At 40.6% G+C, this 72,089-nt stretch overlaps 1 protein-coding gene and 1 pseudogene across 7 annotated transcripts; one reads left to right on the top strand and one right to left on the bottom strand.

Moving 5' to 3' along the window:
- The first annotated feature begins 16,936 nt into the window (after positions 1-16,936).
- LOC116594044 (antigen WC1.1-like) lies at positions 16,937-68,284 on the top strand. Of its 7 annotated transcripts, none has more exons than XM_032348900.1 (15): positions 16,937-17,063; positions 42,060-42,380; positions 49,354-49,656; positions 49,750-50,067; positions 56,078-56,170; positions 56,245-56,559; positions 57,619-57,933; positions 63,870-63,911; positions 64,005-64,319; positions 64,552-64,584; positions 65,116-65,253; positions 65,619-65,711; positions 65,999-66,091; positions 66,579-66,716; positions 68,002-68,284. In XM_032348900.1, the coding sequence occupies exons 1-15, from the start codon at positions 17,030-17,032 to the stop codon at positions 68,145-68,147; spliced, it is 2,697 nt and encodes an 898-aa protein (XP_032204791.1). In that variant the 5' UTR covers positions 16,937-17,029; the 3' UTR covers positions 68,148-68,284. The 7 variants fall into 7 exon arrangements, with proteins under 7 accessions (XP_032204791.1, XP_032204790.1, XP_032204789.1 ...); XM_032348899.1 differs by lacking the exon at positions 16,937-17,063 and adding an exon at positions 20,159-20,284 and having other exon boundaries at positions 65,999-66,082; XM_032348898.1 differs by lacking the exon at positions 16,937-17,063 and adding an exon at positions 20,159-20,284.
- LOC116594047 lies at positions 39,959-40,719 on the bottom strand (annotated as a pseudogene).
- Positions 68,285-72,089: the final 3,805 nt, after the last annotated feature.

Raw genomic sequence — 72,089 nt, 5'->3', positions numbered from 1 at the left:
ACACACACACACACACACACACACACACACACACACACAGAGACTTATTTATCACCATGCTAAAATCTGCTGCAGTCAGTGGAGGGCTATGTGCTCCTTAGGAAATCAGGAACCCAGGCTGACTGAGGGCTTTGTCATCTTGTTAATGTCCCATCTGGAACATGCAGCTTCCATGGCAAGAGATTGAGAGACTAGAGAGTCATACCCGGGCTTCTCACTTCCTCCACTGGGAAGGGACACACGTGATACTTACCTGCATTTCATTGGCCAGAAATAGTCATTAGTGCCTAGAACAGGGAATATTGGATGGTTATTTCCTGTCTATGCCATACCCTTCAAACTTTTGATAGCACTGCTATCAGTTTTTTCTTGGAGAAGCTTGTAAGGTATAACTTTGTATAGAAATTGAACACATTTGAACTTCCCCAGAGTGGGTGTTGAAGACATTTTATATCTGATTCCTCTAACTGATGGGATCTTTGACTTCTCACCTCCAATTTAGTCTGTGCTGAATGTGATTAGTCAGATTTGTGTCTTCCCTGTTTCCTAGCTTCCATGAACCCCAATACTTATAAACTGCAGGTTTTATCATTGTTCATGTATCCAATTCTTTTCTTTCTTTCTCTCTTTTTAAAAGAGATTTTATTATTTATTTATCTGAGAGAGAGCACAAGCAGGGTGAGTAGCAAAGGGAGAGGGAGAAGCAGACTTCCTTCTGAGCAGGGAGCTGGATGTGGGTCTTGATCTCTGGAGCCTGGGATCATGACCTGAGCCAAAGGCAGACACTTAACTGACTGAGTATGCAGGGACCCCTCCATTTCTTTACCCAATATTTATTAAGCTTTTACTATGCACTTTTACTTGGTCTTAAAGAGACATTGAAGAATAAGACACAGTCCCTGCTCTCAAGAAGTTTCCAATTTGGAGACAGTAAACACATTTGTACAGATTAATTAGACACAGCAGTGATTTCTAGCTGGAAGGATCAGAAAGTGCTTCATAGAGATGATAGCTTGGAGCATTTATAAATTCAGGAAAGACTTAAATGTGAGAGGAGGATCAAGACGGTAGAGGAGTAGGAGACTTAAGTATCATCAGGTCCCAGGAGTTCAGCTAGATAGTCATTAAACCATTCTGAACACGTACAAACTCAAAAGGACATCAAAGAGAAGAAAAGCAACAATTCTAGGAACATAAAAACGACCACTTTCTGGAAGGTAAGATGTGCAGGGAAGTGAATCCAAGGCAACATGTGGGAAGAGAGACCACCGGGGAGGGGTTCGCTCCCAGCAAGCCGTAGAGCAGCAGAACACAAAATCAGAACTTTTAGAAGTCTGCTCCACTGAGGGACAAAGTTCCAGAGGCTAAACGGGGGTGGAGGGATGGAGTCCTTGTGGGGACAATGTGGTCTCAGGTCACAGAAAGTCCAGGGGTATCTGAGTGTGGCAGAGCTCCCAGGTATCAGTGTGGGGAAGCTGGCTGTAGATATGGAGCTGATCAGTGCGCTCTCAGCTTGGGGATACCTTAAACTGGAATACAAAGCACAATTGGGTCACTGCTCTTCAAGCAGGGACCTCACAAATAGAAGATCTGGGGAGACTCACCTTCATCCTTTGGGAGAAGCCATGTGGGAGAGCATGGCATGAATCTGCTGGGTTTGGAGACTCCAAATGGGGCTGTGCACCAGAGACAGACAGGCTCAGTCACAGGCCTGGTGAGCTCAGAGTGCAGCCAGAGACCAGGAAGACAGGAAGGATTGACTGCTTTTCTCTGAGGGAGCACTGAGGAGTGGGGCTCTGAGCTCTCGGCTCCTCCAGAGCGGATATTGTGAGGTCCCCATCTTCATTCCCATCCTCCAAAGTGGTATGGAAAGTGTTCAGGAACAAAAGCTCCTGAGAGCAAACCCAAGCAGATTACTTAGCCCAGCCCCTGGCAACAGCAGTGCAGTTCTGCCTCAGGCAAAGACACTTAATAATCACTGCAATAGGTCTCTCCCCCAGAAGATCAGCAAGAACATCCAGCCAAGACCAAGTTCCCTGATCAATAAGAATCGTGGAACTCCAGCACTAGGGGAATGCAGCACATGGAATCCGTGGCTTTTCCCCTATGATTCTTTAGTTTTTCAAAGTTAAATTTTAAAAATTTTCATTATTTTTTCTTTTTCTATTTTTTGAATTTTTCCTCTTTCCTATTTTAACCTATTTTATCTTATTAATACCTTTTTAAAAATCTTTTTTAATTTTCATTTTTATAGTCATATTCTAACCCTTTATTGTATTTTACTTTATTTTTTGTATACATCTAAGTTTTTTTTTTCTTTAAAATTTTGGGATACAGTTTCTTCTTCTTTTTTTTTAAATTTTAAAAATTTATTTTCAGCGTAACAGTATTCATTGTTTTTGCACCACACCCAGTGCTCCATGCAATCCGTGCCCTCTCCAATACCTACCACCTGGTTCCCCCAACCTCCCACCCCCTGCCCCTTCAGACCCCTCAGATTGTTTTACAGAGTCCATAGTCTCTCATGGTTCACCTCCCCTTCCAATTTCCCTCAACTCCCTTCTCCTCTCTAACTCCCCTTGTCCTCCATGCTATTTGTTATGCTCCACAAATAAGCGAAAACATATGATAATTGACTCTCTCTGCTTGACTTATTTCAGTCAGCATCATCTCTTCCAGTCCCGTCCATGTTGCTACAAAAGTTGGGTATTTATCCTTTCTGATGGAGGCATAATACTCCATAGTGTATGTGGACCACATCTTCTTTATCCATTCGTCCGTTGAAGGGCATCTTGGTTCTTTCCACAGTTTGGCGACCGTGGCCATTGCTGCTATAAACATTGGGATACAGATGGCCTTCTTTTCACGATATCTGTATCTTTGGGGTAAATACCCAGTAGTGCAATTGCAGGGCCCTAGGGAAGCTCTATTTTTAATTCCTTGAGGAATATCCACGCTGTTCTCCAAAGTGGCTGCACCAACTTGCATTCCCACCAACAGTGGAAGAGGGTTCCCCTTTCTCCACATCCCCTCCAACACATGTTGTTTCCTGTCTTGCTAATTTTGGCCATTCTAAGTGGTGTAAGGTGGTCTCTCAATGTGGTTTTAATTTGAATCTCTCTGATGGCTAGTGATGATGAACATTTTTTCATGTGTCTGATAGCCATTTGTATGTCTTCATTGGAGAAGTGTCTGTTCATATCTTCTGCCCATTTTTTGATATGATTGTCTGTTTTGTGCATGTTGAGTTTGAGGAGTTCTTTATAGATCCTGGATATCAACCTTTTGTCTGTACTGTCATTTGCAAATATCTTCTCCCATTCTGTGGGTTGCCTTTTTGTTTTGTTGACTGTTTCCTTTGCTGTGCAGAAGCTTTTGATTTTGATCTAATAGACTGAAATGTATATTAAGTCTAGCATATGGCTTTATTTTAGTCTCCAGCCTGATCACATTCTCTCTTTTTTTTTCTTTTTTCAACCAACTTCTTATCAATTCATTTTTATCTTTTTTAAAAAATATTTTATTTATTTATTTGACAGAAAGAGATCACAAGCAGGCAGAGAGGCAGGCAGAGAGAGAGGAGGAAGCAGCCTCCCTGCCAAGCAGAGAACCTGATGCGGCACTCCGTCCCAGGACCCTGAGATATGACCTGAGCCGAAGGTAGAGGCTTAATCCACAGAGCCTCCCAGGCGCCCTTATCAATTTCTTTTCAAAAATCTTTTTTAAATTTTCATTTTTACAGTCATACTTCATCCCTTCATCGTGTTTACCCTTATGTGTGTGTGTGTGTGTGTGTGTGTGTGTGTGTTTCTTTCTTTAAAATTTTGGGAGGTAGTTTCTCATAACAGACCAAAATACACTCATAAAATATGTGGCTCTGTTTTAGTAACCAGCCTAATCATACTTTTTTTTTTCTTTCTTCTCCTCCCACCCTACCCTGGTTTCAGGTCTCCTCTGATTTGGTTAGTGTATATTTTTATGGGGTCATTGTCACCCTTTTAGCATTCTGTTCTCTCATTCATCTATTCTTCTCTGGACAATATGACAAGGCAGGAAAACTCACCTCAAAAAAGAATAGTATCAACTGCTAGGGACATAATCAATACAGACATTAATAAGATGTCAGAAACTGGAGTTCAGAATTATGAGTATAAAGATGCTAGCTGAGCTTGAAGAAAGCATAGAATCCCTTTATGGAGAAATAAAATCCCTTTCTGGAGAATAAATAAAACCTCACCAAAATCTAACCAAGTTGAAATTTAAAAAGCTATTAATGAGGTGCAATAAAAAATGGAGTCTCTTACTACGAGGATAAGTGAGGCAGAAGAGAGAATTAGTGATGTAGAAGACCAAATGACAGAGAATAAAGAAGCTGAGCAAAAGAGAAACAAGCAACAACTGGACCATGAGGGGAGAATTTGAAAGATAAGTGATATTATAAGATGAAACAATATTAGAATAATTGGGATCCTAGAAGAAGAAGAAAGAGAGAGGGGCAGATGGTATATTGGAGCAAATTATAGTAGAGAATTTCCCTAATATGGCAAAGGGAGCAAGCATCAAAATCTAGGAGGCACAGAGAACCCCCATCAAAATCAATAAAAATAGGTCCACACCCTGTTATCTAATAGCAAAAATTACAGGTTTTAGTGACAAAGAGAAAATCCTGAAAGCAGCACAGGACAAGAGGTCTGTAATAAACAATGTTAGAAATATTAGATTGGCAGCAGATCTATCCACAGAGACCTGGCAGGCCAGAAGGGACTGGCATGATATATTCTGAGCACTAAATGAGAAAAACATGCAGTCGAGAGTACTATATTCAGCTAGGCTATCATTGAAAATAGAAGGAGAGAAAAAAGCTTCCAGGACAAACAAAAACTAAAAGAAATTGTAAACACCAAACCAGCCCTACAGGAAATATTGAAAGGGGTCTTCTAAGCAAAGAGAGAGCCTAAAAGTAACAGACCAGAAAGGAACAGAGACAGTATACAGTAACAGTTACCTTACAGGCAATACAATGGCACTAAATCCATATCTTTCAATAGTTGTCCTGAATGTAAATGGGCTAAGTGCCCTAGTCAAGAGACACAGGTATCAGAATTGATTAAAAAAACAAGACCCATCGACATGCTGTCTGCAAGAAACTCATTTTAGACCCAAAGACCCCCTCCAGATTTAAAGTGAAGGGGTGGAAAAAAATTTACCATGCTAATAGACATCAAAAGAAAGCTGCTGTGGCAATCCTTATATTATGCAAATTAGATTTTAAGCCAAAGATTATAATAAGAGATGAGGAAGGACACTTTATCATACCTAAAGTGTCTGTCTGACAAGAAGATCTAGTAATTTTAAATATCTATGCCCCTAACACGGGAGGAGTGAATTATATAAACCAATTAATAACAAAATTAAAGAAATATATTGACAGTCATATAATAATAGTAGAGGACTTTTACACCTCCCTCACTGAAATCGACCAATCATCTAAGTAAAAGATCAACAAGGAAATAAGGGCTTTAAATGATACACATTACCAGATTGACATCCCAGATATATTCAGAACATTCCTTCCCAAAGCAACAAGAATACACATTCTTCTCTAGTGCACATGGAACATTCTCCAGAATAGATCACATACTGGGTCACAAATCAGGTCTCGACCAGTACCAAAATATTAGGATCATTCCCTGCCTATTTTCAGACCACAATGCTTTGAAACTAGAGCTCAACCACTGGAGGAAAGTTGGAAAGAACTCAAATACATGGATGCTAAAGAGCATCCTACTAAAGAATGAATCAGCCAACCAGAAAATTAAAGAAGAATTTAAAAAATCCGTGGAAACAAATGAAAATGAAAACACAACTGTCCAAAATCTTTGGGATGCAGCAAAGGCAGTCCTGAGAGGAAAGTATATAGCAATACAAGCCTTTCTCAAGAAACAAGAAAGGTCTCAAGTATACATCCTAACCCTACACCTAAAGGGCCTGGAGAAAGAACAGCAAAGAAGCCTAACACAGAAGAAGAAGAGAAACAATAAAAATCAGAGCAAAAATCAATGAAGTAGAAACCAAAAGGGCAGTAGAACAGATCAATGAAACTAGGAGCTGGTTCTTGGAAAGGATTAATAAGATTGATGAATCCCTGGCCATACTTCTCAAAAAGTAAAGAGAAAGGACCCAACACCAAAGAAATACAAACAGTTATAGAAACATATTATGAGCAACTATATACCAGCAAATTTTGAAGAAATGGATGCATTCCTTGAGACGTATAAACTATCAACTGAACCAGTAAAAAACAGAAAACCTGAACAGACCCATAACCTGTAAGGAGATTGAAGCAGTAACCAAAAGTCTCCCAACAAACAAGAGCCCAACACCAGACAGCTTTCCAGGGAAATTGTACCAAACACTTAAAGAAGAATTAATACCTATTCTCCTGAATCTGTTCCAAAAAACAAAATGGAAGGCCTCATTTTATGAGGCCAGCATTACCTTGATACCCAAACCAGACAAAGACCCCATCAAAAAGAAAAATTACAGACCAATATCCCAGATGAATATGGATGCAAAAATTCTCACCAAAATACTAGCCAATAGGATTAAAAAGGATTATTCACCATACCAAGTGGGATTTATTCCTGGGCTACAAGATTGGTTCAAAGTTTGCAAATTGATGTGATACAGTACATTAATAGAAGAAAGAACAAGAGCCATATGATACTCTCAATAGACACTGAAAAATATTTGACAAAGTAGAGCATCCTTTCTTGATAAAAAAAAAAAAAACCTCTTCACAGGGTAGGGATAAAGAGTATGTACCCCAATATCATAAAAACCATCTATGAAAAACCTGCAGCGAATATCATTCTCACTGGGGAAAAACTGAGAGCTTTTCCTCTAAGGTCAGGACCATGACAGGGCTGTCCACTATCACCACTGTTATTCAACATAGTACAAGAAGTCCTAGCCTCAGCAATCAGACAACGAAAAGAAAAGGCATCTGAATCAGCAAAGAAGAAGTCAAAGTCTCACTCTTTGCAGATAATATGATACTTTATGTGGAAAACCCAAAAGACTCCACTCCAAAACTTCTAGAACTTATACAGGAATTTAGCAAAGTGTCAGGGTTTAGAATCAATGCAAAAAAATCAGTTGCATTTCTATACACCAATAACAAGATAGAAGAAAGAGAAATTAAGGAGTCTATCCCATTTACAATTGCACCCCAAAACACAAGATACCCAGGAATAAATCTAACTAAAGAGGCAAAAAATCTGTACTCAGAAAACTATAAAGTTCTCATGAAAGAAATTGAGGAAGACACAAGAAAATGGAAGAATGTTCCATACTTATGGATTGGAAGAACAAATATTGTGAAAATGTCTATGCTACCTAGAGCAATATACACATTTAATGCAATCCCTATCAAAATACCATCCACTTTTTTTTTCAAAGAAATGGAATAAATAATCCTAAAATTTATATGGAACCAGAAAAGCCCCCAAATATCCAGAGGAATGTTGAAAAAAGAAAACCAAAGTTGGCAGCCTCACAATTCCAGACTTCATGCTCTATTACAAAGCTGTAATCATCAAGACAGTATGGTACTGGCACAAAAACAGACTGATCAATGGAATAGAACAGAGAACTGAGAAGTGGACCCTTAACTCTATGGTCAACTGATCTTTGACAAAACAGGAAAGAATGTCTAATGGAAAAAAGACAGTCCCTCAACAAATGGTGTTGGGAAAATTGGACAGCCACATGCAGAAGAATGAAAATGGACCATTTCCTTACATAACACACAAAAATAGACTGAAAATGGATGAAAAACCTCAATGTGAGAAAGGAACCCATCAAAATCCTTGAGGGGAACCCAAGCAGAAACCTCTTCAACCTCAGCCACAGAAACTTCCTCCTGGAAACATTACCAAAGGCAAGGGAAGCAAGAGCGAAAATGAACTACTGAGACTTCATCAAGATAAAAAGCTTTTTGAAGAGCAAAGGAAACAGTCAATAAAACAGAAAGACAACCCACAGAATGGGAAAAGATATTTGAAAATGACATAGCAGATAAAGGGCTTGTATCCAAAATCTATAAAGAACTTACCAAACTCAACACCGAAAGAATAAATAATCCAATCAAGAAGTGGGCAGAAGACATGAACAGATATTTGTGCATAGAAGACATCCAAACGGCCAACAGATACATGAAGAAGTTCTCAACATCACTTGACATCAGGGAAATACATATCAAAACCACAGTGAGATACCACCTCACATCAGTCAGAATGGCTAAAATTAAACAGTTAGGAAATGACAGGTGTCGACAAGGATGTGGAGAAAGGGGAACCCTCCTATGTTATTGTGGGAATGCAAGCTGGTGCAGCCACTCTGGAAAACAGTATGGAGTTTCCTCAAAAATTTGAAACTAGAACTAGCCTATAATCCAGGAATGACAATACTGGGTATTTACCCCCCAAATACAAAAATACTACTGCAAAGGGATAAGTGCACCCTTATGTTGATAACAGCATTATTTAGGATAGCCAAATTATGGAGCTCAAGTGTCCATGGATTGATGAATGGATAAAGAAGGTGTGGTATATCTACACAATGGAATATTACTTAGCCATAAAAATAATGTAACCTTGCCATTTGCAACAATATGGATAGAACTAGAGAGTATATTGCTACATGAAATATGTCAGTCAGAGAACACCAGGTGAATACCATAGGATCTCACTCATATGTGGAATTTCAGGAACAAAACAAGTGCACAAAGGGAAAAGAAAAAGAGAGAGAGAGAAAGAGAGGAGAGACAAACCAAGAAACAGACTCTTAACTATTGAGAACACAGGCTCACAGAGGGGAGGTATGTGTAGGGAAATGGGGGAAATAGGGGATGGGGATTAAAGAGTACAGTTATCATGATGAAAAAACATGAAATGAAAAAAAAAAACTTGGGAAGGTTTGGGAATTATCTATCTTTAGTGGACCTGAGAATGTCCTCTAGAGCTCAAATATGCACAAATGTAGTGTTTTCTATTTTTGTAACTGATTTCATCTTGCTCACTGGCAAGGGTTTTTGTATGGATTAAAAATTTCCTCTGTTGATGGACATCTAGGTTCTTTCCATAGTTTGGCTATTGTGGACATTGCTGCTATAAACATTCGGGTGCACGTGCCCATTTCCAATTAAAAGTTAACTCATGCTCTCCTACTGAAAATGTGTTCTTTAAGTTTGCTCAGGTTCAGTGCAATAAACACTTGGTCAATTCCAGATGGAGATTCTCAGTTGGAGTTGGTTTTCTTTTTTTCAGGAAGAATTTCCTCTGTTTTTCCTTCCAAAGGTAGGGGGACTTATTTTAATGGCAGTGGATAAAGAGTCCTTGTTCTCCACTTAGTGTCTGCTTGTCTTCAATTTAATAGGTTTGATCTGGTCTGGTTTCTGGGCATCATTCACTGGATTTGTGGAGAAATGAATGAGACCTATTGAGAGCTAAGCTCTTTGCTAGATGTTGCTAACCATGCTGCAACAGGATACATAAGCCTGGGCTGCTGCAACAGAGCCCACTTATGCCTCTGGTCCCTTGAAATGGGCTTTGCTAAAGGAGCCTTACCTAACCCTGAAACCATCCACATAAGGAATACAAATGAGTGAGTTGGATCTCCAATGCTTGGGTCAAACAACTCAATTAATAATTTCTTCTTAATGTTGTATAGATCTTTTTTTAATTCAGAAGGACTTATTTTATTTTTTTGTAAGGAATATTTTATATCATAGTGGGAATATTTTTGTATCTTGGTCACTCTGTTTCTGGTAGCTCTTGACAACTATCCCTCATGAAAGAATGTTTAATTATTAAATTTCCAGAAAAGAGATTACTTAACTTCTTACGTCCCTTTCTCACAGACCAATTGGAAATCACAACACCATGTCACAGTACTGTTGTAACATACCACATTGTTTTACAATCCATAAGGCCAATAAAACAGGTATCCTAAGTCAAAACCTCAAATTCTTTCTGCTCTTTACTTCTATATTTTGTATTCAATAAAAAAGATGCTGAATTAATATTTTTATAACAAAATTTTCTTACTGTTACAGTTGTATGTGGTTTTAATTGGAAATGTGTCAAATGATAAATATGTAACATCCTGTCACCTTAGCCTTATCTGATTAAGGCTAGAGTAAGAGGCTTCATGGACATCAGATGTCGATGTTGAGGTTTGTCTTCTGTATCTCGGCGTACACAGAGAAACCTGCAGCATCTGTATATTTTTGAAACTGGCTGTCTCATCACTGCTGTGGCAATGGGGCTGCATTGGTTTCTGGAATCTGGAATTGACTATATTCATTGTTGTTTGACCCCTTGCTCATACCATTTAATGGTATTGTATGAAATATATTAATAGAATAGCCTCTCAAATTTTCCTCCCTTTCATCTTTGAAGAGATTGTACACTGATATTTCCTCATGTGTCAAAGAAGATCTTATCTTTATTGGAGGGCAAGTAGGCTTATGTTGACCCTGTACCCTAGCTCTAGTAGTACAGGGCAGTACATGGAGACCGCATGCCAGCCCTGAGTTGAACTCCTCCTTTCCAGTCCATCATTCCTTTGAACAGGGTCTGGAGCCCAGAACAGTGCCTTCCCTCTGAGATTTCAGTGCTGACGAAAGTGAGACCCTATGAAACTGGTTACACTAAATGCATGCCTTTGTCATCTTGTGGGAAGGGATGGCTGGACTCCAGCAAACCCTGTGTTCTAGGAGTCCAGGTAAAGGGTTTCTGGTGAGGATGCAGAGACTCAAACTGGGGAGGGAATGGTAAATCTGGGTTCCAGATGGAGGATAGCATCGACTCTGAGTGACAGATTCTCATCCTAACTGTGGCACCTGAGATCAAATCCCATTTCTCGGATTTATAATCAGCTATTTTCATTACAATGATAAGATGACAGACATAGGAGAAGACAGGGCTTATGTATAGCCATGGGACTTAGGAGTGGGAGAAACAGATGACAAGTGTGTGATGCTTGGGAAATTAAGAAGTAGCTACTAGAATATTTAGGGGAGATGTACATGTGTTCAATTGTTTTTTCTCCCTTTTAATTTACCTAGTCTCAAGGACAAAGAATGGGCTTGGTAGGGACAGAGAACCTATATTTACTGAACTGGATGAGATGGGTCCTTCTAGCAGAGAATGTGACAAGGCTGTGAACTGACTCACAGGGTTTGTCCCACTGAGAACTTCCTGTGTAGGTTGGGGTGGGGCATGAGGCTGTCTCTGAGGTTTTGAGGGGGTACTCTGGGGATGAGGAGGTCACAAAATGCTTCCTTCCATATCTGTGTGCTTAACTGCTGAGGGTCAGGGTGAGGGGGTCGCAGGGTGGGTTTGTGTGTACTGCAGGGGTGCATTATGGGAACTCTGAGCTTGAGGGGGCATGAAGAATGGGGTGGTAGTGGTGTTACCAAGGTTGAGTTTTGAAATAGGAGGCTATATCTTGCATTTCCTTACTGCCTGTCCACTATATCTACCCTGGGGGAACATGTGGGAACATCTCTGATCCTGGGAGCCAGAGTAAGGCAGCAATGGGCTAAATGGGGTGCAAGCTGCTTTTGGCTTTCCCCTCAACTCATCTGGGCATTCATTTTTGCCCCCACCTTTTCTCTTGGCCTTAGGTCTAAGGAGGTGAAGTAGGGATTCACTGGTGCTTTCAGGCAGCATTTGCCCCCTTCTCTTTTCTGTTTCACATGCTTCTCCCTTGACCCTTACCCTTTGCAGCCACCCTCTAGCAAAAGACTCTCTTTCTTCCCTTTCTGTCTGGGGTGGTTCCCTTAAATTATATTTTATGTCTTCCTTAGCTGTGGTTTATAATACAACTGTGTTCTGATAGGAACCAAACCAAACTCTTAATATGCAAAGGGGAAACATCTGAAGTTTAGAGAACCATAGTCTTTAGAAACTATTTTCTTTTTGGGACCTAAACATCTTATTTCGGTAGGCTAGAGTTGAACATTGACTCCTTCATTCTCTATCTGTTGTTATAACAGCCTCTTTCTCACTGAAGATCATTTGTGACTAGCTGAAAAGGATAGTTCACATAAAATGAAATGCAATAAAAGAAAAGGGTAGCATAATTAAAAAGCCTCTTATGTCTAGACCTTGTATCCATCTGGCTGTCTATCATCTGTCTATGTATGTATGTATGTATCTATCTATCTATGTATCATCTATCACCATCACCATCACCACCATCATCAATCATACCATATATCTAGTCCATCCGTTTAGTTTCTATGTTTCTGTCTTCATTAATATCTTTCAGGGTTCAAACAATGGAGCTTTGAGATCTTAGTCAATAGACCATTCTAGGACATTTGAACATGAAATAGATATTGTGATCTTTTTGAGAAACAAGTGTTGACATTTGACTTGGCTCAGTCGGCTTACAATACCTGTCATTCCCAGTTCTGCCATCTTGTGACGATCCTGTAACTGGCATACTTGTGACCAGGAACCTGGGCGCCAGCGCAGAAGCTGATGTTCTCACACATTGGACAAGTACACTGATACATGGAGTGGATTACAGTTTGACTTGGACATTTCTTTGTAAAAATTAGTCATTTAAGTATTTGCAACTCAGAAGTCCAGAACCCAATGAAGGCTATGTAAAGATTTCATGTCTTAGGTGAAGGGAGGGTGGGCAGCGAACCTTGGGGGTTGGAGGGAAGTCGTCAACACATCTCCTGTGCCTGAAATACTCCCCATTCCAGCCACTCTTAGAAGACATAGTGACTTAGACGTGGAGTGGGATGAAGGAGATAAATTTATTATTTTCTTTCTCCTCCTTCAAGAAAGTTTGGGTGATTTAGAGGAGAATGGAAGGATTTCCAAGTACTTCAATGACAATATGATAAGAAACAATATTTTTGTCATTTAACTAATAATAAATTGCTCTCCTGCAAATATAAAATAATACCCTTTCTGGGCATTATGACATGTAAATAATCTGAAATGTGTACAAATTTATGTGAAAAGATTTTTATGATAATGTTAATTAGATGGAAATGAATAGGTGGAACTTTCTTTTCCACCCCCTCCTTGTCCTCATTCTTTTCTTTCTCTTCCTCGCTGATGATTAGTGATAAATTATTATCATTAAGAGAGCTGTTAATGTGTTTTTATTTTCAAGAAGACTTGTTTACTGACTGTGACTTCTCAGAAAACAATTTAAAATTTAAGTCAGAGTACCATTTTTATTCATTTACACTGGGAAATGTAACTGTCAGATTAGCTGGGTGTTACCTGGCTATGACCAAACACCTCTACCTGTAACCTCCGGGTGGGGGAGGGGTTGGCACGAGATGATTGAAAACCTAGTTAATGAACAGAGGAAGCTAGATATTTAGTTGGAAGTTTTAATGGCCTCAAGCTCTACAAACTGACAAACCCACCTTTCCAACAAAGATGGATGGCACTTCCATTCCAACAAGACAATGTCAGATGACTTTCAGGAGACCAGACCATAATATCAGTGAGTAAGGTGATCCTCTGGCTTCAATAAGCCCTGCAAAGGCATAGCCACTGTTTGTTTTCGACAGCTCTTTTATGTTTCTGGAATAGGATGTTAAAGCTGAAATTGCTGGGGCACCTGGGTGGCTCAGTCGATAAAGCCGCTGCCTTTGGCTCAGATCATGATCTTAGGGTCCTGTGATCAAGCTCCACATCAGGCTCTCTGCTCAGCAGGGAGCCTGCTTCCCCCTTTCCTCCTCTCCCACCTGACTCTCTGCCTACTGGTGATCTCTCTCTCTCTGTCAAAAAAAAAAAAAAAAAAAGCTGAAATTGCCACCGAGACATCAAAATGTAATAGATAGGAAATTCTGAAGCCAGACAGCTAAATGCAAATTTGCAAAGGTCATATATTAGATATGGTTCCATGGCACTTGGCCCCATTAAGGAGATTAAGGATAGGAAAGAGATCATAGTGTCAAGAAAGGTGGAGTTTTTGAAGGAGGATTTGAACACCTTTGGTGTCTCAGGGCTGAAGCCAGATATTTTTCCTCAGTCCAGGGCAGTATGTTCAGTCCAGCCTATGTGTCCTTGCTCCACATAACCCGGGGCTTCTCAAATCTTGATGTGCATAAGAATAACCTGGAAAGTTTATGACAGCCAGATTCTAATTTAGTTGGTCCCGGTGTGGTCTGAGAATTTTCAGTCTAACTACCTCCCAGGTGATGCTGATACAGCCTGTGTGTCGATGGACCTACTTTGAGGAGCCATGGTCTAAATTGCACCCCTACTTCCACAGCAAACACCAGGCCTTTTCAGGGCCGGGGTTGCTTACTCTGTGTCCACTCTTAGGAGGATGTGTTGGGAAGAGGTTGGTGCAGGTCTAGGAGCAGGCTGGGCTCCATTTGGGCAGGGAATTCCTGGTTCTGAGAACCCAGAGGTGGTCTAGTAGGGGACGGCATGGACTCTGTCTTGGTGGGGTATTCACCTACCCCATGGACTCTCCTACCTGCAGAAAGGGGCTGGCTAGGGGACAGCCATAGCATTGTCCTACAAAGTACAGGATCCTGTGGACTGAGTCTAAGGGAGTTCTGCCTGGATATGGTCTAATTATTGCACTGAGCTTGTATTTTGTGACTTAAAGTGACTTTGGACTGTACCTTATTTAGTAGTGAAAAGTCCTGGGATCTGCCACGGGGGCAGAGAAAACTTTCCCTCCGAATTAATTTTAAGAAATGAGTCAAGTAAAAAAGTTTTCATTTCTTCATCAGTTGTGTTTGCTCATTATTCCATTTATGTTCCATGGCTGACTAATCTTTCTTAATGACATGGTCTTTACCAGGATTCATTCTACTTTTCCCTTAGGAAACCATGACATTCTGATTTATAATAACTAGTATTTGGTCCATCAAATACTATTTGGTCCAGATACATATTTTTTCATATATATTTGTTTTTAATCTGCATTTTTTGGCTCACAGCCCCCAAAACCTTTGGGATAAGTGATACAAAGTGATAAAGCCATCTTTTGTCATGTGAATGAGGTGGCTTTGGGAAAGCATCTAAGGATGGAAACTGGTTTCCAATGGAGACAACCATTGTGTTTAGAGGGCTGGAACTTTTTGTTCCATCCCCTGACATCTGGGGGAAGGAGAGAAGCTGGAGGTTGAATCAATCACCAATGGTCAATGATATAATAAATCATGACTATGTAATGAAGTCTCCATAAAACCTGTTAACCTTAAAGAAACAAAACTGCCAGTTATTTTACAAGCAAAAGATGGTTTATTCAGAAGTAACAGGGAATCATAATCTGGGACAAGGAACTTATGGCAAAACAATAAGCAAGTCTGCCAAAGGAGAGGAATACTCTTTTATAGAGGAGAGTGGGAAGTTAGGAGGCAGTTATTAAGAAAATCCTTTGGAGTAAGCAGGGGGTTCTAAGTATGGTGGCTTTTCATTGGCTGAACAGTGACTATCTCTTATTGGCTGGGCTGTTGCTGGGGGAAGAAGATGCCTTCTTTCTTCCTGTTGGGATAGTAAAGTAATATCTAAATGCAAAGTCTGTTCTTCCTGTTGGGTTTGCGGTTGACTACCAGTGGTTAGGCATGAATGCACCCCTGCTGAACCTTCCAACTCCATTTTAGTGAGTTTTCCCTATATTAGCTTTACAAACCCAAAAGAACTGGGTTCAAAGAGCTTCTGGGCTGGTGAACACATGGAGATGCAGGGAGAGGGGCCCATCTGGAGAAGACCATGGAGGCTCTGCATCCCTTCTCCCGGCCCTTGCCCCATGCATTTCTTCCACCTGGCTGTTCCTGAGTTGTATCTTTTTGTAATAAACTGGTGATCTAGGAAGCAAAATGTTTCTCTGAGTTCTGTGAGATGCTCTAGCAAATTAAAGGGACCCAGGGAGGAGGTCCAGTAAAACTTCATCTGTAGCTGCTCTGTCAGGAGCACAGGTAACAACCTGGACTTGGGACGTGTGTGTGTGTGTGTGTGTGTGTGTGTGTGTGTGGAAGAGGGGTAGTGGGGGCGGTCTTGTAGGATTGAACCCTTAAGCTTTGGAATCTGATATACTCTCTGGGTAGATTGTGTCAGAATTGAGTTGAATTCTTAGACACCTTGCTAATGTTGGATAATTGTTTGGTATTATGTGAGAAGCCCTCCCCTCCACAATCCTCTGTTAGAATTGAGGCCAAGACTGTGCACAGCATGCCCCTATCCATCCCCTTGTCTTTTTTTACTCTTCTTAACTATTGGAAATGCCCTCCAAACCCTGAGCACTTGATGCAAGCTGAGCCAGAAGACAGTAGCTCCTCCTTCTGAACATAGCTCCTGGTCCAGGGATGGGCATAGAACTTAAGCCAGGCCATCCAGTGTCCTCTTCTGGGTTTGTCAAACCACAGCTAGAAGGAGAGACAGCTTTGCTTCTTGGGGTGAGAATGGGTTAGAGTTGGTCTACAGTAGCAAAGAATGGAACCAGGCAAGAACAGGACAGCTGAGAGGTCAGTGCAGAGACTCCTGGTAGTGGCTGGTCCCAGCTTCCATACCCAGAGGCTCTTCCTTTGGTTCAGTGGTTCAATGAACTGCTTCATGCCTTTTCAATAAATTTTGTATTTGTTTTGTCAACAGGATTTCTAGGTTTCTAACTCTGGAAACTCAGTGTTCTAACAGATAAATGAAATAATGTAACTTGAATAATAATGCAGTTCTCATCAGGTGTAATTGCAAACTTGCTTCTCTCTCTAAACCTTTTACAAACCACTTCCTTCCTTCCAGTATTTTTGTCTTCTATTTTACTGAGAGAAGTAATCCGTGTATTAAATCAATTTAATGTATTAAGTCAATGATTTAATACATTATCTTCTCTCTTCACTGCAAGTGTTAGCATCACAATGCTTATTCATCCCTTTCCCCCCCAAGACCAGCGTCATTTCCTCTCAGCTTAAAGCCTGTCTCTCTGCTCCTGTTCTAGATCTCAAGAACAAGAACCAAATGAAGAAATGGGCCTAACCCAGTGCCATCTACTCCACAGAGGTAGGTAAGGAGCAAATGTTCTGAGGGCCGTGTGGACCATCTCTATCCAATCTAGATGTGAACTGACCCTGAACAGGAATATGTACAAAGTCCTGAGAATTTTCACATTTACCACTAAATCTGATGTTGTGGCTTTACTATATTCCTCTCCTGACTGAATGTAGAGAAAATGGCTGCCAAGGAAAAATGGTTGACCATGGAAGTGAGTAATTGGGACTTTCTATGCTCGATGGAAGTGAAGGTGTTAGGGCCCACCCTAACTCTGTGGGCCAGCAGGAGAGGAAGTCTAGGCCTGCTGTCTGGCTACCCATGGGTCTTTCTGCCTTTGATCCAGGCTTGACCATGAGCTTGGCTCAGTGGCCTCAGAAGCTTCTGGATTAATAGTGGTTTACACTGGTGAGTAAAGATTGAGAGGCAGCTGTGGGGAGCAGTGGAGTGTTGAGGAGGGATCCAGCTAGAACCGGTGTTACAGGAAGTAATTGTTTAATCTCAGAGGATGTAGGCTGACCCCTGAGTTCACCACCAGATACTGCCACATGAGAGAACCAGCAATGGACCTGAGGCTCAGAGCTACTTATATAGGGGGGTACTGAGCTGATGAACCTTGGGTCTGGTGTTTAGAGGACCCTTTCAACAGACTGGGTCCAATATTGGGATGCCACTCATACACTGTGGGTGACAGGGAGGATAAAATAATCAATGGAGTGTGAGCTGGAACAAGGAAGTGGAGTTGTCAACCTGTTGGCTAGGGTGCAAAGGTTCTGTGTGATTTTGAAATAGCATCAAATAATGCCGAAGGGAAGAGAAGCAGTGAATTTGAACCCTTGTTGACAGGAAGCTTCCTTTTCTGTTGTTTTGATGACTGCCAGGTAGAGGAAACATAACTTCTCTTAATAGTGGTACCTGTTGACAATAAGTAATATCAGTGGACCAGCTTGACTGAGTTCATTCTGCTGTGACTCTGCAAGTTGTAGAGAGTAGTTTGCCATTCTTCTTCCATCACACTAATTCCCACTGGTTATCTTTTTTTTTTTTAATTTAGGCTTACTGTACAAATTTTACAACTATCTTTGTCCTCGTAGTAGTGTCTGGCTCAACTTGAGAGTTTCATGTGTTTTCTCCCAAACTTTAGGCTCCTACTGGTTAGAGGTTAAATCTTCATTCCCGTGACTACACCAAAGCATTGCTCTATGGGAAGTCATGTTTCACAATAAAATATGAACATAGTAGGGCCCGTTAAGTAGCATCGCTCTATGTGGCATTTTACACATTTGAGGAAAATGGTAACGTTGCTGTCCTTCTTGTTCTGGTTCACCATTCCCTACAAATTCAATAATATCAGCTTATTTCTTGCAAATTCTGAGCCTCCTGTGGGCCGGCTCTACATCTTTAAGCCCCAGTCAACTCACATATGCCTCTCGGTGGTCTAATCTTTAGTTCTTTCTCCAAATCTTAGTGCATTCTATCTCAAGTAGAACAAGAGATTCAAGGGAAGAGAGAGGTCGAGGTGAAGGACAGGTGGTTAAAATAAGACCCAGAACTGGAAGAAGAGAATTTCAGTATATAAACATTCTGGGATGTGGATACCAGCAATGGCAGAGTCGAGAGAGAGGCCATGAGGCTTGAGTTGAGGGACTTGAGTTTTCTGGTATGCTCCACCTCCTTCATTTGTACCAGCTGAGATATCCCTTCCAAAGAGAAACTCCCCCTGGTGAGAGCTGACTTCCCCACAGCCTCCATGTTGTAACATCTTATTACGCACAGAATTTTTTCATTATAGATTTTTCACATCTTTGTGAAACCATTTCATATACACTTAGTCTATTTAACATATTTGGCCACCAGCTAGACTGGGAACCCCGTGAGCTCAGGGATAGTGTCTGTCCTCTTCAGTGTTTTATTCTGAGCCTGTGGCACAGTGTTTTTATGTAATAGTGTAGAGAGGATGTTAGTAAATGTTAGCTGATGGTGTGTTCTGCGTGGTGCCCAGTAACTCACTAATTTTACCTCAGTGAACACTCATACCTTCTGAGTGCTGATTAGTTCTGTCTCCCCTTGTTTCTTTTTCTGGTGTGACTAAGAGTAAAACCATTAAAAATGAAGAGAGTGAATATGTGTATTAGGGATAGCAAGGATAAGATGGATTCAGGGTTCAACTTCACATTACACCAAAGTAGGAATTTAGAGAGATTCCAAAAGGGTGGTGGTGGAGGGTGGGGAATGCAGGAAGAAAAATGGTGTAAGTGGGTCAGTCGTTAGGCTGGAGTGGATGGGAAAATTAGGGATGCCCAGGGATTGGTTCGGAATGAAGAAAGGGTTGTGAGGGACAGAGAGGCCATGGACTGTGAGCCCCGAGCACCAGCCTGGCTCTCTAGAAGATCAGGTCTGTAAATACCCTGTGGGTTAGAGCTCCTTCTCATCCCATAAAGGAGAATTTAACCCCGGGTGACAAGTGTAGGCAGGACAGAGTGGTTTTATAGGCTCAGAAAGATCCCTAAAGAGGAATAGTTAGATTCTGTCAAAGCCCTTTTTTGTTATGAGCCCCTCTTGCTTTAGATCCTCAGTGTCCAGATTGTTCTGAGCAGAACGAAGGAAGACCAATAATCACACGTCCACTTAACTCCCACCTCAGCCCTTCACATTCACCTGTGAATTCCTGTGCTGCCAATCCTCATTTTCTGCTGGCTTATCTGATAATTATTCTTGTATTTCAAACCTCCTTGTGGTTCCCTGTTTCAGCCATAAGGTAAGACACAGGGAAGAACAATGCTCGATTGCACCAAAAACTTCTTCTCCTGCGCCAAAGGGTAACTGATCAGGGCACCCTGACCCTCCAAGGTTTCAGTTTCTACACGGACCTGGTTCTCAGAGACCTAAGGAAACATGATGTTAAAAGGCCATGTTATTCATATAAGGAGATTTTGGAGATTCAGAATCTAATTGGTATTTGAGCTCCAGAAAGTGGCAGATGAGGTCTCCGATCACATCTTAAATGGCAAAGTGTGTCTCTATTGGCTCTCAGTAGGGAGGATGTCAGAGGATGTGTTTATATTACCCCCTCCCCTCCCATTACTGTAGACTTTTGTTGGTGTCCTGGTACCTCCTCACAGGGTTATTTTGCAGCTGGGACTGTGACTTTGAGGACATGGGAGTCAGGATGGCTTTGAATCTCTCTCTTCAGGGACTCTGTGTCCTCCTCAGCACCATGGTGGCTGCTCAAAGTGAGTTTCCTGGGATCAGTAGTAAGGGGTGAAGGGAAAGGTTTCTGGAGTCAGGGAGCTGAAGCCTCAGTGGAAACCATGTGTTTTTGACCAAAAAGGAACCACACTGACTGTGAATACCGTTTTTTCTCCTAGGGGGTGTCAACTGATCATGGTGGGAGCTTGGGTAAGAAATGATATTGAACCCAGACTGAGATGAGTCAGTGATGGTCCGAGTCAATGTCTCCCTTGTTTTCAGGGAGTGTTTTGTTGGTCTCTGTGTGTGGGAAGGACCAGCGATTGACTTCAGCTGTGTCCCTGGGGTCCTTGCACACTGCATTTGTCCACTTTGCAGAGGACTACCTCATCAGGATTTCCATGTTTGAGATGTTTATGTAACTGTAGGCTATGTGCTTGTGTGTGGGTATGAGGGGGTATAAGGGCTGTCTGTGTGGGAGGAACAGGGCTGCTGAGAAGCGGCTGGGTCGGTTGCTCTGTGAAGCCCACACCGTTGGCAGTGCCATGTCCCATATGTAACCAGATCATAGATAATCTCACACCTGCTCTCCTCTTTAGCACCTCTCCTTCAGTACCCCCGTCTTCTCTCTGCTTGACTTTGGTGTTTGCCCCGCACTGGATTCTGGGAGAGGCTTTGCCTCCTGGCCTCGCTTGTTCCTACCAAGTGTCTGTTGTAGTGCAGAGGAACCTGCAGCCATGTCAGGAGGCCTCTTGTTAACACAGATTAACTGATGCACAGCTTAGTTATATTAAGCCTTCTGAGTCCATGCCTCTGTCCTTGTGAATCATTTCCTGACTTACTGGGATCGTGGACTGGTCCTTTCTGAATTCTGGAGGGTACATTTTATCTCTCCTGCGTTCTTCTATCCCTCTCTGCAAGCTGGTTTCTACTGAGCCTTGGACTCCGAGGACTATGGGCATCAGAGATAGGGCTACAAAAAGCCTAGGCTTCAGTCCGGAGGAGGCAGCTTTTTCAGATTTGGGTGCGGGTCCAGGCCGAGACTGTTTACAGCTTTGACTGCTTTCAGTGCTCTCATTGTCTTCCTTCTAGAGCTCAGTCTCTGTCCCTCCCTGACTCTCCTTGGGAAACCCCATCCCTCCAAGTTTCTGCTGCATGAGTGTTGGTCAGATGCTAGTGAAGATTCTTCTCTTGATGACTCTGAGGTGCAGGTGGGGGTTTGGGTCCATGAGGACGAGAGACAATGAGTGTTCTCATATAAGGCCCCCTCTTCTGACTAGGAATACTATAGGAAATTTCTTCAGTAGTAACTTAAGTTGCAAGAACATTTCACCAAAGCAAGCATTCTTTTTATTTTCCCAGAACCAACACCATTCAGTGTAGCCTACTAAAAATGTATTCTCTTTCATACAACATTGGCCTTGCTCTTTGTAAAACAATAGTCCTGGCCTTTCAGAGCATTTAATGGTTTCTTTTTTTTAAATTTTAAGATTTTATTTATTTATTTGAGAGAGAATGAGAGAGAGCATGAGAGGAGAGAGGTCAGCAGGAGCAGCAGACTCCCTGCCGAGCAGGGAGCCCAATGTGGGACTCGATCCCAGGACTCCAGGATCATGACCTGAGCTGAAGGCAGTCGCCCAACCAACTGAGCCACCCAGGCGCCTGCATTTGATGATTTCTGGGTTGGGCACACACTACAGGAGTCTCCACTGTGAAATCCATGATGGGCGTTGGCAAAAGATTATCCTTTGAAACACAGTTTATGCCATTATACACAGAAACATAGACTCTCAAAGATTGGATAACTCAGTATTCAGTCTGTAAACTCTTTGTAAAAAAATGAACAATATATTTTGGACATCTTCTTATTCTTGTTTTACACACTAAAAATGTTTAATGGTAGTATGACAAAAATATAGACATTTCAGGAGTATTATGGAAAATTTTATTTGCTTCCAATTATTTCATTATATGACCAAAATGCAATATACTCACCTAATCAGTTGCTTTGATCATTTAGTTGTTTTCAGTGTTTTGGCTTTTATGAAAAATGTTCTGAATTTCCTTGCATTTAAGTGTAAATGACCTCATGATTGTTTTTCTTAATGACATTCTAAAAGCGGAATTGCTGTTCTATAGGCTGTGAATACCTTCAGAGCTTTTGATACATGAAGAGCTGTTGTCTGCCAGAAATGTTTGCACTAAATTTTTATGCTCACCAACATTGTATGAGAATGTTAGTTTTTTTTTTTTTTAAAGATTTTATTTATTTATTTGAGAGAGAGACAGTGAGAGAGAACATGAGTGAGGAGAAGGTCAGAGAGAGAAGCAGACTCCCCATGGAGCTGGGAGCCCGATGCGGGACTCGATCCCGGGACTCCGGGATCATGACCTGAGCCGAAGGCAGTTGTCCAACCAACTGAGCCACCCAGGCATCCCGAGAATGTTAGTTTCAATAGCTCCTCACCAACATTGGCTTTTTATCAAGTTTTAAAAACTTGGCCAGTTTCATAAGCAAAAAGTGGTATATATTAGCTAATTTAATCCTTCATTTGTGAATTACTTGCTAAAGACGTCTGTGCTTTTAAACTTGGGATGTTTGACGTTTTGCCATGATTTATTTATATTGGAGCTTTTTATACTATTTCTACCACGATGATTGTGACTATGATTATCGGCAGATAATCGGACACTGCATTCACTTCTGTGAACTCCTGTGAGTGTCCAACAACCCTACAAGGCAATTGATGTTTTTATCTCAAAAAATAGATCAGAAAACTCAAGGAAAACAAAGTTCAATCATTTGTCTAAGGTGAGACAGATGTAAGTAGATTAGAGGCAGGGCTTGAACCCAAGCAACCAGGGTCCACAATCATTGTCCCTATTGAATTTTTCCCTTTATAGGCTGCAAATATATTCCCCAGTTTGTTTTCATTTTATTGTTCCTATGTTTTGAGATGCAAGTAAAGGTCTAATGTTAATAGTCAAATCTATAAAAATTCCTCCACCCACTTTCAGAGCCTTGTTACAAAAGCTCTTCTCTGTTTCAACTTTAGATTATTTCATCTTTATTCTAATAATTTTGTGAATATATTTAAATATATGTCAATGCTAGCGAGTGTTTGGGTAGCTCAGTCAGTCAAGCATCTGACTCTTGATTTTGGCTCAGGTCATGATCTTGGGGTCCTGGGACTGAGCCCTGAGTCAAGCTCTGTGCTCAGCATAACATCTACTCGAGATTCCCTCTCTTCCTCTCTCTCTGCCTCTCTCCCTGCTTGCCTGCTCTCTCTCAATAAATAATCTTTAAAAAATCTGGAAAAATATATGTCAATACTAGTTAACTGCATAAATTAGTTTACTGAAGCATATGAAGTGATATCTAACATTATTTTATTTTTTCCAATGTCACTGATTTGAATGCCACTTTAAAAACATGCTAGGGGGTGCCTGGGTGGCTCAGTGGTTTAAAGCCTCTGCCTTCAGCTCAGGTCATGATCCCAGGGTCCTGGGATCGAGCCCCATGTGGGGCTCTCTGCTCAGCAGGGAGTCTGCTTCCTCCTCTCTCTCTCTCTGCCTACCTCTCTGCCTACTTGTGATCTCTGTCTGTCAAATAAATAAATAAAATCTTAAAAATAAAAACATGCTAGGAATGCCTGGGTGGCTCACTCGGTTAAGCTGCTGCCTTTGGGTCAGGTCATTATCCCAGGGTCCTGGGATCGAGTCCTGCATTGGGCTCCTTGTCCAACAGGGAGGCTGCTTCTCTCTCTGCCTCTGCCTGCCACTCTGCCTTCTTGTGCATGCTCTCTGACAAATAAATAAAATCTTAAAAAAAAAAACCCAATATGCTAAATCACACCATGGCCCTCCCATTATATCCTTTTTGTATCTATTTAGACTTTAATTCCACAATTGTTTATTGAGTTTAAGGTAGGCCGGAGGGATATGAAGTTGATATATACCCTTTGCAGTTCATTAGGTGCAGAGGCCCTAGCGGGGATGAAGGAGGCATTCCCTGACCCCGGAAGCCAAGAGTCCAGGGAGGCTGGGCACCAAAACAAAAATTTATAATTTATAATAAACTCTATTTTCCATTTACATTCCCACCAACAATGCACAAGGGTTCTCTTTTCTCTACATTCTCGCCAACACTTATTATCTCCTGCCTTTTTGATAATAACCATTCTGTGGTTTTCTCATTGTGGTTTTATTTGCATTTCCCTGATGTTTAGTGATGTTGATCATCTTTTAATGTACTTGTTGGCCATTTGTATGTCTTCTTTGGAAAAAAGTCTATTCAAGTTCTTTGCCCGTTTTTTAATTAAAAAAAATTTTGGGGGCCACCTGGGTGGCTCAGTCGGTTAAAGCTTCTGCCTTCTGCTCAGGTCATGATCCCAGGGTCCTGGGATCGAGCCCCACATTGGGTTCTCTGCTCCATGGGGAACCAGCTTCCTCCTCTCTCTCTCTGCCTGCCTCTCTGCCTACTTGTGATCTCTGTCTGTCAAATACATAAATAAAAACTTAAAAAAATTTTTTTTTCAGGATGCCTGGGTGGCTCAGATAGTTAAGCATCTGCCTTTGGCTCGGGCTGTGATCTGGGGATCCTGGATGGGGGGGGTACCTGCACAGTGGGGAGCCTGTTTCTCCCTCTCCCTCTGCCTCTGCTATTCTCCCTGCTTGTGCTCTCTTACTCTCTCTGTCAAATAAATAATAAAATTAAAAAAAATTTCCAAATTAAATTCTAGTTAGCTATATAGTGTAGTACTGGTTTCAGGAGTAGAACTTAATGATTCATCACTTATGTACAACAGCCAGCACTCATCGCAAGTGTCCCCCTTAATGTCCCTTTAGCTCATCCCCCCCCACCTCCCTCCAGCAACCTGCAGTTTGTTCTCTATACTTAATAGTCTCTTATAGTTTAGTTACATTAGATTATTTTCTTTCTTTCTTATCTCTCTCTCTCTCTCTCTCTCCCTCTTTTTGCTATTGATTTGTATGAGTTCCTTATATATTTTGGATTTTTTTAAAAAAAGATTTTATTTATTTATTTGACAGAGAGACATCACAAGCAGGCAGAGAGGCAGGCAGAGAGAGAGAGAGAGAGAGAGAGAGAGAGGAGAGGAGGAAGCAGGGAGCCTGTTTCAGGACTCCATCCCAGGACCCTGAGATCATGACCTGGGCTGAAGGCAGAGGCTTAACCCACTGAGCCATCCAGGCGCCCTTGGATTTTTTTTTTTAAAGGATTTTATTTATTTATTTGACAGAAAGAGAGACAGCGAGAGAGGGAACATGAGCAGGGGGAGTGGGAGAGGGAGAAGCAGGCTTCCCACTGAGTAGGGAGCCCAATGTGGGACTTGATCCCAGGACCCTGGGACCATGACCTGAGCCGAAGGCAGATGCTTAATAACTGAGCCACCCAGGCACCCCTATATTTTTGATCCCCTTATCAGATAGATGGCTTGCAAATAGTTCCTCCCATTTCATATGTTCTTTTTCCATTTTGGTGGTCATTACTTTTGCTCTACAGAAGATTTTTAGTTGAGCATATTCTTACTTGTTTCTTTTTATGTTTTCCGCTTGTGCTTTTGGTGTCATATCTATAAAATCATTGTCAAGTAAATGTCAAGATTTCCCCTATATTTTCTTCCTGGAGTTTTGTAGTTTCAGTTATTACATTTAAGTCTTTAATCCCTTTTGAGTTAATTTTTGTGAGTGGTGTAAGGTAGTGGCCCAATTTCATTCTATGCATGTAAACATTCAGTTTTCCTAACACTGTTTATTGAAAAGACTGTCCTTTCCCCTTGGAGTATTCTTGACTTTTTTGTCAAATATTAGTTGGCCATATTGCATTTTTCCCCCAGGGTTTTGATTCTTTTCCAAAGTCCATGTGTCTATTTTCATACCAGTATCATACTTTAGCTTTGTAGTATAGTTTGAAAGTGATACCTTCAGCTTTGTTTTTCTCAAGATTGCTTTGGCTGCTTAGTGTCTTTTATGGTTCCATACAAATTTTAAGATTTTTTTCTCTTTCTGTGAAAAATGTGATTGGAATTGATAGAAATTGCATTGAATCTATAGATGACTGTGGGTAGCATGGATATTTTAAAAATATTAATTCTTCCAAACATGAACAAGTTATGTCTTTCCATTTATTTGGGTCTTCTTCAATTTTTAAAAATCAAAGTCTTATAGTTTTCAGTGTCCAGAACTTTCCCTCCTTGGTTAAGTTTATTCCTAAGAATTTTATTCTTTTGATGCTATTGTAAATGAGGTGGTTTTTTTCCAGATATTTCATTTTTTGTGTATAGACACACAACTAATTTCTGTATATTGGTTTTATATCTGGCAACTTTACTGAACTCACTGATTAAATAGGCTTTTTGGTTGAGTCTTTAGGATTTTCTTTATGTAAAGATATCTGCAAATGGAGACAATATTACTTCTTCCTTTGTGCTTTGGATCAAGTCTTTTACTGACTTTTACTTCTTTTTCTTGTCTGATTGCCCTGGTTGGGACTTACTGTACTATGTGGAATTAAAGTGGTGAGAGTGGACATCCTTACTTGTTACTGATCTTAGAGGAAAAACTTTCAACTTTTCACCATTGAAAATGGTACTAAGTGGGCTTCTTACATATGGCTTATATTATGCTGAGGTACGTTTATACCCAATTTTTGGAGAGATTTGATCATTTAAGCATGTTAATATTTTTTTAAAAAATATTTTATTTATTTATTTGACAGACAGAGATCACAAGTAGGCAGAGAAGCAGGCAGAGAGAGAGAGAGAGGAGGAAGCTGGTTCCCCATGGAGCAGAGAACGCAATGTGGGGCTCGATCCCAGGACCCTGAGATCATGACCTGAGCTGAAGACAGAGGCTTAACCCACTGAGCCACCCAGGCACCCCCAGTTTGTTAATATTTTGTTGAGAGTTTTTATATTTACGTTCACTGGGGACATTGGCCTATAGATTTCTTTTTTTGTAGTGTCCTTATGTAGCTTCAGTGTCATGTTTGTACTGATGATGTAAAATGATTTTGGGAGTGTTCTTTGCCTTCAATTTTTAAAAAAGATTTTATTTATTATTTTTTTTTTAGAGAGAGAGAGGAGAGTGGAGAAGGGCAGATGGGAAGGGAGAAGGAGAAAGAATCTGAAGCAGACTCTACACTGAGCATGGAGCCTGATTCAGGGCTTAATCCCCCAAATGTGAGATCATGACCTGAAATGAAACTGAGAGTCAGACGTTCAACTGACTGAGCCACCCTTTCCTCTTCAATTTTATGGAAAAGTTTAAGAAGGATTAATGTTAATTTTTCTTTAAAAGTTTTGTCAGTTTTGTTTATCTTTTCAAAATGCCAGATCTTACTTTTGTTAATCTTTTCTATTGGTTGTCTGGTCTGTATTTCATTTTTTCTGCTCTGATCTTTGTTATTTCCTTCTTCTGATGCTAACTTTGGCTTGGTTTCTTAGTTATTTGAGGTATAAGGTTAGGTTTTCAATTTCAGATCTTCATGTTTTTTGTAATGTAAACATTTCTATAAACTTCTCTCAGAACTGTTCTAGTATTCCATAGGTTTTAATATGCTGTCTTTCCATTTTTATTTGTTTCAAGATTTTTTTTTGAATTCCTTTTTGAATTTTTCTTTGACTCACTTGTTGTTTAAGTGTGCTGTTTAATGTCTACTTTATTGCAGAATTTCCAGCTTTCTTCCTTTTATTGATTTTTAGTTTCATACCATTGTGATTAGAAGAGATAGTTGTTATGGTTTTGGTCTTCTTAAATTTGTTGAGCTGTTTTGTTGCCTATCATATGATTTATTCTGGAGTATTTTCCTTGTATTCTTGGTAAGAATATGTTCTGCTTCTGTTGGATGGAATTTTCTGGTCATGTCTCTTAGGTTCATTTGTTTTAAAGTATGGTTCAAGTCCAGTGTTTCCTCATTGATTTTCTGCATGGATGGTCCACCCACTGTTGGAATGGTATATTGAAGAACTCTACTTATTATTTTTTTTAATTTATTTTTTATTTATTTTCAGCATAACAGTATTCATTATTTTTGCACCACACCCAGTGCTCCATGCAATCCGTGCCCTCTATGATACCCACCACCTGGTACCCCAACCTCCAACCCCCTGCCCCTTCAAAAACCTCAGATTCTTTTTCAGAGTCCATAGTCTCTCATGGTTCACCTCCCCTTCCAATTACCCCCAACTCCCTTCTCCTCTCTAACTCTCCATGTCCTCCATGCTATTTGTTATGCTCCACAAATAAGTGAAAACATATTATAATTGACTCTCTCTGCCTGACTTATTTCACTCAGCATCATCTCTTCCAGTCCTGTCCATGTTGCTGCAAAAGTTGGGTATTCGTCCTTTCTGATGGAGGCATAATACTCCATAGTGTATATGGACCATATCTTCCTTATCCATTCGTCCATTGAAGGGCATCTTGGTTCTTTCCATAGTTTAGCGACCGTGGCCATTGCTGCTATAAACATTGGGGTACAGATAGCCCTTCTTTTCACTACATCTGTACCTTTGGGGTAAATACCCAGGAGTGCAATGGCAGGGTCATAGGGAAGTTCTATTTTTAATTTCTTGAGGAATCTCCACACTGTTCTCCAAAGAGGCTGCACCAACTTTGCATTCCCACCAACAGTGTAAGAGGGTTCCCCTATCTCCACATCCCCTCCAACACACGTTGTTTCCTGTCTTGTTAATTTTGGCCATTCTAACTGGTGTAAGGTGATATCTCAATATGGTTTTAATTTGAATCTCCCTGAGGGCTAGTGATGATGAACATTTGTGTGTGTGTGTGTGTGTGTGTGTGTCTGATAGCCATTTGTATGTCTTCATTGGAGAAGTGTCTATTGATCTCTTCTGCCCATTTTTTTGATATGATTGTCTGTTTTGTGTGTGTTGAGTTTGAGGAGTTCATTATAGAACCTGGATATCAACCTTTTGTCTGTACTGTCATTTGCAAATATCTTCTCCCATTCCGTGGGTTGCCTCTTTGTTTTTTTTGACTGTTTCCTTTGTTGTGTAGAAGCTTTTGATTTTGATGAAGTCCCCAAAGTTTATTTTCGCTTTTGTTTCCTTTGCCTTTGGAGACATATCTTGAAAGAAGTTGCTGTGGCTGATATCGAAGAGATTACTGCCTATGTTCTCCTCTAGGATTCTGATGGACTCCTGTCTCACGTTGAGGTCTTTTATCCATTTTGAGTTTATCTTTGTGTACGGTGTAAGAGAATGGTCGAGTTTCATTCTTCTACGTATAGCTGTCCAGTTTTCGCAGCACCATTTATTGAAGAGACTGTCTTTTTTCCACTGTATATTTTTTCCTGTTTTGTCGAAGATTAATTGACCGTAGAGTTGAGGGTCCATATCTGGGCTCTCTACTCTGTTCCACTGGTCTATGTGTCTGTTTTTATGCCAGTACCATGCTGTGTTGGTGATCACAGCTTTGTAATAAAGCTTGAAATCAGGTAATGTGATGCCCCCCATTTTATTTTTGTTTTTCAACATTTCCTTAGCGATTTGGGGTCTCTTCTGGTTCCATACAAATTTTTGGATTATTTGCTCCAGCTCTTTGAATAATACTGGTGGAATTTTGATCGGAATGGCATTAAAAGTATAGATTGCTCTAGGCAGTATAGACATTTTAACAATGTTTTTTCTTCCGATCCAAGAACATGGAATGGTCTTCCATCTTTTTGTGTCTTCTTCAATTTCTTTCATGAGTGTTCTGTAGTTCCTCGAATACAGATCCTTTACCTCTTTGGTTAGATTTATTCCCAGGTATCTTATGGTTCTTGGTGCTATAGTAAATGGAATCGATTCTCTTATTTCCCTTTCTGTGTTTTCATTGTTAGTGTATAAGAAAGCCACTGATTTCTGCACATTGACTTTGTATCCTGCCACGTTGCTGAATTGCTGTATGAGTTCTAGTAGTTTGGGGGTGGAGTCTTTTGGGTTTTCCATATAGAGAATCATGTCATCTGCGAATAGAGAGAGTTTGACTTCTTCATTGCCAATTTGGATACCTTTTATTTCCCTTTGTTGTCTGATTGCTGTTGCTAGGACTTCTAATACTATGTTGAACAAGAGTGGTGAAAGTGGGCATCCTTGTCTTGTTCTTGATCTCAACGGGAAGGCTGCAAGCTTTTTCCCATTGAGGATGATATTTGCTGTGGGTCTTTCATAGATAGATTTGATGAGGTTCAGGAATGTTCCCTCTATCCCTATACTTTGAAGCGTTTTAATCAGGAACAGATGCTGGATTTTGTCAAATGCTTTTTCTGCATCAATTGAGAGGACCATGTGGTTCTTCTCTCTTCTCACATTAATTTGTTGTATCACATTGATTGATTTGTGAATGTTGAACCATCCTTGAAACCCAGGGATGAATCCCACCTGATCATGGTGGATAATCTTTTTAATGTGCTGTTGGATCCTGTTGGCTAGGATCTTGTTGAGAATCTTAGCATCCATATTCATCAGTGATATTGGTCTGAAATTCTCCTTTTTCGTAGGGGCTTTGCCTGGTTTGGGGATCAGGGTAATGCTGGCTTCATAGAAAGAGTCTGGAAGTTTTCCTTCTGCTTCAATTTTTTGAAACAGCTTCAGGAGAATAGGTGTTATTTCTTCTTTGAAAGTTTGGTAGAATTCCCCAGGGAATCCGTCAGGTCCTGGGCTCTTGTTTTTTGGGAGGTTTTTGATCACTGCTTTAATCTTGTTACTAGATATCAGTCTATTCAGGTTGTTGATTTCTTCCTGGTTCAATTTTGGGAGTTTATAGTTTTCCAGGAATGCATCCATTTCATCTAGGTTGCTTAGCGTATTGGCATATAACTGTTAATAATAACTTCTGATGATTGTTTCTACTTCCTTGGTGTTCATTGTGATCTCTCCCTTTTCATTCATAATTTTATGAATTTGGGCTTTCTCTCTTTTCTTTTGGATTAGTGTGGCCAATGGTTTATCGATCTTATTGATTCTTTCAAAAAACCAGCTTCTAGTTTTATTGATACGTTCTACTGTATCTCTGGTTTCTACCTCTTTGATCTCAGGTCTAATCTTGATGATTTCCCTTCTTATGTGTGGAGTTGGCTTGATTTGTTGTTGATTCTCCAGTTCTTTAAGGTGTAGAGACAGCTGGTGTGTTCTGGTTTTTTCGTTTTTTTTTGAGGGTTGCTTGGATGGCTATGTATTTCCCCCTTAGGACCGCCTTTGCTGTATCCCATAGGTTTTGGACTGAAGTGTCTTCATTCTCATTGGTTTCCATGAATTGTTTCAGTTCTTCTTTGATCTCCTGGTTGATCCAAGCATTCTTAAGCAAGGTGGTCTTTAGCTTCCAGGTGTTTGAGTTCCTTCTGATCTTTTCCTTGTGATTGAGCTTTAGTTTCAAAGCATTGTGATCTGAGAATGTGCAGGGAATAATCTCAGTATTTTGGTATTGGTTGAGTCCTGATTTGTGACCCAGTATGTGGTCTATTCTGGAGAAGGTTCCATGTGCACTTGAGAAGAATGAGTATTCTCTTGTTTTAGGGTGGAATGTTCTGTATATATATATATATATGAGGTCCATCTGGTCCAATGTGTCATTCAATGCTCTTGTTTCTTTATTGATTTTCTGCTTCGATGATCTGTCTGTTTCTGAGAGAGGCGTGTTAAGATCTCCTACGATTAGTGTATTCCTATCAATATGACTCTTTATCTTGATTAACAGTTTTCTTATGTAATTGGCTGCTCCCATATTGGGGGCATAGACATTTACAATTGTTAGATCATCTTGGTGGAGAGTCCCTTTAAGAATGTTGTAGTGTCCTTCTGTATCTCTGACTACAGTCTTTAGTTTAAAATCTAATTTGTCTGATATGAGCATCGTTACTCCGGCCTTCTTTTGAGGCCCATTGGCATGAAAGATGCTTCTCCATCCCTTCACTTTCAGTCTGGGTGTATCTTTAGGTTCAAAATGGGTCTCTTGTAGACAACATATGGATGGGTTCTGTCGTTTTATCCAATATGCAACCCTGTGCCATCTTATGGACGCATTTAGGCCATTCACATTGAGGGTGATTATTGATAGATACGTTTTTATTGACATTGTGTTACCTTTGAAGTCTTTCTTTCTGTAGATTTTCTCTGTATTTCTGTTCAATGCTATTATTAGGCTTTTTCTTCTTTTATAGAACCCCCCTTAATATTTCCTGCAGTATCGGCTTGGTGGTTGCATAGTTTTTTAAGCCTTGCTGGTCTTGGAAACTCTTTATCTCTCCATCCATTTTGAATGTCAGTCTTGCTGGATAAAGTATTCTTGGCTGCATGTTCTTCTCATTCAGTGCCCTGAATATATCTTGCCAGCCCTTTCTGGCTTACCAGGTCTCTGTGGACAGGTCTGACGTTATTCTGATGGGCTTTCCTCTGTACGTAAGGATCTTCTTTGTCCTAGCTGCTTTCAAGAGGTTCTGCCTACAATTATAATTCTTCATTCTTACTATTAGGTGTCTCGAGACTACTAGGTGTCTTTCAAGAATCTGTAATCTCTGGGGGAAACCGTTCTGCCTCTAGTACATGAACGCTGGTTCCATTCATGAGATTTGGAAAATTTTCATGAAGAACTTGTTCCACTATATCTTCTAGACTTCTTTCTTTCTCCTCCCCTTCAGGGATTCCAATAATTCTGACATCGGAACGTTTCATGGCATCATTTATTTTCCTGATTCTGTTTTCATGGCTTCTAAGCTGTTTGTTCCAGGCTTCCTCCTGATCCTTTCTCTCTATCTGTTTGTCCTCAAATCACTAATTCTATCTTCTGTCTCAGTTACTCTAGCTTTGAGAGAATTTAGATTAGATTCGAACTCATTGAGAGCATTGTGAAGCTGATCCCTGGTAGCTTTCAGCTCTTCCCTAACACTGAAAACATGATCTCTGGTCGTTTTCAGTTCAGCCCTAATCAATTCCGTTTGGCCACCCATGGCTTTCTCCAACCTAGCTATTGCTTGGATAATTGTTAGCCTGAATTCTCTTTCCGGCATATTGTTTATGTTGATAGCCATTAGCTCTGTTGCAGAAGGCCCATCCTCTGTATTTTTCTTCTGTTGGGCATTCCTCCTCCTAGTCATTTTGTTGAGAGATGGCTGAACGGGTGTAGCTGGATGTATCGACCGTGATGCAGTCAAGGTGCACCCTGGAACCCTTCTGAGCAATCAGGGTTCCCCACCCAAATGAGAGGAAAAAGAAAAGGAAAAGAAAAAGAGAGAGAGAGAGAGAGAGAGACAGGAATGAAAGGTGAGATAAAAGAGAAGGTTCAGCCCAAATGGGCCCCAAGGTAAGATTTATGAAGTATACAAACAAAAACAGACAAACAGAAAGACTGATAAAAGTATATGACAAGAGAAAAAAAAATATATTTGCATATATATATATATATATATATATATATACAAATAAAGGAAGAACCTTGTCAAAAAGAACCCCGAGTGTAAGGTTTATATACTATCAGGACAAACACAAAAACACAGAAACACTGGTGGAAGAAAAAGATGGGAGAGTGGTTGTAAATTCTCAGTGTGGGCGAGGAAGGTTGTTTTGATTCTTCCTGGATGTATCTTGATATCTTTGTTAAAGGACTCAACTTTCTTAAGATAAAGGGGGATTAGGAATTGGTTTACCTATAGGGATGGCATTGATTGGGGAAAGGGGATTACCTTGAAGTTTAATTCTATATGAATATTAGAAAATAAAAATTAAAAAAGGAATTAACTAAAATAACTAAAATAAAAAAAATTTTAAAAATAGAAATGCAAAAGGAAAACACAGGTGTATGTATCAAAACGTTCAGGTTAGAAGGTTATTATGGAATTTGATGTACTGGACATCTCACTGTGATGGTAAATATGTTAAAAAATTATCTATAGAATAATAAAAAATTATCTATATAAAAAAATGAGCCAGAGTAGTGGGAACGAATTAATAATAAAAATTGTCCTATGAAGTAGTGGTGGTTGTTCTCTTGTCATCTTTTTTTTTTTTTTTTTTTTTTCCTTTCCTGGTTGGTTTTCTGTGGGAGGGGCCTGCCACGTGGGTGTTCAGTCAATGATGTTCTCTGAGTTAAGTCCTCCCACCACCCTCAAGGGGGTGGGCTCTGAGGAAACTGGTTTTTTCAGGCTTTTGCTCTCTGGAGCTTTTTTTTTTTAAAGATAATTTTTATCTACTTGACAGAGAGAGAGAGAGGTCACAAGTAGGCAGAGAGGCAGGCAGAGAGAGAGGAGGAAGCAGGCTCCCTGCCAAGCAGAGAGCCCGACATGGGGCTCGATCCTAGGACCCTGGGATCATGACCTGAGCCAAAGGCAGAGGCTTTAACCCACTGAGCCACCCAGGTGCCCCCTCTGGAGGTTTTTATATTTGTTCACTTTTGTTTTTCTCTCTCGCCTTGACCGCTTTTGATGGTTTTTGTAGGTTTAGAGGAAAGCAAACTGCACCCTGACCTCCCTCTCAGAAAGAAGCCTCAGTCTGGCTGCAGAGCCCAAATAAATCCCCCGTTGGCCACTGGCAGAGCAGGTTCCCAGTCGCAGTCCCTGGGAACTTAGGATTTTTTTGCTTGTACCCAAAACCAAGGCAGCGGCGGCTGTCTGGGCAGCTCCAGACTGCCAGAGAGGTTCCAAGCAGTGATCGCACACTTAGATTTTCCCGCTGGCCCAGGCTGGGAGTGCCTGGTCTTTCCGGGTCGGAGAGCACTGGGCTGGCGCCTGTGCGCACCTCTCTCAGGGGAGGGCGTGGGGCACGACTCAGACTCTGTTGGCACGGCAGGGCCCTCGCTTGGGGACTGTAAAAAGGCTGTGCTTCTGTCTTCTGTTGGCTGGCGAGGCTCCCAGCCCCTCACGGGAGCCAGGCCCCACGCGCTCTCAGGCGCAATGGTGGTTCAGGGACCAAGACCTGGTTTCTCTGCCGCACTCTCTGGCTCTGCACCAGGGGTGGCTGTCCTGGGTCTGGGGACTTAAGCCCCTGTCCCTAACACCCCAATTCCCACAATTTCCCCCCGGTGATCCTTGGCTCTTTTTGAGTGCTTTTTACCAGACTCCCGAGTTAATGCTGGTCCCCAGGTGCAGGGCACTCTCTTATTGGGATATTACTTTCCAATGGGTCGCCTCTGGTGGCTCCCTCCCCCTTTTGTTTATCTTCCGATATCAGTCCGACTTTCCCACTCTGCTTTACCTGCCCACTGGCGTCTTCTGCTCTGGTAGAGATCCAGATGTGTATAATTCTGATCTCAGGCTGATGCTTTACCTGCCCACTGGCGTCTTCTGCTCTGGTAGAGATCCAGATGTGTATAATTCTGATCTCAGGCTGATTTCGTGGGTGATCAGAGTTCTTTGGAAGGTAATCAGCTCACTTTAAGGTACAGGTTGAAAGGGCTCCTCCTCCTACTTCCTCGCCATCTTCGAAAGTCCTCTCTACTTATTATTTTATCGTTTTCTAGTTCTCCCTCTGGATCTGTTCGTGTTTGCTTAATATATGTAGTGCTCCAGTGTTGGAAGCATATTTACAATTATTATATCCTCTGGGCGAATTGACCACTTTATCATTATATAAGGGCTTTATTTGTCTCTTTTACAGCTTTTGACTGAGGTTTATTTTGTCTTTTATAAGTATGGCTATCCCTACTTTCTTTTGGTTTCCATTTCCATGGACTATCTTTTTTAATCCTTTCACTTTCATTCTGTGTTGGTACTTAAAGCTGAGGGGAGTATCTTGTAGGCAGCATATATCCGGTCTTTTTGTTTTTATCCTTTCAGTTACTCTAAGTCTTTTGATTGGAGAGCGCAGTCCATTTACACTTAGAGAAATTATTAATCTGTAGGAATTAACTAATGCCTTCTTATTGTTTTGTGGCTGTTGTACAGTTCTCTTATTCCTTTCTTCCTCTTGCTGTCTTCCTTTGTAAACTGATGATTTTTCATAGTGGTATGATTTGACTCTTATCTTTATCTTTTGTGAATCTACTATAGGTTCTCTCTCTGTGGTTACCATGAGCTTACATAAAACACCTTAATATAAAACAGTTTACTTTAGGGGCACCTGCGTGGCTCAGTGGGTTAAGCCTCTGCCTTCGGCTCAGGTCAGGATCCTGGGGTCCTGGGATCGAGCCCCAAATCTGCTCGGCAGGGAGCCTGCTTCCCACACTCTCTTTCTCCCTATCTCTCTGCCTACTTGTGATCTCTGTCAAGTAAATAAATAAATAAAATATTAAAAAAGAAAAACAAAACCAGTCTGCTTTACACTGGTAATAATTTAACTTTAATCTCATATAGAAACTCTACCCTTTACACTTCCTCTTTTACGTTTTTGATGTTACAACTTACATCATTTTATATTGTATATCCATTAACAAATTGTTTTAGCTAAAGTTTTTTTTTTTTTTTTTTTTTTTTTTTTAAGAGAGAGAGGGATTGAGGGAGAGAGAGATCATGAGTGCAGAAGGGGCTGAGGGACAGGGAGAGAGAGAATCTTAAGCAGGCTCCACACCCAGCCCGGAGCCTGATATTGGGCTTGATGTCACAACCCTGAGATTTTGACCTGAACCAAAATCAGGAGTCAGACATTTAACTGACTGAGCCACCCAAGCATCCTTTAGCTGTAGTTACTTTTAATACTTGTATCCTTTAACCTTTATGCTGGAGTTAAGTAGTTAATATATCACCATATTATAGTGTTTGAGTATTCGGAATCTGACTATATACTTTACCAGTGTGTTACATATTTTTATATGTTCTCATATTACTAAATAAACGTTTTTAATTTCAGCTTGAAGTATTCATTTCAGTGTTTTTTTTAATACAGTTCTAGGGGTGATGAATTTTCTTAGCTTTTATTTGTTAACAAAAGTCTTTATCTTTCCATCATTTTTGAAGGACAACATGCTGGGTAAAGCATTCTTTTTTTTTTTTTTTTAAGATTTTATTTATTTATTTGAGAGAGAGAGAGGCCATGAGACGGGAGAGGTCAGAGGGAGAAGCAGACTCCCCGCTGAGCAGGGAGCCTGATGTGGGACTTGATCCTGGGACTCCAGAATCATGACCTGAGCTAAAGGCTGTTGCCTAACCAACTGAGCCACCCAAGTGCCCCTGGGTAAAGCATTCTTGATTGGAAGTTTATTTTTAGCACTTTGAACATATCATATTATTCTCTCCTGGCTTGCAAGAACTCTGCTAAGAAATCTACTGGTTGTCTTATGTGGATTTCCTTGTATTGAAAATTTTTTCTCTTGATGTTTTTAAAATTCTCTCCTTATGTTTGATTTTAGGCAGTTTTATTACAGTTTGGCTCGGATGAGATGACTTTGGATTGAAATTTTGCGATGACCTGTTAGCTTTATGAACTTGGATGTCTAAATCTCTTCCCCAGTTTAGGAACTTCTTAGGCATTATTTCTCTAAATAAGCTCTCTACCCAATTCTCTCTCCCTTCTTCTTCTGTGGCTCTGGTGATTCTTTTGATGGTGTCCTGTAAATCTGATAGGCTTTCTTCATTTCTTTTTACTCTTTTTCATTTGCTCATCTGACTGGATAATTTCGAATGATTTGCCTTTTAACTCACCGATTCTTTCTTCTGTTTTGTTAAGACTACTGTTGAAGGTCTTTATTGAATTCTTCATCTCAGTCATTGTATTTGTCAGCTCTAAAATTTCCGTTTGGTTCTTTTTTATGTTTTCTAGTTCTTTGTTGATATTCTCATTTTGTTTGTGTATTGGCTTCCTAATATTATTCTATTGTTTACTTATGTTTTCTTGTAGTTCCCTGAGAATCTTTAGAACATTTATTTTGAATCTTTTGTTGGGTAATTCCTGTGTCTCCATTTCTTTGGGACCATGTGTTGGAGGTTTACTGTATTCCTTTAGTGGAATCATTTCACCTTGATTCTCCTTGATTCCTGTAGCTCTGCACAGGTGTCTGTGCATTTGTAGGAGCAGAAACCTCTTCCAGATTTTATTGATTTATTTTATTTTTATTATTTTTTAAAGATTTTATTTATTTATTTGACAGAGAGATCACAAGTAGGCAGAGAGCCAGGCAGAGAGAGACGGGGAAGCAGGCTCCCCAACGAGCAGAGAGCCTGTTGTGGGACTCGATCCCAGGACCCTGAGATCATGACCTGTGCCAAAGGCAGAGGCTTTAACCCACTGAGCCACCCAGGTGCCCTGAGATTCAGATTTTAAATGTGATTTTATACAAGGCATGTCTACTTCAACTGATATCCTAGCTTATTGTGGGGACTGGCTTCTATTAGATATCTCATCTGGGTATGGGTTTGGGATTTGATTTGTGCCTCCTTACCACCAAAGGCCATAAAAAAATGCATTTTCTTGAATAGGCTAATGCTGTCAGGCAAAAGCACATTCCATGCTCTTGTGTCTCAATGAATTCCCATTTTCCCTTCAGACTTGACTTGATTTTTCCTTCCCATCTTATCATGTCTTTAATCTTTAATGATAATTTTTACTATGTTTTATTTCACTTTTTATTTTATTTTCAGCAGAGAGATAAATTCAAATAACCAAGCTTACTACTACTAAGAAAGTTTCTTGGAACTTTTCAGAGTAATTAAATCATCTGCTTGCTTATGTCACCAACTAAATACAAACCACCTGAAGGCAAGAAAATTGTCTAGTTATTTTCTGTGTTTACAGTATTTAGCACAGGACCTGCTTCTCCCATCCATTATTTTATTACTATTATTTTAAAAGATTTTATTTATTTGAGGAGGGGGAGGGGCAGAGGCAGAGGAAGAGACTCTTAAGCAGGCTCCACACCCAGCAGAGAGTCTGATGTGGGGCTTGATTTCACTACCCTGAGATCATGACCTAAGCTGAAATCAAGAGTTGGACACACAGCTGATGGAACCTTTGATGATTTTATTATTATTATTATTTTGATGATTTTACTATTAATAAAAGTAGTCTCTTTTAAAAAAAGATTTTATTTATTTATTTGACAGAGAGATCCCAAGTATGCAGGGGGGGTGGGGTGGGAAGCAGGCTTCCTGCTGGGCAGAGAGCCTGACATGGGGCTCGGTCCCAGGACCCTGAGACCATGACCTGAGCCGAAGGCAGAGGCTTAACCCACTGAGTCACCCAGGCGCCCTGATAATAGTAGTTTCTTACACACTTCTAGGATCCCATTTGAATCTTTTACTCTTACCTCAATGTTAGACTTAAAAAAAACTGAGGAAGCTTGGCAGGATGGCTCCCTTCTTGCACTGTACCCTTTACCTTCTTCCCACTTCTCTGTTCTGGACGAGAGAGAAGGAAACTATTCTACTGGATAAGAAACTGATATGATAAGAAAGAGGTGGTTTAGATCCCATTTCCAGGTAGGACCAAGGTCACATAACTGGCCACTTAGGAAGTAGTCTTATTTGGATGAAGTGATTAAGCCACTTATACATATATCTCTAGCATGTCCAACTTGCTCTTTTCTGACTCTGGAAGGAACCCCTAAGTTAGTAATATATTGCTGTACAATAAATTACTTCCAAACTCAGCTGCTTAAAACAACAACTATCTAGTATCTCATAGTTTCTGTGGGCCAGGAATCTTGGCGTGGTTATTGGGTCCTCTGATTCCTGATCTCTCACAAGGTTGCAATTATCTTAAGGTTCAAATGGGATTGAATACCATCCAAGCTTATTTTTTTAAATAGACCAGTTATTTAATTAGGTTCTCTGTAAGAAATTTAGAACACCAATTTGTGAGGGTATACTCCATTTGTGAGAGAAAACACAGAGTGGAGGTAGCCTTGAAGTTGAAGAACAGCCTTGATTTTTGGCAGAATTGCGAGTCTGTAGCTTTCTGATCAACCTTGCCATGCTCTGTAATCCCATATTTCTCTTTCTTGGTATCAAAGATCTCACCCTCCTGATGTCTGGCCTTATGCAGCTTCTTCTTCTTGAAGTAAGCATCAGTGAGATGTTTGGGGATTTTCACACTGCTGATATAAATTTTGGTAGAAGTACCAATGGTGAATTTCTGGTGTGTTCTATGCAGAGGAACTGGATTGAGGGACAGAGGTCCAGTCACAAGTAGCAAACCACTGTTCAGTTGTTTCAGGAAAACTACTTGCCTCTGTGGTGCCCAGTGAAGATGATCAAAATGGTCCCAGGGGTGATGTTAACTTGCAGTTTTCTCATGTGCTGAAAAGTTTTTTGCCAAGGCTCAACAGCTTTCGAGGCACATCTTCAGTAGGATAATACCTCAGCATTTTGCCAAGTTTAACCACCTGGCTACCACCGTTCTTGTCACCACCACCTGGTTTTGTGACAGTAGCAACAACCTTCTCCTTTTTCTTTTCAACCCTGGGTTTAGCTGCCGAATATTTCTTGTACATGGCCTTTCTGGAATACATAACTGACTGGGAGTATCTGCCAATTCCTCTGACAAGGACAGGGTTTCAGCTGCGGTGGGTCTTCCCCTTCTTTGGCGTTTTAGCCTTCAGGTTACCCTTCTTAGCTTTGCCACTGGCATTAGCCTCCTTGGCTTCAGGTTTCTTTTCTTTAGTAACTGCTTTCTTAGCTTTTTCATCCGCCACCTTGCAAGATGGGATCATCCAAGCTTATTTACATGGTTATTGGCAACATTCAGTCCCTAGTGGACTGTCTGAGAACCTCAGTCCCTTGCTGGCTCTTGACTAGAGGCCTACCTCAGGTTCTTGTCATGTGGATTTCTCCACATGCAGCTCACAGGATGGCAGCTGGCTTCACTGGAGCAAGCAAATGAGAGAGCAAGACTGGTCAACAAGAGAAACCAGAGTTGTCTTGAAACCCAATTTTTTCCCCCCATTTTAGAAATTAACATATAATGTATTATTTGTTTCAGGGGTACAGGTCTGTGATTCATCAATCTTGCACAAGTCACAACCCTCACCACAGCACGTACCCTCCCCTATGTCTATCACCCAGCCACCCCATCCCTCCGACTCCCCTCCCCTCCAGCAACCCTCAGTTTGTTTCCAGAGATTAACACTCTCTTATGGTTTGTCTCCCTCTCTGGTTTCATCTTGTTGAAACCTGATTTTTAAAGTGACATTGCATCACTTTTACCAAATTCCATTGTTAGATGAATGTTACTAGGTTTAAGCCATATTCACGTGCAAAGAGGATTTCATGAGTGTGAATATTGGGAAGCAGGAATAATCAGGACATTTTTGAGGCCGTTTACCACAGTCCTCTCTTCCAAAGCTAGATAAGAGTAGTTCCTGTGGCGGGGTGGTGGGAGGTTGGGGTACCAGGTGGTGGGTATTATAGAGGGCACGGATTACATGGAGCACTGGGTGTGGTGAAAAAATAATGAATACTGTTATGCTGAAAATAAATAAAAAATAAATTAAAAAAAAAGAAAAAAAAAGAGTAGTTTCTGTGGGACAGAGAAGGAATGGGAATATTCTTCCACTGACTTCATGGGCCATGAACTGTAACTGAGGTGGGGGAATTTGGGCCCTTATGAGCCTTATGCATACCTGCTGGGAAGGCAGCATCTAGAGTCATCTAAAGGCCTGTCCTTAATGGTATGCATGGAGTTGAGTCTACCTGCTTGTGAGAAATAATTGTGTGCATCTTTTCCCAACTCCATGTTCAGCGATGCCACAGCGGTAGCTTAAAATTGACCACAGTAGGAATATTTATACCACAGAAATCAACAGTTGGTATACATGAGAGGATTTTTTTTCTTTCTCCCCCAGAGACCTCATTTTTTAAGACTTACCAACATACCGCTTAGATCCTAAAATCTTTCCTGTGTCTTGTGTTCTGAGTCTGTGTCTCTCTTACAGTTACGGAGCTGAGGCTGGTGAATGGAAGCCACCGCTGTGAGGGGAGAGTGGAAGTGAAATACAAAGGAAAATGGGGCACGGTATATGATTACAGGTGGTACCTGCAGGCTGCAGATGTGGTGTGCAAACAGCTGGAATGTGGACATGCTATTGATGCTCGCAGAGACGCTTATTTTGGACGAGGGGTTGGGCCCATTTGGCTTGTAAATACTGTTTGTAAAGGGACAAAACCAACTCTCAATGACTGTTCTCATGATACTCTTCAAGACTACCGTTCTCTAGGCCTCTCCCATAGTAGGGACGCTGGAGTAGTGTGCTCAGGTAAGGTCTGTCTGATCTGTCAAGGAAATACCCAGTAGGAATAGTCTTGGTTTCATTCCCAGAATAACTAACAGGATCACATCCTTGGGTGAAGACCCCAGTCACACAATGACTCCTAGAGTTTTAGGTGTTCAAGGCAGCCTAAGGACTTGCTTGGTCCTGGACAGTGAAGGATCTAAACCTTTGGATCACTGGGCCCTTCAGATCTCTGTGGTGTGTCATAAGAGGTAGGAAGGTGGGGTCAAGTGTTTCATACAGTTACAACTGCTGGGTTGTTCCTGTATGAAGTAAGTTTCATCATGACAGCTGTTTTTTTTTTTTTTTTGTTTTGTTTTTTCTTTTTTTTCTTTCATGAGATGGTCAGTCAGATGCAACCACAAGAGGGGCCATGGGAGAGATTCAGGAAAACAAAGTTTATTATACTCCTAGAGAGACAGAGTCACTTCATGTTGCCAGAGGGCCACATGGAAGAAGAGCCAAGGGAGCCAGCTCAACCAAGCAGTTAAAGATCCAAAGAAGAGAGTAAAGACTTGTGGGTAAATGACCATATTGGGAGTCAAGGGAGAGTATACAAGCAAAGGGCATAAGGGGATTTCATTGATATATTTGAATGTTAGTAGCTCATACTCAGGAGAGGGAAAGAAGGGGACTGGTGGCAGGTGTCATGGTTAACTCATTGGTACACCTGGTCACCTGGGTGGTGTGCTTACAGCCTGTTTGTGAAGACATTGAGGCAGCAGGAAAATATGAAAAAAATTGTTTTAATTATTTAATTTACTTTTAATTTTTTAAAATTATTTTATTTTCACATAATGTATTATTTGCCCCCAGGGTACAGGTCTGTGAATCATCAGGCTTGCACATTTCACATTTCATAGCACTCACCATAGCACATACCCTCCCCAATGTCCATAACCCAACCACCTTATCCCTACTTCCCCACCCCCCAGCAACCCTGTTTGTTTTGTGAGATTAAGAGTCTATTTTATTTATTTTTGAAAGATTCTATTTATTAGAGAAAGAGAGAGAGAGAGAGATTTTGAGCAGTGGGGAGGGGCAGAGGGAGAGGGAGAAGCAGACTCCCTGTTGAGCAGGGAACCTGACCTGAGGCTCAATCTCAGGACTCTGGGATCAAGATCTGAGCCGAGGAATACAATAGCTGGATAAAGGACAGTAAGGGCAGTGAGGCCCAGAGAACCTGAGGTGGCACATAAGACGTGCTCGATGCCACCTAAGTGTATTTGGCGTGTGCCGAAGTGGAGGCAGTAAAGACAGCAATAAAACTAAAGTGTGAGTGGGTAGTGTCTGTATTTGTCAGAGATGTTTTCAGTAGTTATCACAATGATTGATGAAAAGTCCATCACTAATGCCATCAGAACAGTTTGATTTGGGGCACCTGGGGTGGCTCAGTCAGTTAAGCATCGCCTTCAGCTCAGGTCATGATCCCAGTGTCTTAGGATCAAGCCTTGCATTGGGTTCCCTGCTCAGTGGGGATCCTGCTTCTCCCTCTTCCTCTGCCCTTCCCCCTGCTTGTGCTCTTTCTCTCTTTGTCAAACAAAATCCTTAAAAAAAAACCAGTTTGACTTGGGAAGATATTATTAGATATCACAATGAATTCCCTAAGATAGGTATTTGGGTCTTAAAAAAGGGCCATCCCATCTGATGGAGTGGTGGGACAGGTGGAGACTTGAGAATATTTGACTACGTCTATGGCAACCTAACAGCATGATCTTATAACCAGTCAGTATTTTTGTTATCTGCATGAGGAAAATCACTGAAAAAATGATCTTTTCAAACTGTAACTTCAGTAATCTTTGATGATACTAATTCAGGTCCCTAAAAACACAACTATTTTCTTTTTTGAGAGCTACTCTATTGAGGTGTGATTGACATCCCGAAAACTGTATGTATTTAATGTATACAACTTGATGAGTTTGGAGGTAAGTATATATTTGTGAAAATAGCATGATCTGTGTCATAAAGCTATCTATCATCTCAAAAGTTTCCTCTCTTCCTCTTTATTATTATTTAAAAAATAATTATTTTCAAGGGGCATTTGAGTTTACTACCTTCAGTTAGGACTTTTTTTTTTTTTTTAAAGAAAACTTGTTTTCTGACATTTCAAGTAATGTTCCTATTGTCAGGATTATAGTCATGGTTATTAACTGTGAAAAATATAAAGTCGTGGAAACACTACAGGGGACCTGCCTTATTTTGATAAACCAGTATCTGAGTAAAAATGGAGTATGTGATGCTGCCACTTCTATTATTATCTTAAGAACTGATGCTTTTACATAGGGGCTTAAGTGGGTAGGAGAAGAATCAATGAAACAAGATGGGATTGGGAGGGAGACAAACCATAAGTGACTCTTAATCTCACAAAACAAACTGAAGGTTGCTGGGGGGAGGCGGGTTGGGAGAAGGGGGGTGGGGTTATGGACATTGGGGAGGGTATGTGCTTTGGTCAGTGCTGTGAAGTGTGTAAACCTGGCGATTCACAGACCTGTACCTCTGGGGATAAAAATATATGTTTATAAAAAATTAAAAATTTAAAAAAAAAGAATTGATGCTTTTGATATTAATTCCAGTTAAGGTACATGTAAAGATAAAAAGAGTTTGAGAGTGGTATGGCACCTGAACTTTGGTTTTGTTTTTTACTCCCTGATTACCATTACCATTGCTTTAACTTAAATTCTCGTATTTTAATGAACTGTTTCAGTTTTCTTTGACTGATCTCTTTGTCCTCAGTTTTTACTCTCTGGTCTGTTTCTATATTTTCCAGAACATGTTTTAATGATGTAAAGAAAAGTCAAAGTGGTGGTGATGTAGCATTGATAAGAATAGGAAACCACACCTTCTGCAAAATTTTATTTTATTTATTTACTTTTAAAGATTTTGTTTATTTATTTGACAGACAGAGATCGCAAGCAGGCAGAGAGGCAGGCAGAGAGTGAAGGGAAGCAGGCTCCCCGCTGAGCAGAGAGCCCGATGCGGGGCTCGATTCCAGGACTCTGAGATCATGACCTGAGCAGAAGGCAGAGGCTTTAATCCACTGAGCCACCAGGCGCCCTTCTGCAGAATTTTAAATTGGTTCTTGGAATTCCTTTCTCTCAATTTTAGGAAAGGTGTTTGAAAGAGAAATTTCAGCCTCTAGTAGATTGTTAGAAATATTGTGTTTAGCAAAAATCCAGAGGTAGAAAGAATGATCTGTGAAGAGTACAGAGGAGCTTGTTTGAAATAGAGAGGATTTCAGAGGGTTCTAGGAAAAAGATTGGGGAGGGGCTTCACAACTTGGGAAGGGCTACAGCTCTGAGGTACAAAATGACAAGGGTAGGAAGACACAATTAACTTCAAGAGGAGAGGCTGGGGGCTGGAGATCCATGTTAATTCATACATTCACTACAGCTACTGTTTTAGACTTCTTGTTCTCATTTCTTCTTTCCTTCTCTTCCTCTGTGGGAGTGTAGGAGTTGTTTTTGAGCTCCACAGGTATTTGAAGCTTGCAATTCGTTTGTGGGAAGTTTTTACAATTTGAGCTCTATTTCTTTCTTTTTTTTTTTTTTTAAGATTTTATTTATTTATTTGAGGGAGAGAGAATGAGAGAGAGCGAGAGCAAGCAGGAGCAGGGTGGGGCGAGGGAGTGGAGGGCAGAGGGAGAGGAAGAAGCTGGCTCCCTGCTCATCAGGGAACCCAACAAGGTGCTAGATTCTAGGACCCGTGGACTACGACCCGACCCCTGAGCTGAAGATGTTTAACCAACTGAGCCACCCACCTGCCTCAATATAATATGAGTTTTACTTCTTTAACAAATGTAAGAATATTTGGATTTTCCATAAATTTTTATATAGTTTTTGATAAATTTGATAAATTTGATAAGTAATTCGTTTTCAAGAACTCATACTATTATAAATAAAATTTTCAAATTAGGACAAAATTTGTTCATATCTTATTATCTTTTACATATTGATAGGATCCATAATGATAACCCCCTTTTCATTCCTGATATTGTTAATTTGTTTATTTCCTCATTTTTTGCTTGATCAGATCTACTAGAAGATGATCAGTTTTACTATTCTTTTAAAAAGAATCACCAGTGTACTCTGTAGATTTTCTTTATTTTATTTGTTTTCTACCTCACTGATTTGTTTCTTAGTTTACATTCTTCTCTTTTGGTTATGATTTGCTGTTATTTTTGTAGATTCTTGAGTTGGAATCTTAGATCATTTATATTTAATTTTTCTTTTGTATTCTAATGTATGTATCAAGGAAGTGTCAAGGCTCTAGATTTTCTTCTAAGCACTGCTTTAGTGGTGTCCCACTAATTTTGGTATTAAATGATTTCTTTTGTATTTTATCATCATGAAATGTTTCTTCTTTATTTTTAAACATATTCCTTGTCTTATAGTCTTAGTTTGTCTGATGTTAACATAGATAACGACAGCTTTCTTAGATTAGTGTTTGCATGGCTTATCTTTTCTGACACTTTTAATAGGTTTCTGTGTTAATTTTTTAAAATTTTAATTTTATTTTAGAAAGAGAGGGAGGGGGAGGGACAGAGGGAGAGGGAGAATCTCAATTAGGCTCTATCCTCAGTATGGAGCTGGTATGGGACTTGATCTCAGGGCTCTGAGATCATGACCTGAGCTGAAATCAAGAGTCAGATGCTTCACTGACTGAGCCACCCAGACACCCCTGTTTCTGTGTTTATATTTAATGTATATGTTTTTTTTTTTTAAAAGATTTTATTTATTTATTTGTCAGAGAGAGAGAGAGAGCACAGGTAGAGTGGCAGGCAGAGTCAGAGAGAGAGGCAGGCTCCCTGCGGGGCAAGGAGCCCGATGCGGGACTCGATCCCAGGACGCTGGGATCATGACCTGAGCCGAAGGCAGCTGCTTAACCAACTGAGCCACCCAGGCGTCCCTTTAATGTATATGTTTTTGTGGACAACATATGGTGTGTCTTACTCTTTTTCCCTAGTTTTATTGAGATATAATTGAGGTGATGTCTTATTTCTGTCCAGTATGGTTATCTTGTTTTTATTTGAAGTATTTAAATTATTTCAATTTAATGTAATTGTTGATATGCTTGGGTGTAAGTCTACTGACTTGCAGTTGTCTTATGTATTCTTTATTACTATTTTAATCTTTGAATATTTTTAGTATTCTATTTTATTTACTCTATTGGTTTATTAGATATATTGCTTTGCTTAGAGTTTACCATAATGTTGAAATTATTACTCTGTAATCACATTTTGCCTTCAAATGATATTATATCACAACATATAATATAAGACCTTACACAGTATGCTTCCATTCTCTTATCATTTCTGCTATTGTTGTCATATGTTTCACTTATAAATATATCATAAATCTTATAACACATGGTTGTTATATTTGCCTTAAATATTCTATTATTTTAGAAATGAGACAAAGTTTTTTTTATATATACCCACAGATTTATAATTTACAGTGGTCTTTATAGCTTTGAAAACATAGATTCATGTTTTCATCTGTTACTATTTTCTTTTAGCTTGAACTTTAACATTTTTGTGTAATGCAGTTCTGGTGGCCTCAAATTCTATCTCTTTTTATTTGTATGAAAATGTTTTTATTTTCATTCGGTTTTGAGATGCATTTTCATAGGTGATTTTTCTGCCTTTTCTCTCTCGACTTCAGAGAGAAAGCTTCTACTGTTCTGTGTTTAATTTCATAATTCTTTTATTCTGCAATGTCTAATCTTTTAAGTAAATTAGATAATTTTTTCATTCCAGCTATTGTATTTTTTAGTTTTAGGAGCTCCATTTGTTTTTTTTCTAGTTTTTAAAAAGCTGCTTTATGTTTCATTAAGTACATTTAATGAATGGTTTAAAGACTTTGTCAGCTAATTCAGTCATCTAATTTCTGCGTATTTTTAATGCTTACTGTTTAATTTTTTTTAAAGATTTTATTTATTTATTTGACAGAGAGAGACACAGTGAGAGAGAACACAAGCAGGAACAGTGGGAGAGAGAGAAGCAGGCTTCTCACTGGGCAGAGAGCCCGATGCGGGGCCTGATCCCAGGACTCTGGGATCATGACCTGAGGAGAAGACAGACGCTTAATGACTGAGGCACTCAGGCACCCCTAAATGCTCACTCTTTTAAAAATTAAAAAATTTGGGCACCTGGGTGGCTCAGGGGGTTAAAGCCTCTGCCTTCGGCTCAGGTCATGATCCCAGGGTCCTGGGATCGAGCCCCATATTGGGTTCTCTGCTCAGCAATGAGCCTGCTTCCTCCTCTCTCTCTGCCTGCCTCTCTGCCTAATTGTGATCTCTGTCTGTCAAATAAATAAATAAAATCTTTAAAAAAAGATTAAAAAATTTAAGAAGAAAATGAAAGAATATACAAATAAATCCATGAACACAAGATAACTTTTCCATTTATTTGTATAAATATGCATATCAAGGCATCAGTCTGGCTGCAGGCTGTCATACATTCATGGATACAGATCTCATATTTTTTTTAATCCTCAGTCATTTGAGGGTTGGCTCCTAGGAAAGAAATTTGACCAGAATTTGAGCCCCACAAGTCTCAGGATGACTTTCTAACCTTGTCTGGCTGATATATCTCTACCCCCTCATAGCCCATGTCCCTCTGTTGGTTCTGTTCTTTATACTTCTGTAGGCAGGTTTGAATGCCTACATATTACGCAGTTTCCCTGGGCTCAGATGAGGAATTCGCTTCTCTAAACAACCCCAAAATATATTTCCCTAGTATTCAGCTACTACAAATAATCTGCCTTCAGAAACTGACTCAGGGAGGTCCCATTCTTGATACTAACTGTCAAGTCCTCTTCTCCTTCCCAATGCCTGGGAAAAGGAAAACTTTTAACTATGACATCTAATGGTCATATACTATTACGCATGACATGCCACTTCTAACTGCCAAACCAGAATCATGAACATTTACTTGGTTTGGTTTTCTTTTTTCTTTTAGGATTTGTGCGTCTAGCTGGAGGGGATGGACCCTGCTTAGGGCGGGTAGAAGTGCATTCTGGAAAAGACTGGGTTCCACTGTCTGATGGGAACTTTACGCTACTCACTGCCCAGGTCATCTGTGCGGAGCTGGGGTGTGGCAAAGCTGTGTCTTTCCTGGGAGATATGTCTATCAAAGAGTCATATAGAGTCTGGCCTAAAGAATTCCAGTGTAAGGGGCATGAACCTGAGCTCTGGTTTTGCCACAACGAGTCCTGTCCAGGAGATGCATGCCACCGTGGGGCTGTTCAAGTTTTCTGTTCAGGTGAGATGCAGAGTGGGACTTCAACCTTGCCACATACTCTCCTGGGGTAAGAAAGACATGATATTTGTCTGAAATATTGTCTTCTCCCATTAGTGTACACAGAAGTCCGGCTCATGAAAAATGGTATCTCTCAGTGTGAGGGACAAGTGGAAATGCATATTTCTGGACAGTGGAAAACACTCTGTGCCTCACATTGGAATATGGCCAATGCCAATGTTGTTTGTCAACAGCTTGGCTGTGGAGTTGCTGTCTCTACTCCAAAAGGAGCATACTTTGTGGAAGGAGGTGATAAAATTTGGGAAGCTCGATTTCACTGCTCAGGGGCTGAGTCTTTTTTGTGGAATTGCCCTGTGACTGCCCTGGGCATTCCTAGTTGTACCCATGGAAACACAGCCTCAGTGATCTGCTCAGGTAAGAGAGAGGAAATGGTTAACTGGTAATTAGGATGCTTCTTGAGTGAAATGTCCTTAAGAGCAGAGACTGTGGAGAAATTATTTTTAAAATGAGATAGTCCATGATAAAACATAGTTCTTTTCATTGTTCATTTGCCTTTCAGTTCAAGGCAAGGAATGTTAAGAGGGATATCTTTTAAAATTAACACTATTATTTAAATATATCTGAGAATTATTTACAGAGAAAGTCTGTAAGTAGTAAGCATGTACTTCAGTGAATCATAACAACACGAATACTGTGTACCCCCAACCCAGATCAACAAAGAGATCATTGGCAGCATCTCGGAAGCCACGTTCATACCCTACCAGTCCCTATGCCCACCATTTTCTCTGAAGAAAACCAGTCTCCTCATTTCTATGCTATAGAATAGTTTTTTTTTTCTATTTCGAACTTTATATAAAATCATATAGTATGTTTCATTTTGTATCTAACTTCTTTGATTCCATACTGTGTGCACGATTCATGCATGTAGTTGTTTATAGCTGTGTTTCACTCATTTTTATTATTGTGACATATCCCATTGAATGACCATGTGACCAGGTATTGATCCATCAACCAACGGTGGAGTTTTTATTTATTTCCACTTCTCAGTGATTACAAATAGTGATGTTGCAGATAACTGTGACAATGACTTGTGGTATAAATAGGTATGTATTTATTTTGGGTGTTTAACTCTTGCCCTTTCATTTTTACTCTCTTAATGGTGTTCATTGATAAGCCAAGTTCTTGAATTTAACAAGGTTCCATTTATCAACTTTTTTTCCCCCACATACTGCTTCTTATGTCCTTTGAAGAGAACTTTGTCTGCCCTAAGATCCTGAAGATATTCCTCTATGGTTTAGTTATCTTTATTTCACATTTTGTTATATAGTCCTGTAATTGGTTTTCATATGTGATAGGGATCAAATTTTATATTTTTACATGAATATTTAATAGACTCAGAATCCTTCTTTCTTATAATTTATAATTTTTAATTTTTTATTAACATACAATGTATTATTAGCCCCAGGGGTACAGGTCTGTGAATTGCCAGGTTTACACACTTCACAGCACTCACCCACTCACCATAGCACATACCTTCCCCAGTGTCCATAACCCAACCACCCTTTCCCTACCCCCCCTACCCCCAGCAACCCTCAGTATGTTTTGTGAGATTAAGAGTCTCTTATGGTTTGTCTCCCTCCCCATCCCATCTTGTTTCATTTATTCCTTTCCTACCCCCCTGACCCCCCACTTTGCCTCTCAAAATCCTCATATCAGGGAGATCATATGATAATTGTCTTTCTCTGATTGACTTATTTCACTCAGTAATAATACCCTCTAGTTCCATCCACGTCGTGGCAATTGGCAAGATTTAATTTCTCTTGATGGCTGCATAGTATTCCATTGTGTGTGTGTGTGTGTGTGTGTGTGTGTGTGTGTGTGTGTATACCTCATCTTCTTTATCTATTCATCTGTTGATGGACATCTAGGTTCTTTCCATAGTTTGGCTATTGTGGACATTGCTGCTATAAACATTTGGGTGCACATGCCCCTTCAGATCACTACATTTGTATCTTTAGGGTAAATACCCAGTAGTGCAATTGGTGGGTCGTAGGGTAGCTCTATTTTCAAATTTTTGAGGAACCTCCATGCTGTTTTCCAGAGTGGTTGCACCAGCTCATATTCCCACCAACAGTGTAGGAGGGTTCCCCTTTCTCTGCATCCTTGCCAGCATCTGTCATTCCCTGACTTGCTAATTTTAGCCATTCAGAATCCTTCCTTAAAAAGACACTTTCCCCACTACAGTGCCACCTTGGTCATAATGAGTCTACAGTATATCTGGGTCATCTTCTGGACTCCAATCTCTTTTATTGTATCATTGTCTATTTTGGCATGAATGCCTCAGTTCAGTAATTATTATAACTTTGTAGTATGTATTTAAAATTTTTTAAATTAACATATAATGTATTATTAGCCCCAGAGATACAGGTCTGTGAATCGTCAGGCTTACACACTTCACAGCACCCACCATAGCACATACCCTCCCCAATGTCCATGTAGTATGTCTTGATATGTGGTAAAATTTTACCTTTAACTTCATTGTTTTTCTTCTCAAGATCGTTGTTGATCAGTGTTGAACATTCTTGGCTTTTTCCATATAAATTTTATAATTAGCTTGTTATTTTTCACCAAAAAGAGCTTGATGATCTTGTCCAAGATGGTTACATAAGCGACTCTAGAGCTTACCACCTCTTACAGACACACATTTCCAACTCTTATAAGTGAGGTAGGAATTATTCTCTCTCTCTTTTTTAATTTTTTGGAAGACTGGGTGTTAACTCTTTTTTCCTTTGCATTAAACTTCTTATTTTTAAACAAACATAAACTTACAGAAAAGTTGCAAAAATCATGTAAATATCAGAAAGGAGCCATAAATATAAAAATATAACTGGGTTATTAGAAGAAAGGTGAATTACAGACCACTTTTTCTTTATGGATTCAGAATTCATGAAGTAAATGTAAGCAAATTAAATCTGGAGATGTAAAAAAATTAATACACCACAACCAGACAGAGTTTGTCCCAGAAATGCAGTTATTATAAGATGTACCAATTAACGAAACTAAACAAGAAAAAAATCACATAATCTTTTCATCAGATATGGAAAGGCATTTGGAAAGATTCAAGAATGATACATGATAACATCTCTTAGCATATTGAAAATAGAAGGAGTTTTCATCAGTCTGTTAAAGACCATATTACAAAAATCCAGAGCAAATATCACACTAATGGTGAAATATTGAAATATTTTTCCCTGGGATGAGGGAGATGATATTAATATCTATTACCATTTTTATCCAACAATTTACTGGGGGGCAAAATTATTTAAAAGTAAAAGAACTAAAATGGAAGAAATAAAATTTACAACAGGATTGCAAAAAATGCACAAATGCATAAAACTCAAAGGAATCTGTAGTTAGATTACTAGAAGTTACAGTCTAATTATAACATTGCTGGATACAAAATCATGTGCAAAATATATACAAAATTTTTAAAATTAATATTAGCAAATAGTATCAATAAAAAGATGATAAAATGAAAAGATATACTAGTCATGATAAGATAAAAAACATAAACCACCAGGGAGAAAATCTGGTTAAAAATATAAAAGATAACAAATAACATGGAGGACATGGGGAGTTAGAGAGGAGAAGGGAGTTGGGGGAAATTGGAAGGGGAGGTGAACCATGAAAGACTGTGGACTCTGAAAAACAGTCTGAGGGTTTTGAAGGGGCGGGGGGTGGGAGGTTGGGGTACCAGGTGGTGGGTATTATAGAGGGCACGGATTGCATGGAGCACTGGGTGTGGTGCAAAAATAATGAATACTGTTATGCTGAAAATAAATAAAAATAAATTTAAAAAAAAGCAGGGGGAAATGTGTTATTAAAGGTACTGAAATAGGGGCACCTGGGTGGCTTAGTTGGTTAAGCCTCTGTCTTCAGCTCAGGTCATGATCCCAGGGTCAGTGGATTGAGCCCCGCATTGGGCTCCCAGCTCAGCAGGAAGCCCGCTTCTCCCTCTCCCTCTCCCCGTGCTTGTGTTCCCTCTCTCATTGTCTCTCTCTGTCAAATAAATAAAGTCTTAAAAAAAAAACATAAAAGATCTCCAAGAGAGATTAAAGATGTTTAAAAATGAAGAGATACAGCATATAAATGAATTGAAAATATTAAATATAGTCAGCTACCTCAAAGTTCATCTGTAAATTAACTCCAATCTCAATCAAAATGGACAATTTATTAGCAAAAATTTTTTTAAATTTCAGCTTGATTGAGATATAACTGACAAAATTGTAAGACCGTCCAAGTGTACCATGAGGTGACTGGATATACATATACTTTGTGACAGGATTCCCCCCATTCTAGTTAATTAACACAGCCATGGCCTCACAAATTTACCTTTCTGTGTGTGTGTGAAACATTTAAGTTAGACTCTTACAGCAAATTTCAATTATACAATATGGTGTTATCAACTATGGTCACTATGTTATGCATGAGACCCTCAGAACTGATTTATTTTATAATTGGAAGTCTGTACATTTTTACACAGCTCTCCCTACTTCCTCATCCCCCAGCCTCTGGCAATAGTTATGCTACTCCACATTTCTGTGATTTTGATTTTGTTTCTCTTTCAAATTTTTATTTAAATTCTAGTTCATAGAATTTAGTGATTCATCACTTACAACCCCCAGTGCTCATCACAGGTGCCCTCCTTAATGCCCATCATGTATTTAGCCCTTCTCCCCGCCCACCTCCCTCCATCAACCCTGTTCATTCTCTGTAGTTAAGAGTTTGCTTCTCTCTCTCTCTTTTTTCTCCTTCCCTTTTGTTCATCTGTTTTGTTTCTTAAATTCTACATATGAGTGAAAACACATGATATTTGTCTTTCTCTGACTGACTTATTTTGCTTATTAGCATCATACTGATTTTGATTTTTTTTTGGATTCTACCTAAAAATGATATCATGTAATACCGGTCTTTGTCCTTCTGGCTAATCCTATTTAGTGTAATGCCTGCACTTTCCATCCCTGTTGTCCCAAGTGGCAGGGTTTCCTTCTTCCTCATGGCTGAATAATATTACATTATATATGGTACATCTTCTTTAGCTATTCATCTTCTGACTGATTACCATTGTTGTAATTCTGTTTTCTAGTTCATAAGTCTGATTAAGAATTTCCCGACTGTCCCTAATGTGAACTTCACAACAAAAAAAGAGTTGAGGAAATATGCTGCATTCAGTTGTCTTCCTTTCAGTGTTCTCTAACCAGGGACTCTTCCTGAATCTCACTTTGTATTTCGTGACATCAACTTTTTAAAGAATACAGGCCAATTATTATGTAGACTTTCCTTTCAATTTGAGTTGTGGCCATAATCAGGAGAATTAAATAAGTGGAAGCATGGTAAATTGGTGTTACATACCATCCTGCCTGAATGCAAATTGGGATTTGGCTGTTTTCAAAGTAGAAATTGAAAGTATTAGCAAAGTCAATCACTGAACACCAATCTTCCTTTGTTGCACAGTATAAATCCTGTGTTTCCAGCTTAATCCTATTTTGGTAAAAAAAAAAAAAAAAAAAATATATATATATATATATATATATATATAAACACATTTTAATGATTTTTCAAAATTGTTTTCAAAAAACAAATTTAACGATTTTTAAAATGTCATTTTGTGTGTGTGTGGGGGGAGTATAAGATGTGATCAGCCTTGCTAAATGAGCTGTATGCCCTGGGAATAATGTGTATTCTGTGGGTTTGTAAATAAACAATATTTATTTATCAGTAAATAAATATTTACTGGGTTTGTAAATAAACAATATTTATTTATCAGTAAATAAATATTTATTGACTGATTTGCTGGTTGCTCTCAGTTACTGAGACTGATGGAAGTTATTTTCTGGTTACTATTGCATAATAAATTTCTTCCCAATCTAGCCACTTAAAGCAACTATATGTTAATTTACATAACATAGATCACTGCTCATTTCCCCTCCAGCTTCCAGTCACATTTTCCTTACCTCCTTTAAGTCCTCATTGACAGCATCGACCCAGCCCATCCAGCTTCTGCCTGTTACTTTGTTTCAAGAATGTCACATGTTTTAGGTGGCATCACAGTTTGGGGCTATTACAGATAAAGATACTATAACCATGCCTATTCAAGTCCTTTTGAAGACAAACATTTCATTTGTCTTCAGTAAATGCTCAGTATTATGGCATGTATAAGTTTTCTGGTTCCTAACGCTGCATAACAAAAATTTGGCATTGTCAGAAGCAGAACTTTCCGTAAAGTGGTGAAATCTACAATTCTAGTAAACTTGCTGTTATGTTTCAGCTTTCATCTCAGACCCCAGCACTAGGTTACTCTTGAGTTTAATTCAGTTTCCTGTTCCTCAACACTCCTAACCCTCTGACCATGCTGTTTCTGCAGGAAACCAGACCCAGGTGCTACCCCAGTGCAACGACTCTGTGTCTGAACCCGAGGGCTCTGCAGCCTCACAGGAGAGTGCAGCCACCTGCTCAGGTGAGGGGTCCCAGGGGCAAGAAAGTCCTTCTCCTTTCCTGTGAAATGCTCCAGTGGCTTGGTTTTCTCCTCAGATAGCAGACAGCTCCGCCTGGTGGACGGAGGCGGTCCCTGTGCCGGCAGAGTGGAGATCCTTCACCAGGGCTCCTGGGGCACCATCTGTGATGACAGCTGGGACCTGAGTGATGCCCACGTGGTGTGCAGACAGCTGGGCTGCGGAGAAGCCCTCAATGCCACAGTCTCTGCTCACTTCGGGGAGGGATCGGACCCTATCTGGCTGGACGACCTGGAGTGCACAGGAAAGGAGTCCCACATTTGGAAGTGTCCTTCCCGGGGCTGGGGACAGCACGACTGCAGACACAAGGAGGATGCAGGGGTCATCTGCTCAGGTCTGCCTGCACGCTGTCTACAGGCTGGGAGAGGAGGTGTGGGCTCTGGAGGATGGGAGTCTGAGCCCTGAAGGGTGTTTCTGAAAGGGCCAGAGGAGACTTCCTTCCACACTGCCTTTTTAGATATAAAGATTAGGTGCTTCTTTTCCTCCTGCGGCATCTGAGGTTCAGGTTCTTCCTTCACAGCAAGAGCTCCTGACAGAGCCATTTCCTACAATTTCCATTTGAAAGCAGGGCTTGGTCTTCAGATCTCTTTGGTGGTAAAGTCTTGAGATCCTATTGCTGTCGAAATGCATTACTATATAATGAGTGGTAGAAACAACACAATTTATCAATGTATAGTTTTGTACATTAGAAGTCCAACAAGGGTCTCACTGGCTAAAATCAAGGTGTCAAAAGGGCTGCATTCTTTCCGGAGGCTTTGGGGGAGATTTCTTTTCCCTGTCTTCTCTAGTTTCCTAAGGCCAACGTGGGTGGGAGGTAGATCCCTTTCTTTCTCTTCAGGCTGAAAACGTTGCCTTCCTCTGACCATTCTTCCTCAGTCACGTTTCCCTCTGACTGAAGTTGGGAAAGATTTTCCATTTTTAAGGATAGTAGGTCAAAGAGGTGATCGGACTTGGGCTTAACCTGGTCAACCCACACTACTCCAGGTTAATCTCACCATCCTAAGGTCCCTATCTTAATCATGTCTGAAAAGTGTCCTTTGCATGTAAAGTAACATATTTACACAACACCTTTGGGGGGCCATTATTCAGCTTATCACCCCACTTTCCACACTCAGGAAGCAGGATTCAGTTTTTCCTCTGGGTAGAGTGCCCAGGTGGCTATTCTTCTCTGTTCATATTCTACTACATCGCTGTGGGGGAAATAGAAACCCAGACACAAACACACAAAATCAGGGAAAAGGGAGGTCAGTTTCAGTCTTGCCACCTAGTGGGTCCTTCCTCAGCAGAGTCAGGGATGAGTGTTAATAGTCTCTGGCATGGAGAAAAAAAATCAAGGGCGCTGAGTGGAATGCTTACTGTGGACTCTTTCCCCCTCTCTCGCCTTCCCATTTAGACTTCCTGAAGCTCAGGGTGGTGAGCGAGGACCAGGAGTGTGCTGGGTGGCTGGAAGTTTTCTACAACGGGACCTGGGGCAGTGTCTGCCACAGCCCCATGGCAGACATCACCTTGTCCATCATCTGTAGACATCTTGGCTGTGGAGACAGTGGGACGGTCAGCGACTCCATAGTTCCCAGGGAAGGTTCTAGACCTCGGTGGGTGGATCAAATCCAGTGTCGGAAAACCGATTCCTCTCTCTGGCAATGTCCTTCTGACCCCTGGAGACGCAATTCATGTTTTCTACAAGAGGAAGCTTATATCTCCTGTGCAGGTAATTTACTGTTTCCATGTGTCTGTCCCAGTCCTGTAGGATGTTGTTAGTGAGATTTTATCATCAAATCAAAGGGTGAGTTTAAGGTAAGAGTACAACATGAAGTTTGGATGATTATTTAATTTACATGTTCCAATCTTGTTTCACAGGAAAAAAATAAAGAAACCAGTATCAAGAGCAGTTTACATTAAAAATACCAAAAGGATTGCATTGAAAACAAGCAATACCCTGATAAACTTTCTAAGCAATTGCCAATTAGTTAGTAATAGTTAAGTGATATCCCAACACGTTAAAGTGAATAAGGGGCCAAGTAAGAAATCAACCTAATTGTTTTGTCTCTTAAGCTAATGGTAACTTTACCCTGGAATGTAACCACACCAATCAGACTAGCCCTCCAGTCAGCCTTTTGGTAGATAGTAACTGAGTGCCTTGTACGCACAAGTTTATGCTGCAGGTGAGAGGATGGAGAAGAGAAGAAAGTGTAGTCTCTGCCATCATGGAGCTTACAGTCCCGTTTTGAAAACTCTCATTAGGCAGAAATTTCATAAAGAGTTAGAAAGTGCTGTGGAACTGTGGAATTGGTGTAAAAGAGGAAATCATACTTAGAGTGAAAGGTGAAGGGTGAGTAAGAATTTCTCAGAGGAAAGTGGAGAGATCGCTTGGGTCAGTGTACATACTGAGGTAAGAGAAAACATGGCATCTTTGAGGCATGAGAAAAATCCCATCATGGCCAGAGCAGAAAATGGTGAGGTAGAGGGGAGCAGGGTTCCCCTGGAATGATGAGCAGAGCCAGAGACCTCTCTGAGGCAGAGCCCAGGAAGACATTCCTGTTAAAGAGGCATTTGTTTATCTTCTTGGTTGCCTCATCATGGAGAACTGCTGAGAAGTCAGTAGCCTCATGACCCCATGACTTTCTGCTTGAATTTCTGTCTTCTAAGAGGCCCTCAGAATCTCAGTTTTCAGGGCTGATCCTGTATCCTCTGAGCCTTTCATTAACTACCAAGTGCTTAATCTGTCCCCCTCATCTCACTCTCCCAAAATGTTCTACAGAGCCTTCTGAAGTTGGAGCCCATTATCTTCAAACTCTCTTATGTCCTCCAAGTTCCCTTCACTTTGGTGTTTGGACCAAAACCTGCTTTTTCCCTGAAGACACCGATTTCTTCCTCACTTGGAGGCTCTTTTTTTTCCTCCTCTCAACACTCTTTTCTCTAAGACTTGGAATAGATGTACTTCTTGCTCTCAGTTGCCATTTTCAATGATTCCTCCTCTGTGTCTCTTTTAACATCCAGCTACTTGAAATTCATGCCATGAGGCAATAAATACCACCTAGTACTTCTGCTATCATCATCCTAACTTTCTGGTCACTTCCCCTGTCCACTGAAGACTGCAACACCAGACTCACCAAGTTCCTCGTCTCTGTCTTACTCCTGGAACCATTGGTACTTCCTCCAATACCCTTAAACACAACTGACAGAGCAGCCTCACCTCTCAGCTCATTGACTTCCTCCTATCTCTGCCTATGCATACACCACTGACCTCCAACTACAGTACAGCTTGAAATCTTGATTTCTTTATTCCATTCTCTGACCAGTGTTTCCTATCCTTATGGCTCCTAACCCATATGCTTCATTTCAAATAATTTCTTGTGCTCATGGAGTTGCCCAAACTTTTCCCCTATCAGTTTTTTCTTACTTTTCTACTCTCCATCTATCTGCACATTTTTTTCTTAGTCAGATTAGATAATATGATCCAACATTATAATTCTTCTCCTTTAATTTCTACAATTCCCTTGCTTCCTCTTTGTCAGCCTCACCTGACAAACTCCAGACCTGGTTAAAGTCAACTACCTGAGTACTCCTTGTCTGCACTGGACTAAGGCAAAGGTGGGGAAAGAACACATAGTCAAGTGGCTACTCTACTTTCGAATTCATGGACCCAATCTCTACTGGGGGTTCCATAGTGTCTTTGAGGACTACTATACATCTTCAATATGTGTGCTTGCCCTAAATTTAAAATGGTGTTTTATGTATTTTCCGCTTTCCTCACATTGTCAACACCTGATCCCCACCATCTAGTCTCAAATCATGATCTTGCCTCTTACCTCACTGAGAAATTAGAACAGTTGGCTGCAAACTCCTCCTCTGCCTTTCACCAAATCTTCTTACTTGTGGTGTCTTCGCCCACTGTACTTGTTTGACCTCCTGGGTCAGTGGCCTCAGGCCTCATATTAGGCCAGCTCTTCTGCTCAGGCTGTGGATCCTAACTGCACTTGTCAAAGTCTTCACTTTTATTCCCTCTTCTAGTGCCATCAACTTTCCCCATCTCCTGGTTTATTCTCATCTATATATAGATGAGAATATATATATATATATATATATATATATATATATATATATATATGTGTGTGTATATATATATATGTGTGTTTGTATGGCTCTCATCTTGAAAAAGACCTGAATAGTTTTCCTTGACTTCCTTGCTACTGTCCCTCTCTCTTCTCCTTTGTCCACAGCCAAGTTTCTGAAAGTATGGTCAGTAACCACTCAGGGTCCTCAATAATTTCCCCTCTTCTACTATTCTAAACTCATCCAGTTAAGCGTTAGGGTCCACCATTCCTCTGAACTGGTAATGAAATGTAGCAGACTTTCCTCTCCAGTATTCATGAATTTTCAGCAGTGTTCAGCAGGTTCGCTTCTCATTCCTTCTCTCTCTTTTTTTTTTTTTTCTCTTGGCGGTCACTCCATCTCCCTGATTGTTAGATAGAGTTGAGATCACTGGGAATATAAATGCTCCTTAAACAGACTCCAGGGAACCTAACTTTTTAAATATAGTACAGTCTGTGAACAGACATGGAGTCTCATGCAGAGCAGACAGAGAAACAAGAACCCAAACAATACTGTGTTTGGAACTCGGGTTCCTTTCAAGGAAAGGGGGATGTTTATATATATTAAATTCTACTTCACTATGCTGGAAATAAAAAAAAAAAATAAAAAAATAAAATGAAAAAAAAAAAATTCTACTGAGGTTTCAAGAACACTTGAGCTGAAAAGTACCCAACAGATTTTGGGCATTGTGTGTTATTGACTGGTTAATAAGAACACTTTTGAGGCAGGGTAGAAACCAGAAATAAAAGTATCAATGAGGTGATGTAGCAGAAAAGCATACAGCACTTTTGAGAAACTGTGAAGGGCAAAGAGTGAGAAGTAAGGTGCTGAAGTGTAGTATTCAGTGCGGGAAATAGATTTATTTGTTGTTGTGTAATAGGGTGATCTACTTTTATTTTTATTTATTATTATTTTTTAATTTATTTTTTATTTTCAGCATAACAGTATTCATTATTTTTACACCACACCCCGTGCTCCATGCAATCCGTGCCCTCTATAATACCCACCACCTGGTACCCCAACCTCCCATCCCCCGCCCCTTCAAAACGTTCAGATTGTTTTTCAGAGTCCATAGTCTCTCATGGTTCACCTCCCCTTCCAATTTCCCCCAACTCCCTTCCCCTCTCTGTCTCCCCATGTCCTCCATGCTATTTGTTATGCTCCACAAATAAGTGAAACCATATGATAATTGACTCTCTCTGCTTGACTTATTTCCCTCAGCATAATCTCTTCCAGTCCCGTTCATGTTGCTACAAAAGTTGGTATTCGTCCTTTCTGATGGAGGCATAATACTCCATGGTGTAAATGGACCATATCTTCCTTATCCATTCGTCCGATGAAGGGCATCTTGGTTCTTTCCACAGTTTGGCGACCGTGGCCATTGGTGCTATAAACATTGGGGTACAGATGGCCCTTCTTTTCACTGCATCTGTATCTTCGGGGTAAATACCCAGGAGTGCAATGGCAGGGTCATAGGGAAGTTCTATTTTTAATTTCTTGAGGAATCTCCACACTGTTCTCCAAAGTGGCTGCACCAACTTGCATTCCCACCAATGGTGGAAGAGGGTTCCCCTTTCTCCACATCCTCTCCAACACATGTTGTTTCCTGTCTTGTTAATTTTGGCCATTCTAACTGGTGTAAGGTGGTATCTCAATGTGGTTTTAATTTGAATCTCCCTGATGGCTAGTGATGATGAACATTTTTTCATGTGTCTGATAGCCATTTGTATGTCTTCATTGGAGAAGTGTCTGTCTATATCTTCTGCCCATTTTTTGATATGATTGTCTGTTTCGTGTGTGTTGAGTTTGAGGAGTTCATTATAGATCCTGGATACAACAGTGATCTACTTTTAGAAGTGACACTGGCACATTTCATTTTCTGGGTTATGTGTCTCCAGTACAAAAACAACTGGAAACCATGTCACAGGAAGTCTGTAACTAGGCTAATTAGCAAAAGTGCCAGAATAGATGTAACTTGACTGTTGAACTTTGAAGGACTTTACCGTGGAAGGAGACGAATCACCATGAACTAGCTGATGCAGGGGGCAGGACACCAGGCTGATCGATGGGGCTTACAAGGAGGCAGATTTGAGTTCATTCTAAGTAAAAGTAGCATAAAGGTATCTCACCTTGTGATGGTCCCCCAGGAATGAACAATAATGTGAGGTAAAAGAACACTGGAGTCATGGTGGGATGGCCTCTTCCTCTTCCTTACTTTTTTTGCATTTTCATAGTGTTTTCCTTTCCCTTAACATTCTTTTCCAGTTCCTTCTTTCCCCCTCCCCCTTCCCTGCCAGCTCAGGTGTATCTTGGGGGATAGGCTAGGAGTTGCCTGAAGTCCACAGCCAGGGGACAGCATGGTGATAGATATTTCAAAGGCTGAGCTCACTCCCTTCCTTGCTTCTCTTTCCTTACCTCCTTTTCTTGTTTCTGTGTCCCTAAAAGCCGAAGGGATATTAAACTCTAAGACCTTATATTGATGATAATTTTCTACAATCAAACATGACGAGTTGAGTGATAGTGAAGACTCCAGTGCTGAAAGTGAGTGACCACCCAAAGAGGTCCTGCAATCATTTTCTGAGATGTTCACAGGGTAGGAAGTTGGATAGGATCACATGGAAAGAATATGCCAATTCTGGTATTTTATGACAAGTACCATGTATGCTTCTGTTTTCTTGTAATTTTTTGAATTTCTGTTCTTCCTTTGGTTTCCATTTTTTGTCTTTTTTTCATCTCATGTTTGTTATCTGTGTCCTCTCTCCATGTAGTTTTTTGTCAATATATTTGAGTATCATGTAAACATTTCTGTCTCACTCCTTAGCCGTTTGTCTACCTAACTGTTTTTCTCTGAATCCTCTTTATTCCTGTTCTTTATAAAAAGTATCCTCTTAACATAGTAATCTTTGCTTGTGCACATCATATTGAAAAATAGATAAGAAAAGTTTATAATATGTAATTTTCCATTAAAAATATAAATGGAATAGTGAATGCAAATTATCTGATTCAGGATTAAAAAAAAATCCACTATTATTACCACAAACGATTAATATCAATTTGTATTCCCTTTATTAACTTACTTATTAGCAAGAATTTAAAGGAATTATGTTTTACTGGATTTTATTCACCAATTTATTCAATAAATATTTATCAAGCCCCTATACATAGTATTTATAAAAGGTTCTCAATGCACACTTGTTGAATGAATGCATACAATATACCATGTATACATAGCAGAAACATAGAGATGAATAAAACATGCAAAGTGTTTCCTCTCATGGAGTTTGTGTGCGTGTGTGTGTGTGTGTATGCACACATGTCTGCGTTTTATTTATTGTGCAATGTGGAAAGTGAGAAACAAGTAAACAAAATAAACAGATAATGGCTACGATTTCTAGCGAATGTCTCAGTAATTCAGCCCATTAGACTAATTAGGAAGGCTGTTATTTTCACTTGTCCTTTGGGCTGAAGGCAAGCACTTCAGATAATCTTGTTTGGGGAAGAGCACCCCCAGCTGTCCCGGATCTAGCAGTGCCCCCTTGTCTGCTTCTGCAGGAGTGAGACCCAGGAGCTGTCCAACTGCTGCCGCCTGCACAGGTACATAAAGCCCCTCCCCTGTCCCCTGTTGGCTCCCAAGGGCTCCTTCCTTCCCACCAGGGGCAGTAACAGAAGATGCTGCTGCCTTTTCAGACAAAGAGAAGCTCCGACTGAGGGGAGGAGACACGGAGTGCTCAGGGCGAGTGGAGGTTTGGCACGAGGGCTCCTGGGGCACGGTGTGTGATGACTCCTGGAGCCTGGCAGAGGCCGAGGTGGTGTGTCAGCAGCTGGGCTGTGGCTCTGCCCTCGAGGCACTGCAGAAGGCAGCGTTTGGGCCGGGAAATGGGAGCATCTGGCTGGATGAGGTGAAATGCAGGGGCAGGGAGCCTTCCCTGTGGGATTGTGCTGCGGACCCTTGGGGCCAGAACAACTGCAAGCACGAGGAGGATGCTGGGGTGCGGTGCTCTGGTGAGTGGCTCTGGCAGAGCTGGAGCGAGGGTGGGCCAGTGGGGTGGGCTCAGCTAAAGTGGGAAGTTTGCGTTCGCATCTAGATGCTGTCAGCCCTGGATCTGGGAGAGGGGGAGGTCTCAACATTGAGGTTGTGGTAATTGAGGAGTGATTTCAGGGCTCAGGTAGAGAAAATGGGCTGCCCTGCACTCTGATCCAATCCTGGACCGCAAACTCCTATTTTTCTCTCTAGGTGGAAGAACAAGCTTGCAGTCTCCTGCAGGAGGTACAGTGCCACAATCTGGAGGCAGGGGAGAATATTCAGATTTGGGGGACCTGTTCTGTGGAATTTGACAGAATTAGCCAACTCAGGAAAGGAAAGACCCCGGAGAGCCATCTGCTGGTGGGGAGGTCTTAGGGCATTTTCCTTGGGAAACTTCCCTTCACTCCCTTCAAATTTCCACTGCCCTTGGGCCAAGGGAGGCTGGTTCCTGTGCTTCAGAATCTAAGGTTTCCCCACTTGCCCATGAATGTCACTCCCCTGCAGCAAGATGCTTATCCCAGGAGTTGCTTGGTGCTCTGGTCTGGAGAAGTGTGAAGAAAGGGGGCTACAGTTGTGTAAGTTGGCCCAGCACTCCGTTGGACCTCAGTGGAGTAGAATTCAGTTTATCTCAGAATAAAGCCTGGGGGAGTGTCCACCAGGGTCACTGTCAATCCTGTTATGTCTGAGGCTGGGACTTGCCCAGGCTGGAAATGCTGAAGGAGTTTCCCTGGGCACTTGCCCTTCTCCAAATCCTATTGGCTTTGTTCTCCTTAGGGATCAGACAAGGCCCAAATCTCGTCCGTGGTATCTTCTCCCTGTCTGAGATGCTTTGCTTCTTCCTGGGGGCCCTTCTCTTCCTGGTCCTCGTCATCCTGGTGATTCAGATGTACAGATGGAGAGCAAAGCGCAGAGGTGGGCTACAGGGGTACAGGGTAACATGGAAAGTGTATGGAGGCCAGAGACAGGGCCAGGTGGGAGGGGGGAACTGTGTTTGAAAACCTCCATCTGCCCCACATGAAACTCTAAGAGCTGTCTTAGGATTGAACACACGTCAGTCATGGCTTCTCTGTGAGACAAGAAAAAATAGGGGCTGAGCTGTGGACGCAGGGCCAGACAAGGCAGAGAGGTGCAGACAAGGCACATGGGGTGTGAGGAGACTCTACCGGAGTCCTGGCAGCCCTGAGGCTTTTTCCATGTTGACCACTGGGGAGAATGATTTGCTTGTTGGTTCAGGGATGAACTCAGGGACATTTCTCACTTGCTGGTGGTTTGCTCAGCCTTACCCAGTTTTGAAGATGTTCCCAACGAGGCTGTGTACGAGGAGATTGACTATCTTGTGGCAACGAAGGAAGATCTGCTGGGCAGTACTGGTGTGTATCCCTTCCTTGCCCTCCTGGGCCCTCTAGATGTCAGCCCCTCCCCCAGGCCCACTGTCTGTGAGCCAAGGCTTCTCTGCAGACCCTATACTCCCTCATGCTCACAGAAGCAGCCCCTCCAAAGGCAATGGATGGGTTTCTGCTGAGCTCCTGTGAGCTCTGAGCCTTCTCTTTATACCACAGGAGGCACATGTGCTCCAGCATTTCTTCTCACACAGGTCCCACGGGTGTGTGCTGTCTGCTTTATGATTTTTTTTGTTTTATGTTTTTCTCCACATTAGGGGCCCTGTCAGATGACTCCGTGACTAAACTGCCATATTACACTGGGGATGGTGAGGACAACACTGACTTTCAACCTGCTCCAGGTAGTAGAGGTGAACTGTCTCAGCTGGGTATTGGGGGCAGGGGACTTCTTTTCATAGAGATGAGATTCAAGAGGGACAGTCTTCCTTTGACCGGGATTAGTGGGATCTCTTCTCTCCTTCTTCTCTTCTTGCTCTGATGTGCCTCATGGTGAGGCTGGGTTGTCTGTGTCCAGAACAATCCTCATTCAGTTGCAACATACACACTGTTTTGAAAAATAGCATCTGGAAAGTGTAACTGACCAAATATTTTACTAAGGCATACTGGTGCAAGGGTTTCTCTGAAATATGTAGTTTTAATCAGGAAATATTGAGAGGTTTGGATTATTTTTCTGGTTTATGGACTCATCAAAATGAAATACATGACCTTGGAAAAGAACTTTTAAAGCACAGAGTGAATAGTGCCTCTGGTTAGCAGCTATCAGATTCTCTGTGGCAGAAGGGATTTTAGATATTTTCCAGGCCAACCCATTGATTGTGATTCCATCTAAACCCCCAGCTCAGAAGACTGATGCCCCTAGTGAGGACTATGATAATGTTGAAGAGGTCCCAGTGCCTGAGGCTCCTTTTGCCTCCTGGGTGAATGAGGGGGAATTGCCCCCAGGGGAAGAGAATGTGGTGAGGGCCTCTCCAACAGGTGAGTGGGGTTGATTGATCTCTTGTAATCTTTTGTCTCTGTCCTGGAAAGGGTTAATTTGAGCTCCTCATTGCTGATCCTTCTTATAGATTCAAAATTCAGATGACCTCATATCCTTTGACCATCTTCCTCTCTTTTGCGCTGTCACATTCCTTGCGGGCGGTGTTGGTGGGGAGAGAGAATCCCTCTATATTCTTGGTATCTGCATCTGCATAACTTCATCTTTGAGGTGATTGCCTTGAGACATAGGTTAGTTTACCAAGTCCAAAAACAGAATGACTGCTCTTATAACACTTTTGCACTGTCCTATCTCTGAAAGGCATTCAGAGACTTAAGAAATATTGCAATATTGGAATTTGTGAGGCATTTGATCATTTGAGAAGCACTGCAATCATGTTAGCACTAATATGTACAAAGTCTATCATATATGATAGCTTTGAAAATTACAGCCGTGGTGGTGGATTATAGAGTCTCAATTTGTAGGCAGTTCAGCCAATCTGTTCCAGACATTTCAGTGGTCAAATGAAGACACTCATTCTCCAGAGAAGAGTATTTCTCCCTCTGAGGGCCAATGTGACCCTGAGGATGTGGCAACTATGGAAGGATGCTGTGATTGTTTTGGGGGGGGGGCGCATTTAGGAACACAAGTCAAGGCCATCAAGAGCAGAGTGGGATTGTCAGTGAGGACCTGAGATTTTTCCAGGTCTCCTGTACCCTTCTGTTTCTGAATTCGGACCTGTCAATTGTGAAAGGAGAAGTTTGCATGTCCCTTCTTTTTTTTTTTTTTTTTAAGATTTTATTTCTTATTTATTTGACAGAGAGAGAGAGAGAGAGAGAGAGATCACAAGTAGGCAGAGAGGCAGGCAGAGAGAGAGGAAGGGAAGCAGGCTCACTGCTGAGCAGAGAGCCTGATGTGGGGCTCGATCCCAGGACCCCGGGTGAGCCGAAGGCAGAGGCTTTAACCCATTGAGCCACCCAGGCACACCTGCATGTCCCTTCTTCTGATTCTTACCATTCTTGGGCCATTCTTTGCTGAGAAACATGTCTTTATAGAGCACCTGTGTTGGCCATAGATCTCCTGTGATAATAGTGTTTCTGGAGACCCACATGGACTGGATCCTGATAGGATAATCTTGATATATCTTTGCTGTAACTATATTAAATTGTCTGAGCTTTCTTGAATATTACCTGAATCTTTGTCATCATGACTTGACTTGCTTCCACCATGGGGCACTGTCCCGTCTCTTTGTCCCAATTTTAATCAAGCTTCTCTTTAATGTTTCAGGCTCTTCTCTACAGTTCTCCAGAGGGATAGCTGGTCCTGGGAAAGAAGAAGCTAGTCCCTGGCTGCTTCAGGGGGAAGAGGGGGATCCTGGATATGATGACGTTGAACTAAATGCCCCTCAAACATCTACTATGGTTTTCTCATGATGTTGAATTGAAAATAAGATAAGGCCTCAGATACTCTAATTGCCTGTATTTCAGTAGAATAGTGCTGACTTATAATTGTATTATGTGAAATTACTTAAAATGAAATATTCTGAATAAACTACTTTTTGCTTTGTTGATTACTTTGCAAGTTTTGTCTCAATTCAGTTTCCCTCCAAAGAAATACAAGGTGAGTATACTAACTGTTTTCTTATCTCTCCTATGGGCTACTCAAGGCCTTAGTTTGCCTGGGTTCAAGAATGTTCCAGTCTCTCTTTCTTAGACAAAGGACTCTAAACTTGGTCCATATTCATACCCTCATTCTTACCAAGACTAACTCATGGGAAAAAAAAAACCAATCCCGAACATTCATGTATGCTCTTCCTTGAGATATGGTATCATCTGTTTTTAAGCAATTCCTAGGCACCAGATGTGCCTAGGAATTTAAAAAATTGAGGATAGGAGATTGGGTAGGGGAGAGAGTGAAATTCATGGATCAATTAAAGTCCAATTTGGGGCACCTGGATGGCTCAGTTGGTTAAGCATCTGACTCTTGGTTTTGGTCGGGTCATGATCCAGCTCTGTCTTGGGTTTAGCATTGAGCTTGGTGTGGAGTGTGCTTAGGATTCTCTCTCTCCTCTCCCTCTCCCACCCCGCCCAGCATGCTCATGTGCTTGCTCACTCTCTCTCAAAAAAGAAAAAACACAAAACCTTTTTTAAATCCAATTCTTCATAACTATCTTTTCTTATTTCATCTCTTATTCCCTAGGTTATTTTTCCTATTTATTTCTCAAGCCCATACAGATTCCTTCTCATTCTTCTCTCCTATTTGGTGAGTTATCATCTCCTTTTAAATTCTGTCTTCCCTCTCCATCACTTCTTATTTCTTCAGGACATTGTCATTTCCTGTCTGTCCAATTGTAAAGCCTTCTAAGTGAATTATATCAACTGGTATCTTTCTTTACTGCAAGTTGATAAAGGACAAATTGGCATTGACCCATAGACCTGTATCCAAGTGGAACAAGAAGGCAAAGAAGAGACCCAGGTAGAGGAGATCCAAAAGGAATATAGATAGATAAATCAGGAACTATTGGGTTTTATAGATGTGGGTGGAGGGACTTGTCATGATTGAAGTATTTTGATGCTCTATTAGACAATTTATATCAGAGACCTCACTAGGGCAGGGGAAAATTGACCAAAGAGGCACATCCTGAAGTCTCCAAGGCTAGATCCCTCTTCTGCCTTCTATGTTAATATCAGTCCATCTAAGAACACCTGCATTCAGCATCACTTATCTCATTTAGCATAATGCCTTCTTACCATGTAGTTTCACTTGTTGATTTTTGCTTTTGATGTCATATTTTTAAAAAATCATTCATTGCCAAAATCAATGTCAAGGAACTTCTTTCCCATTCTCCACCTCCCCCCAGGGGTTTCACTCTATCAGCCTGTGTCAAAATTTTTAATTTATTTTGAATTAATTTTTGATTGATATAAGACAGAGGTCCAAGTTCACTTTTCTGCATGTATCCAGCATTCCCAGCACCACTGTGGAAGAGATGATCCTTTCCCCATTGAGTGTTCTTAGATCTCTTGTCAAATATTAGTTGCCCATGTATGTAGAAATGTATTTCTGGGCTTTATATTCTGTTCCATTGGTCTGTGTGTCTATTTTTTTCAAAGATTTTCTTTATTTATTTGAGAGAGAGAGAGAGAACTTGAGCCAGAGAGATAGAGATAGAGATAGAGAGAGAGAGAGAGTGCACAAGGTGGGGCCAGCAGAGGGAGAAGAAAAAGCAGACTCCATGCTGAGCTGGACCCTGGAATCATGACCTGAGCTGAAGGCAGATGTTTAACTTACTGAATCACCTAGGTGCCCTTGTGTCTATTTTTATATAGTACCATACTGTTTAAATTACTATAGCATTGTGACATAGTTTGAAATAAGGAACTGTAATGTGCTTTGTTCTTTCTCATAATTGTTTTGTCTATTGGGGTCTTTTGTGGTTTCACATAAGATTCATTTGAAATTTAGGATTGTTTTTTCTATTTCTGTGAATATGCCATTGGGATTTTTATAAGGATTGTGTTTAATTGAAAGATGGCTTTGAGTAATATGAATATTTTAACACTAATTCTTCCAATCCATGATCACAGATATTTTCACTTGTTTGTGTTTTCTTCATTTCTTTTATCAATATCCTATAGTTTTCAGAATAGAGAAGAGAAAAATAGAATAGAATAGAAACAGAAAATAAATAGGACCCATTTCTTCATTTTTTTTTTTAAAAGAAACGTACTGTTAGTGTACAGGGATTTTGAGTTTTAGCATGTTAATTTTGGATATTACAACTTTGCTGAACTCATTGATTAGATGTAACCATTTTTCAGTTGAGTCTATAGGATTTTCTTTATAAAACTCATGTCATCTGCAAAAAAGAGATAATTTAATTTTTCCTTTCAGATTTGGATATCTTTTATATCCTTTCCTTGCTTGGATTGTTCTAGACAGGACTTACAATATTATGTTGGAGTGTTGAGGGTGCCTTGTTCCTGATCTTAGAGATTCACCATTGAGTATGATATTAGCTGTGGGCTTGTCATATATGGTTTTTATTATGTTGAGCTATGTTCTTTCTATGCTTCATTTGTTAAAGATTTTTATTATGAATGGGTGTTAAATTTTGTCAAATGCCTTTTCTGCATCCATTGAGATGATCATGATTCATTTCTCTCATTCAATTAATATGATGCTTCATATTGGCTGAATTGAGGGTGTTGACCACCCTTGCATCCCAAGGATAAATCTCCCTTGTTCATGGTGAATGATCCTTTTAATGTGCTGCTGAATTTGGTTTGCCAATATATTTTTTTAATTTATTTTTAATTTAATTTTTAAATTTATTTTTAATTTAATTTTTTAATTTATTTTTTAATTTATTTATAATACCCATCACCTGGTATCCCAACCTCCCACCCCCCCACCACTTCAAACCCCTCCGATTGTTTTTCAGAGTCCATAGTCTCTCATGGTTCACCTCCCCTTCCAATTTTCCCCAACTCCCTTCTCCTCTCTAACTCCCCATGTCCTCCATACTATTTGTTATGCTCCACAAATAAGTAAAACCAAATGATAATTGACTCTCTCTGCTTGACTTATTTCACTCAGCATCATCTCTTCCAGTCCCGTCCATGTTGCTACAAAAGTTGGGTATTCATCCTTTCTGATGGAGGCATAATACTCCATAGTGTATATGGACCACATCTTCCTTATCCATTCATCCATTGAAGGGCAGCTTGGTTCTTTCCACAGTTTGGCGACCGTGGCCATTGGTGCTATAAACTTTGAGGTACAGATGGCCCTTCTTTTCACGACATCTGTATCTTTGGGATAAATACCCAGGAGTGCAATTGCAGGGTCATAGGGAAGTTCTATTTTTAATTTATTGAGGAATCTCCACACTGTTCTCCAAAGAGGCTGCACCAACTTGCATTCCCACCAACAGTGTAAGAGGGTTCCCCTTTCTCCACATCCCGTCCAACACAAGTTGTTTGCTGTCTTGTTAATTTTGGTCATTCTAACTGCTGTAAGGTGATATCTCAATGTGGTTTTAATTTGAATCTCCCTGATGGCTAGTGATGATGAACATTTTTTCATGTGTCTGATAGCCATCAAAATCAAAAGCTTCTGCACAGCAAAGGAAACAGTCAAGAAAACAAAAAGGCAACCCACAGAATGGGAGAAGACATTTTCAAATGACAGTACAGACAAAAGGTTGATATCCAGGATCTATAAAGAACTCTTCAAACTCAACACACACAAACAGACAACCACATCAAAAAATGGGCAGAAGATATGAACAGACACTTCTCCAATGAAGACATACAAATGGCTATCAGACACATGGTTTGCCAATATTTTGTTGAGAATTTTGCTATATTCAT

Source organism: Mustela erminea, chromosome 6, assembly GCF_009829155.1.
Source record: "Mustela erminea isolate mMusErm1 chromosome 6, mMusErm1.Pri, whole genome shotgun sequence".
In the NCBI taxonomy this organism is placed as follows: domain Eukaryota; kingdom Metazoa; phylum Chordata; class Mammalia; order Carnivora; family Mustelidae; genus Mustela; species Mustela erminea.
The sequence above is the reverse complement of the archived record's forward strand: the minus strand, read 5'-3'. Positions and strand labels throughout refer to the sequence as shown.

Excerpts from the sequence above, each read along its gene's own strand:
- LOC116594044 (XM_032348898.1), top strand. The coding sequence starts at position 20,209 with ATGGGAGTCAGGATGGCTTTGAATCTCTCTCTTCAGGGACTCTGTGTC. Across the intron at positions 56,560-57,618 it reads TGCAGGGGTCATCTGCTCAG|ACTTCCTGAAGCTCAGGGTG; the intron begins GTCTGCCTGCAC and ends CTTCCCATTTAG. Across the intron at positions 64,320-64,551 it reads TGCTGGGGTGCGGTGCTCTG|GTGGAAGAACAAGCTTGCAG; the intron begins GTGAGTGGCTCT and ends TTTTCTCTCTAG.